This window comes from Mustela lutreola, chromosome 2 (assembly GCF_030435805.1).
Source record: "Mustela lutreola isolate mMusLut2 chromosome 2, mMusLut2.pri, whole genome shotgun sequence".
In the NCBI taxonomy this organism is placed as follows: Eukaryota; Metazoa; Chordata; class Mammalia; order Carnivora; family Mustelidae; genus Mustela; species Mustela lutreola.
In genome coordinates this window covers 12635240-12706632 of record NC_081291.1, presented here as the reverse complement: position 1 = coordinate 12706632, position 71393 = coordinate 12635240, and the positions used below count along the sequence as shown (strand labels likewise).

Genomic DNA, 71393 nt, shown 5'->3' with positions numbered 1-71393 from the left:
CCCCATTCTTCTTTCTTCCAATCTTGGCATCCACCATTCTGCTCAGTTTCTGTAAGTTTGACTTTTCCTCCTTCCGTCCCCAGATTCTGCATATAAGTGAGATTATACAGTACTTTTCTTTCTCTGCCTGGCTTATTCCACTTAATATAAGGCCCTCAAGGTTCATCCATATTGTCACAAGAAGTATTATTTCCCTCTTATCTGTATCTATAGATCTATATCTGTATATCCACATTTCTTTATCCATTCTTCTGTTGATGGACACTTACATTGTTTCCATATCTTAACTATTGTGAATAATGCTGCAATGCAGGCACCTGGGTGACTCAGTGGGTTAAGCATCTGTCTTCGGTTGAGGTCATGATCCCAGGGTTCTGGGATCAAGCTCTGCATTGGACTCTCTGCTTAGCAGGGAGCCTGCTTCCCTCCCCCCCCCTTCCCGCCTGCCTCTCTGCCTACTTGTGATCTCTCTTTGTCAAATAAATAAAATCTTAAAAAAATAATGCTGCAATGAAGATGGAAATGGAGCTATATCTTTGAAACACAATGCAAGATCCCTGATGAACATGGATGCAAAAATCCTCAAAAAAATATTAGCAAACTAAATTCACTAGCACATTGATCAAGTGGGATTGACCTCTGGGATGCAAGGAAAGCTTAATGTTTGACAATAAATAAATACAAAAGAATGCTAACAGAACGAAGGGTAAAGATCATATGATCGTATTATTAGGTACAGAAGAAGCATCTGAAAAAACTCATCATTCATGATAAAAACTTCCAACAAGTTGAGTATGGAAGGAATGTAGCTCAACATAATAAAGGCCATATATGCCAAGCCTACAGCTAACATCATGGCCAATAGTGAAAGGTGGAAAGCTTTTCCTCTAAGATCAAGAACAGGACAGAGATGTCCACTCTCACCTTTCCTATTCAACATGGCAAGAAATAGAAATAAAGGGCATCCAAAGTAGAAAGGAAGTAGTAATTGTCTTTGTTTGATTATGAATTTTAACTTAAGTGGTGCTTGGCAAGGCCAGCTCATCTCTTCCATTTGAAGGCTGAAGGTTGGAATCATTGGAGACAGTGTATTCTGGTTGTTGGCTGCACTTCAGCTGGGACTGGGCTGTAGCACCTATAGATGGCGTCTCCATGTGGCAGCTTGGCTTCCTTTTAACATGTGGCTGGGTTCCGAGAGCGAGCATCTCAACAGGACCAGGTGGAAACTGTATGACCTTTAATTATTTTTTATTTTTTATTTTTAAAAATTTATTTATTTTCAGCATAACAGTATTCATTATTTTTTCACCACACCCAGTGCTCCATGCAATCCATGCCCTCTATAATACCCACCACCAACCTCCTACCCCCCCCGCCACTTCAAACTCCTCAGATTGTTTTTCAGAGTCCATAGTCTCTCATGATTCACCTTTAATGATACAGCTTTAGCAGTCACATGGGGCCACTCTGCCCTTGTCACAGTGCCCCGCCCATATTTAAGGGGAGGGAATTTATGCCTCACTTTTTGATGGAAAAGTATCAACATCACATTGCAAGGACAATATGTGGGATGACAGACATCGGTATGGTCATCCTTGGAAAATCCAATCTGCCAACATCTCTGATTACGATCTTTTCCTCTCACACTTTACCCAGTGAAGGATCCTAGCCTTAGTCATTTTCTTAGGCATGGTATTTGCATTGTTAAAATTAATTTTGTCCTGTGGATTCTTTTCAAGAAATTTTCTTTTTTTTTTTTTTTTTTTTTTTTTTTTTATTTGCCAGAGAGCGAGCGAGAGCGAGCACAGGCAGACAGAGTGGAAGGCAGAGTCAGAGGGAGAAGCAGGCTCCCTGCGGAGCAAGGAGCCCGATGTGGGACTCGATCCCAGGACGCTGGGATCATAACCTGAGCCGAAGGCAGCTGCTTAACCAACTGAGCCACCCAGGCGTCCCTTCAAGAAATTTTCTTTAAGCCACTTATCCATTTCGTGAATGTTGGTTTAGTGAAATCTGGATAACTCAAGCCATTCATATACTTTACCAAGCATGTGGATTCCTATAACACAAATTAAGACTAATGTATATACTATATATATTATGTATAAAGTATACAAATATAATATATATATTTACTATATATGTATATATACACATACATATATAGTGTATATATTTTTAAAATATATTTTATATGTAAATATATCTGTATTTTCCTCTTTAAAAAAGAGGAAGTGATTTCTTGAGGAAAAAGTGGACGTTTCTCTCTTGAAATTATTTTGTAACCATGAGTATATTGCTTATTTAACCTTTAGTTGGATACTTTGAACATTAATAGACTTTCCCATTAAGTAAAAAAGCAAAAACATAAATGACTTCCACTGGAAAATTTTTTAACCCAAGAATGAGTCTTTATTACCAAAGTGAATTGTTTTTTCAACTGATTTTGATATAGTTACAGATGCACAAGGAGTTTGAAAAATAGTATGTGAATTCTGCATACCTTCCACTGAGTTTCATCCAGTAGTTACATCATATATAAGTATAGTATAATATCAAAATCAGGCAATTCATATTAGTACAATGTATCTATATAGTTGTATGCAATTTTATCACAGGTGTGGATAAATTTGTCATTTTGAGGGTGTCATAGACATATACAGTATATAACCTCTTGTGATTGTTTTTTTTTTCTTTCTTTCTTTCTTTTTTTTTTTTTTTTTTGCATTCAGCATAATGCCCTGAAGATCTGCTTAAGTTGTTCTGTGTATCATGGCATTTTGTTCCTTTTTCACTACTGGATATGTCATGGGCTGAATTGTGCTCCTCACTCCAAATTCATATGTTGGTGTTCTAACCTCTAGTAACCCAGACTATGACCTTATTTGAAGATAGGGTCTTTACAGAGATAAGCAAGTTTAAAATGAGTTCATTAGGCTGAGCCTTAATCCCATATGACTGATGTTCTTATAAGAAGAGGACATTCTCCCATGGAGATAAACACAGAGAAAAAATGATATGAAGACACAAGGAGAAGACATCTACAAACCTAGGAGGGAGGCTAGGGACAGACCTTCCTCTCGTGGCCATTGGAGGGAGCCAACCCTGCCAACACTTTGATCTCAGGCTTCTGGCATCCAGAGCTGCAAGAAAATAAATTTCTGTTGTTTAAATGACCCAGTCTATGGTACTTTATTCAGTTAGCCTTAGCAAACTAATACAGGATAGAATATCATTGTATGGGACCATTCACGTATTGAACAACATTTGGGTCATTTCCAGTTTTTGGCTATTCCAAATAAAGCTGCTCTGAATATTTGTGTGCAGGTTTTTTTGTGGGCTGTATTGTCATTTTTATAAACATTAAAACCAACAATTAGTGAAATTGATGTAGCATTTCATTTGGTAGTTATTTCTTTAAATATTTAATGATTTCAATTTTGTGGTTTTACTTTTGTGCTTTGGAGCAAAACTCTGCTTTGCTCTTTTTAAATTTTGTTTTCATTCCTAGATCTCAATTATTTCCAGAAGCTTCTGGGATGCTGCAGAGTGTTAGTGGGCAGTGTCCACCTTTGAAGCTGAGGAAAAGAAATAAGGGGCTGGTTAGACCCTCTGGTTAAACATGCCACTGGAGAATCTTGGGAATGATTCCCTTGATTTTGAAACACTAACATCCCCTAGAGCTTGGTTTGGATTACAAGGGTGCCCTTGTGAATGGGGTTGAGGAATGAATTCCTCTACATTTATATTTATTATCTTCTTGATGAATGGATCCTTTTATCTTTATGAAAAGTCCTTCTTTATCTCTGATAATTCTCCTTGCTTTCAAGTCTGTTTTTCCTGATATTGATGTAGACAGGCCAACTTCCTTATGATTCTATTATCATCATTTGGTTTCCACACTTTTGTAAGAAATCCATAGCCACGGAAACTTGAATCATCAATAAACTTATAAAAAGATGTTCACCCTCGCTAGAAATCAGGGATATTGAGAGTAAAATAATCAAGAAATATAATTTCCCACCAGGAAATTGGCTAATTTTGAAGTTTTACCATTCAAAATGGTGGTGACATAGTTGGAAAAATGACCACTATCCTTCATTAGGTGACAATCTTTTCAGGGTACTTTGGCAAAAATCTATTCAAGCAAAAATGTGTGTACTTTATGGTGGAGCAATTTATCTTTTATTTTATTTTATCTTATTTTTTTTGAGAGAAAGAGAGCATGCATGTGAGTGGCACAGAGGAAGAGGGAAAGAGAGAATCCTTTTTTTTTTTTTTTAAGATTTTAATTATTTATTTGTCAGAGAGAGAGAGCACAAGCAGAGGGAGCTATAGGTAGAGGGAGAAGCAGACTCTCTGCTGAGCAAGGAGCCCAACATGGAACTCAAACTCAGGACCCTGGGATCATGACCTGAGCTGAAGGCAGATGCTTAATTGGCTGAGCCACCCAGGCATCCCAAAGAGAGAGAATCTTTTTTTTTTTTTTTTTTTTTTAGAATTTATTTATTTATTTGACAGAGAGAGATCACAAGTAGGCAGAGAGGCAGTCAGAGAGAGAGAGGAGGAAGCAGGCTCCCCGCTGAGCAGAGAGCCCGATGCGGGACTCGATCCCAGGACCCCGGGATCATGACCTGAGCCGAAGGCAGCGGCCCAACCCACTGAGCCACCCAGGCGCCCCCCAAAGAGAGAGAATCTTAATTAAGCAGGCTCCACACTCAGTGTGGAGACTGATGTGGGGCTGGATCTCATGACCCTGATATCACAACCTGAGCCAAAATCAAGAGTCAGAGGCTTAACCGACTGAGCCACCCATGTGCCCCACAACTCATTTTTTGGAGATTACAGATGGGTTTGAGACAGAGGAAGAGAGGGGGAGGAAGTGAGAGACCCAGTCCTTCTGACAGGGTCAGTGGCATAGGTGAAGAGCTGGAAACAGGTCTAGCGTCATTTTTCCCACTGAACTTGCTTAAAGCCTCTCATGCCTATATTCATGAAATGTCTAAGAAATAAAACTAATCAGCCCTTGCAATTGATAAATTTTTAAAAAATATTATTTATTTATTTCAGAGAGAGAGTGAACAATAGAGAGTATGGGAGGGCAGAGGGAGTGGGAGAAGCAGCTCCCCACTGAGCAGAGTCCCTGATGCAGAACTCGTTCCCAGGATGCTAAGGTCATGACCTGAGTTGAAGGCAGATGCTTACCTGACTGAGCCACCCAAGCACATGCAACTGATGAGTTACTGAACACTACATCTGAAACTAGTGATGTACTATATGTTGGCTAATTGAATTTAAATAAAAAGTTTTTTAAAAACGTACCCAGAGGTGCCTGGGTGGCTCAGTGGGTCAAAGCCTCTTCCTTCAGCTCAGGTTGTGATCCCAGGGTCCTAGGATTGAGCCCCGCATCGGGCTCTCTGCTTAGCAGGACTTCTTCCTCTACTTTTTACTCTCCCTCTCTCTGCCTGCCTCTCTGCCTACTTGTGATCTCTGTCTGTCAAATAAATAAAAATTTTTAAAATAAAATAAAATAAGATAAAAAACGTAATCAGCCCCACAGAAACTTACTCTTTTCTATGTTCCCGTCACTCTACCCACCACAGTGGAATATTTCTTTAAAAGTATCTCAAGTTTGGGAAGAAATATGCTCACATCCAGTCCATTTTTTTTTTTTGTAAGTTCAGGGAAGCCTTACTGGATCTGGGAGGAGCAAGGGTAGAAATGAGAAGAGAAGGGCAATAGAGAAGATTCGGGTCCTTCTGGTTTGTTCTTACTAGTTTGTAAAACTGCATTAAAACCTGCCCTCCTCACCCCACTCACCTGCCTAGCCCTAAGAACAGCAAGACCATGATAACCATCATGAGACCATCATCTCACCTATGACCTCAGAGTGATCTACCCAATGATGACAGTGGCCAGGAGGAGACAAGAGAAGTCTCGCCACCATGCTATAGTTCCTTAACTCGATTTTTACAATTTCTTTTCTAGTCTTCAGGAGCATTTGCCAGTTGGAAGCATTGTGATATGTTGAACATGGACTCAGATAGCTTGGGTTAGAATCCAAGCTTCCCTACTTCCTAGCTGGGGGACCTTGGATATGTTGCCTAAACTCCCTGTGCTTCAGTTTCCCCATATATAAATAAGACAATAATAGTATGTACTCACAGGGTTGTTGAGGGCGTATGCTGTGATAATAGAAACCCTGCTGGTTTTACAGATAAAAGTTTATTTATTGCCTATATTAATTCCAGTGTAAGTCATCTCTGATCCATACTATACTACCCTGATACTCTTCTGTAGTCAAGTTATGATACTTTTATTGTAGTGTTGTGTAGTACAAGTAGTACAGTACATCCCTGATACCTATATTGACTGGCCCAGACAGCTCTGAAAACAGAGCCTAGACTGAGATGTGGGCTTGGTGACATAGTTTAAATACTTAAAAGCCCCCGTTCAATTAATTCCTTTTTTCGACACACACATAGATTGGCACCCATTGTTCAAAATGCTTAGGGTGACTTGTCAACTCAGCCATCATATGCACAGGAACAGCTCTGATACCTATATATTTTGTAAATATCTCTGTAAAGATAAATTTCAAGTACACATCTTTCCTCTGGAAATCTTTAATTGAGTACATTTAACTCTTGTACCTAATGGTGATGACAACAAAAGTTTAAAAATGGCAGCATTCAATATTAGATGGCCTTGATATTCAGATAAGAGTGGGCCTCACCATCTTACATCCCTGCTTCATAGTAATTGAAACAGTAAAAGTAACACATGCTTGGGCTGCCCAACCGGGGTCATCTAGAATGACAGTCTTCCACTTCTGTGAAACCTTAAAGTGGGACTCAAACAAAGATACTGTGGAGAACCAACATGGGAAAGGACTTATAGAACACCACTGCCAGAGCACTAGCCTTATATCTCCTTTCTTACTTGGATTCCAGAGATTGGATCCCAGACCCACCACTCATTGTGCAGAAATTTATAAGAATGGGGTGTAAGCCAGGACACTAACGCATGACTGAAATATCCACAAGCTGTTGGGTTAGTATTATTTTGGTAAATATTTTCTTCTGTTTAAGAATGAAAAAAAAAAAAAAAACCCAACCCAAGCAAATAGACCCTCCACTTGTTTCAGTGATTGGGTTCACTATTTTTTTTTTAATAAACCTTCAAGAAAAAAAGCAGGTCTGGGAGGAGAAAAGGAGTTGGTTATAGTATACCTTGCACCACATGAACTACAAATGAGACAGGCCTCAACTGTAAGGGAGGGTCCTAGGAACATCTCTTTGACCTAAAGCCAGTTCTGCCAAGGACCTTGACCAAAGCCATTCGAACCTCTCGGTTTCTCAGGCTATAGATGAGGGGGTTGAGTGTAGGGGTGACAAGGCTGTAGAAGAGGGAGACCACATTGTCTTGCTGTGGGCTGTGGTAGGTACCTGGAACCATGTACATGAACACGGCTGCCCCATAAAAGAGCCCCACCACAGTGATGTGCGAGGAACAGGTGGTAAAAGCCTTGTGTTGGGCCTCAGCAGAGTGCATGTGGAGAACAGCCCTCAACACATGGCTGTAGGAGGTGGTGATGAGTGAACACATGGCTGTAGGAGGTGGTGATGAGTGACAGGGGCAGCAGCAAGATCAGCACCCCTGAGATGGACAGCGACAGCTCATAAGCAGAGGTGTCTGCACAAGACAGCTTCAGCAGGGCAGGCAGCTCACAGAAAAAGTGATCCACGGTGTGTGAGGCACAGTAGGGGAAGTGCAAGGTGATGGAGGTCTGGATAGAGGCCACAAGCATACCCAACAACCAGGAGGTGCCCACCATGAGTAGGCAGACCTGACGTCTCATGAGCACAGGGTAATGCAGGGGGTGGCACACGGCAACATAGCGGTCATAAGACATGAGGGCTAGCAGGACACCCTCAGAGACACCCATCAACATCAGGAAGAACATCTGAGCTGCACAACCCCCAAAGGAGATGGAGCCCTCTCCCTGCAGGAAGTCAGCTGCCATCTTGGGGATGGTGACCAGTGGAAAGCCAACATCTAATAGGGAAAGATGACGGAGCAGGAAATACATGGGTGTGTGGAGCCTGGAATCTATGTGGATCAGGAAGAGCAGGATGGCATTGCCCAGAAGGCCCACAGTGAATATGAGAGCCACAAGGGAGAACAGGACCAGATGTGGCCTTGAGTGGTTGAAGAGCCCCGTGAGAGTGAAGTCTGAGATCACTGACTGATTTGATTCTTTCATCCTCCAGGAAGCATCACACATGTGTAGGAAGAACAGGATATTTGGAAGGAGTCTCCGTGGGTAATAGTCTTGTCTTACATGCCAAATAAAATTGTTTGGTAGTAGTTGCTTAAAGTCTCAAGAAGGATGAGGAGCATTTTCAGTCTCAGTAGGAAAAAAAAACACTGATTTATTATGTCTGCTTCGGTCAGGAGATGGGAATAGCAAAGTCTTGTCTTTGCCTTCCAAGCAAATACAATCCACCAATATTTTCAGTTGAACTTTGTCCATGAGCTAAGGAGTGCAAGTTAGTCCCAGTGGAGTATTGGAATATATCCCATCCAAGATGCCCTTCAGCCAAAGCAGGGGAGGTATTCCAAAGAGATTATATATCAAGCAGGGAGAATTTGCCAAAGATAATAAGGGATGATGAGCCTGGAGAAGGAATATGGAGTGTGTGGATTGTTTGGTATATGGTTAAGGGAACTTGGATAGAGCAAGATTTAAATACCAACTCAGCTGTGTCTTAGTTTTGTGACTCTGGACATGTTATTTAACCTTTCTGGGAGTCAGTTTCCCCATCTGTCTACAGGGATAAATAACACCTTCCTTGTAGGAGTAGCTGGGAGTATTAAATGAGATAATGAATTAAACAACTTAGCTCAATGACAACCATACGGGGATTTCTTTTTTTAAGTTCACAGCTATTAGTCATATTGTAGAGGAAATGTATACATTAAAAAAGTCATCTGGGTAGGATGATTCTCCTATGATAGGATAATGTATGTCTGGTACTTAGCTCAGTGTCTGGCATATAGTAAGACTGTTCAACATATATTAGCCCTTTTTGTTGATGTTATTCAACATTATAACTCTTGTTCAGTTACATGACAAAAATTTATCAAGTCTGTTCTCAGTCATGCTCTCCTGAAATGACAATTTCCCTGTTCTTATCCTAAATTGGTGGTTCTCAACCAGAGGTGATTTTGCCCTCTTTCCTAGGACATTAGCAATATCTGGAGATATTTTCAGTTGTCATGGCTGGGGTTGCTAATGGATGTAGTGGGTAGAGATAAGGGATGCTACTAAATATCATATAATGCACAGGATGATCTCCACCACAAAGAACTGTCTGGTCCCAAATTTCAATAGTGCCAAGGTTGAGAAACCCTTCAACTGACATCCATCAACTCTTCTCTGACCTGGAGCAGAGCCTCTGGGAGATCTCCTAGGTCAATTATCTTGGTCTTCTAGCAGAGATAAGCTTCATGCCCAATGCATGCCTGGAGATTAATCTGTGAAGTTGAATTTCCAGGTACATTTTAAAGAAATTATTAATAAGACTAGTCCCAACTTATATCTCTGGAGAATTGCATTGTTTCCGTGACTCTGTATAGAGAAGGGTTTGCTCTTTAATCATTATCCTTTGGGGGTAAACTCATAACCAGTCAGTCTCTCTGGAGCTAGTCAAAGGATTTTCAAGTGGACAGTGTACTTATTTCTTCTCTTTTCACCCACATCTCCACCTCAAGTGCCCCACCAAAGGGGAAAAAGCATTTGCTATGTACCAGACACCATGTTAAGATCAGAGAAAGGCTGATGGGTTTCATTTGAGTGTTTCTCGATATTGACACTATTGACATTTAGGGATGGATAATTTTAAGTACTATAGGCATTTAAGATTTACCATTTAAGTGTTACAGGCATTTTTTTTTTCACTTGATCTTACTGGTACATGTTATCATCTGCTGTGTATAGGTGAAGGAGCATAGATTCAAAGAAGTGCAGTAGTCAACTGTACTGGGTTGAATAACATTGCCCCCAAATTCACATCCACCTGGAATCTCAGAATGTGCCCCTATATGGAAATAGGGTCTTTGCAGCTATATTAAGGATCTTGAGATAAAATCATCCTGGATTTGGGGTGTTCTCTAAATCAAGTGACTAGTGTTATTGTAAGACAAGGAGAGGACACACAGAGACAGAAAGAAGGTGACCATGTGAAGATAGAGGCAGAGATGGACGACCCAGTTATATGCCAAGGAACACCAAGGATTGCCAGAACTGCCACAATCTAGGAGAGAGGCGTGGGACAGATTCTCCCTCAGACCCTCTAAAAGGATTCAATTCTGGCAACACCTTGACTTTGAAAATCTGGCCTCCAGAACTGTGAGAGAACAGATGTCTGTTGTTTTAGGCCACACAGTGGCCCCAGGACATTCATACAGGAGTCCAAGATCACCCAGCAAAGAAGTGGTAGAATTAGTTTTTAAACAACAGCTGGTATGATTCTAGAGTTCCTGTGTTTTTTCTTCACGCCTTACTTTCCAACAAAAAATAATGGATCGTTCAGATTCTGCTTTCCTAAGTAAATCTTTGGCATTCCTGCTCCAATCATGTTAAGTTTTTCTCTTCTGTTTGACAGTTATTCTACTGCCTGTCCTGGGACAGGAGCCACTTCACTAGCTGTGGGTTCATGGTCTTGAATTCCCTTGCTGTGATGCTCCCCCGCTCACTCACCTGACTTCGGCATGGTGGTACTTACAGTGGATTGGTCAACAGCTCTCCAATCTCCACCTTAAGAAACCATGAAGATCAACCATGGTTTACATCCAAGAAGTGTCATTTGGTCTAGAGCATGATGTGAACTCAGTACTACTTGTCTTGTACCTTGGATCCTCTACCTCTGAAGACTATATGATGTCTCCCCAATGTCTTACCTATAAAAGGCTTTCCTTCCCTCATACGCAACCCTATTTCCCTAACCTCACTTTCCTTCCAGAATTGCCAGGGGGTTCCTTTGCTAATGACACAGCCACAGAACAGCACCTTCCCCTATTGCTGGCTTTTGGAATATCCTTTAAGCAGCTTCTCCAACAGAACTGTCATCCTCTCTGTCATGTTTTGCCTGGGGCTTTGCACACTTTCTTCCTTCAGGATAGGATGCTTCCCTCCACTAAACCCACCTTCCCAAGGGAGGCAGCAGGAAGCCCTAGACAGAAACCGGTCTTGGCTTTGGGTGTGTTGTCTCCTTGTTCTAAGTCAGTTACCTCACACCTTACGATGAAAAGCCCCTCCAACTCCAACCATTTTATTAAAGTAAGCTCTACACTCAACATGGGGCTTGCACTCGTGACCCTGAGATCAAGAGTTGTATGTTCTACCAACTGGGCCAGCCAGGTGCCCCTCCAACTGTTTTTGGAGTTGACTTTTAAACCACTTCTATGTTTCCCTCTTTACTGTCTGCTTTTTAAGATCTGATGTCCTTTGCTGAAATGAAAGATGAGAGAAGAGGCACTAGAGTTTGCAGACTCTCTGTTGCCAACAAAACCTTCACAGCATCTCTCACCTATGAGGAAGCACGGCTGAGCTCTTCCTCCATCAGATGACACAGGTGGTCCAGGGTACATTAAAATGTATTTATTTATTTTAAAATCAGAAGAGAAAAGATGACTGCATCCAACCAGAACTAGAAGTGTCTTTATACCAATAACAAGCTATAAATTATAATTGTTTAATATTGTTATTTTTGGAGGAAGGGGTCCACAGAAGCAAAAGTGTCTATGGCCCATTCAAGTTACACTGCATTCCTGCCTTTCCCCTCCTTTGCTAATTTAGTAATCAAATAATGAATACTTGGGAGCTCAGCTCACAGATTGTTTTCTGTTTGACCCTCACTCCTGACCACACAGCATAAGGAACGTAGAAGTGCTCCTTGTGCATTTACTGGATGACAAAATCTTCAAGGGAAATACTTAGTGTAATGACACGTCCAAGGTGGCACAGGGATTGACCGGCAGTCCTGGCACCTGAACCCATTCTGAGGGGCCCCAATCATGTGTTCTTTCTACTCTGCCAGCTGAACAGAGGTTTGCCTCTTTCTCTCCTGGCTCTCCAAGCTGATCTGATCTGATCTCTGAAAACTGTTTTGGGATGTCAGTGTTTTAGACTTTCTGGAAGGGGAGCTGAAGGATGTCTCTGGGCTGTGGCAGTGAGCATGTCTTAAGTCCAATATTTGGGCAATGATCAAGGACACCAGGTCCTCCCAGCTCACCAGCTTCTATGGAAGTTCATGTGTGGACATTAAAATAATCAACTCCCTGCTCCCGCCTGCTGCACAAAGTACGAGGCTTGAGGCTTGAGGCAGTGTTGATGGGCTGAAGTAAAGCAAATGGTAAGATGCTCACTGGTGAGCCAAGCAAGATTAAGAGGTGTATACAGTCTTCTCTGTCCCTCCAGATGCCTGCATATACTCAAAGTCGGCATGATTATAAAAATGTATATAAAACTATCAACTTCAGGGGCTTTTTCTTGCCATCAATATCTCCTCTCTAAACATGCTTACTCTCCAGAAAGCATCACAAACAGTGGGGCTCCAGACTCTCACCTCTACTTGCCAGGGTCTAAGAGACACCCTCTTGGCTCCCATACATACCTTAATTCTCCTTATCCTGGGTATCCTTTTTGATAAAACCTCCCTGGGACTGAGCACCTTTGGTTAATGAATCTTGCCTGGGTCTATGGAGTGAATGACAAAATTGTCTGAGGATAGAGGCTCTAAGGGACTATGTTGCATCAGAAAGCTTCTTTTTATCTTCCCTTTTTTATCAGAGACAGAAAATTAATCACCATGGGAGCTAGAGCCCTTGAGACTGAAATTATGCCAGGAGATACATTCTCCAACCTTCAGTTCCAGGAAGGTGGGAATCCCTGGGTGGATAATTGAACTTTTCAAAGAATCCAAAGCCAAACAATAATGTCAGATAATTCAGAAGTCTTTATTTGTCCTCTTGTGGGAGAAGGGATTTTGAGAATCTTTATTTATTTATTTAAAAAGTATTTCTAACATGGATGTAAATGAACATGAACACACAAAAATAACATTTCTAATTGTAGAGAATCTTTTCTGAGTGAAATAAGGAAGCCGTGATTTGGAAGAATAACCAGGAAATAGCCCCACTTATTCTACCTTTTTCAGAGTAATTCCCTTCTCCAATTCATAGTCTCTGAGGGTGCTCACGAACTCACAGATACAAGAGAACTCAGTGAAGATCGAAGCTATTGATAACCGTAAGCCCCTTGGCAAGATAATTGAAGAAATGAGAAAGGTCTTAGTATGGGTGTAATAATACCCTGATTAAAATCAGGTGATGAATCAGGGAGTGGAGAAGAATAATGAACTGAGATGCAACCGGCTGGACACAGAGCTGTAAGGTTACAGGTTATAAAAGCATGCAAGATACAAAGTAGGCAATTGGCTACAAACAAATCATGGTCAAGGAGATAATCGTTCATCCCAGCTAAAACCATCCAGGTGAGGCAGTCTGCCAAAGTGATTACTTTGTACCCTTCTGGATGTCTTCTGGTGTGTCAGGGACCCTGATGGAGGTGAAAAGATGCCAAGGAAAGGCGCAGCTGGAGAAGATAAACCCCAAGGGGTAGTGGAGGTGGGAGTCAGAGGTGACAGTAAGCGAGGACTCAGTCGTGAAGATCAAATTCTGCCCAAAGAGAAGTTACTGATCCTCTGGCTTCTCCGAGAATCCCATGAGTAATTCCTTAGTAATGATCTGGGGTTTTGTTTCCATGAACCTGCTTTGTACTTCATGGGCAAAAAGCATCGAGTCAAGGAAAGATACAGAGGATCATATATCCACCACCAAAGCCATCTTTCAAAAATGAAAGTGAAAGGCATTCCAAGATTAAAAACTACAAGAAGACTGGGGAAGGTGTGTTTAGTGGAGAGAAGCATCCTGTCCTGAAGGAAGAGTGAGTGCAAAGCCCCAAGCAAACCATGACAGAGGGGGGAGCGGGACCACAGTCCTATTGGAGAAGCTGCTTAGAGGAGATACCAAAAGGCAGCAATGGGGGAATGTGCTGCTCTATGGTTGTGTCATTAGCAAAGGGACCACCTGGCAATTCTGGAATAAACAAATGTTTCTTCATTTGCCGTATGCTCCCAGGGCCATTTCCAAAGATTTTAAATGGATGTCCATGAATGATTTCACAAGGTTCACCAGCAAACAGATACATGAGAGGTCTATTATGTGTGTAGGGTCTCCCTCTGTGTGATATTTTTCAATAGCAGGTTTCTTTATTGCTAATTAAAATAAATATGAAATCCAAAAAGATGGAAATTGAAAGGAAGTTAATTAAAATATAAGTTGTAAAAAACCACAAATAACCAGAAAGTAAGTAGATCTAAGTTATTTCCTAATGAAACAAAATTTAAGACCCATGGTGTGTAGCAATAGGATTCCTGACATCTCCACGCATCTGGAAGACTGGGGAGAGAAGTAGCCTCCAGATTATAAAAGCTCCTGGAAACATCTTCAAAAAGTAGATTCTTAGGGATCTTGGGCTCAATAGGTCCAAACTAAACTCTTAACTTTCACCAACCCAGACCTGCCTTTCCACTGGTTTCAAAAATGGTTTCATCGGATTGCCTGGGTGGCTCAGTTGGTTAAGCAGCTGCCTTCGGCTCAGGTTATGATCCCAGCGTCCTGGGATCGAGTCCCACATCGGGCTCCTTGCTCAGCAGGGAGCCTGCTTCTCCCTCTGCCTCCAGCCTGCCACTCTGTCTGCCTGTGCTTGCGCTCTGTATCTCTCTCTCTCTCTAACAAATAAATAAAAATCTTTAAAAAAAAAAAAGGTTTCATCGATCCAATCTCTAGTTGTGTGCATTTTGAAGTTCGCTGTTATTTTTATTTTTTATCTTTTAATTTTATTTGATTTCAACTTAATTGGCATTTACTATATTATTAGTTTTAGAGGTAGAAGATGGTGAGCCATCCGTTGCATATAACACTCACTGCTCATTCCATCATGTGCTTTCCTTAATGCTCATCCCTGCCCCAGCATTCCTCCTGTGTTTCCTAGAGTTAAGAGTCTCCTACAGTTTGCCTCCCTCTCTGTTTTTAACTTTAGTTTGCTGTTACTTTTAAAGATTACTTATTTATTTATTTGACAGACAGAGATCACAGTTAGAGAAGCAGGCAGAGAGAGAGAGAGAGAGAGAGAGGAAGGGAAGCAGGCTCCCCGCTGAGCAGAGAGCCCAATGCGGGTCTCGATCCTGGGACCCCGCGATCATGATCTGAGCCGACCGCAGAGGCTTTAACCCACTGAGGCACACAGGCGACCCGGTTTGCTGTTACTTTTAAAGGTTGCTGCTCCACGCGCCTAAGAGTACACGTGCTCTTACCAGATGATGGATCACAGCCTGGAACTCAGAAAAGGAACAGGCGGCCCTGGTGCTGCCCCAGCTAATGGCAACCCCGCTTTCCCGGAATCCCCGGGGGGGGGGGGGTGCTGGAAAAATTGAGAGCGCAGCCGCTGGCTGGGCTCGCCAACACTGTTGCCTGAATAAACTCGGATAAACTCTTCGCAAGAGAAGCCAGTAACTCAAGAGAGGAGGGTTGGAAAGAAAAAGAGAGATTTGTTTCGTGTATGGGCAGCCCGGGCAGGTGCAGGCTCAAACTTTAGCTACGGACCTCTCGTGCCCACAAGAGGGACACCTAGAGTTTTATAAGGAGAGTTTGTGGGGAAAGCGGTGTTGCTGCAAGAGCGCAGGCAGAAAGCGCGCGATCAGGGGCGGTCCTCTGGGCAGCGAATGGGGCGGTCATCTGGGCAGCCAATGGGGCGTGTGGAGTGTGGTCTTCTGGGCGGTCCATTGTTAGTGGGACTTTCCTGGTCTGACCGTTGAAACGTTGGGGTCATTGCAAAACACCTTTATCAGTGCCTCCTAAAATCCAAAAGAAATAAGCACAATGGGATTTAGTGTAAGAGTTAAGCGGTCTTGGGGCGCCTAGGTGGCTCAGTTGGTTAAGGGGCTACCTTCCGCTCAGGTGCTGTTCCCAGGGTACTCTGAGTTACCAGAGAACCCCCATCGGGCTCCCTGCTCAGCAGGGAGGCTGCTTCTCCCTCAGCAACTTCTCCACTCCCGCTCCCTCTCTTTCTCTTGCTCACTTACTCTCTCAAGTAAATAATTTTATAAAGAAAAAAAAATGAGTTAAGTGGTCTTGTCTGTTTTGGGTTTAAACTCTTGGGGTCTGTGGTTAAGCCAGAGGGTTCACTAGCAGTAGAAAGGTATGGGTAGTTTGGAATCTCTTGAGTGTTTCTTGGGCCACATATACAGTGACTTTTTATAAATATTTGATGAATATTAGATGTAATTAAATGCATATCAAATTTAAAATATGCTTATACTTTATAAATATAAAATAGATATATGAATATTTATAAATAATTACATAAAATTTATATGAGTTATACGATTTGTATCTAGACAAAGGAGGTAGTTGGGGGTATGGGCTTTGGATGCGCTGACATGCATATGAATGAGGTACTCTTAAGTGAGTTGTTGGCTCTCTCTAGAAATTGGCTAGTCTCTCCAGAGTCAGCAAGGCCCTAGGTGTCAACACATCAGGAAATTAAAAGGCATGGCTAATACCAAAAAAACCATGTGAATTCAGTAAGTGCCAACAGTTTACCATAAGGTGATATGTATCAACTGCAGTTTTAATTTCATATAAATAGAATTGAAAACTTACATCTTGGTAGTCAATTACAGCCTACACGCAGGTATTCTGGGCCTTTTCTCTATTGAATGATAAACTTAGCTCATTCTGTATGCATGAATTGGCATGTTCTTTGGGTTTAAATAACTTCTCTCTAGGATGGTGGAAACAAAATTTATGGGAATCATCTAGAGGGCAATATCACCCAATATCAGACATAAAAATGAATTGGTGGTTACATAGGAGCCAATCGTGTTGTATAAAAGTAAGATGACATTATCATGACGTTGTCTTCTAAAATAGATCTGCAGAAAATGCCAATTGATAGATGAGTGTCAAGTAGGTCATGCAAATTGGAAAATCCATCTTTTTTTTTTTTTTTACATTTGATCCCAAAAAGCAAGGGAACTATAAAGTCCCCTATTCCATTAACAGTTATATGGCATTTTATTTTATTTTTTAAAAAATAAACATGTATTATTGGTTTCAGAGTTATATGGCATTTTAACTGTGCAAAGTATTTTCATATCCCTTTTTCACAACACTTTTATCCTTATTGTGAAATATAATGTATATACGCAAAATGTACTAACAAACATATACAATCAATGAATAGTTGTGTAATCAGTGTTCATACATTTACAACCCAAGTGCAGTAAAAGATGCTTGTCAGATCCAGAAGCGCCACATACGCGTCTCTCATCACACAGGTTAATTCTCCAGACTTATCCAGTATCCTGAATTTCTGACAATCATTTACCAATTTTCTTTACAATTTTTTACCCATGTGTATCTATCTATACACCCCTAAACAATATAGTTTAGTTTTGCTATTAGACAAAATCAACTCTATTCATATATAATTCACATAAAATGACCTCATTTGAAGTTATATATATTTGATGAATTTGACATGGAAACGCAACCACAATCAAGATATAGAACATTTCCACGACTCCCTCAAAGTTCCCAGTCAATCCCCCATCCCCAATTCTAGACAAGTATATTCTGCTTTCTGTCACTCTAATTAGCTCTGTGTAGAGGAGATCCTGTAGTTAGTTAGTCCTTTTGGTCTGGCTTCACTCACTTAACATGCCTTTGGGAACCACCCATGCTGCTGCACGAATCAAGAACGCATTTCTTTTTCATCTCTCAGTTGTAGTCCATTGCACAGATGTTACTATTTGTTTATCCATTCACAAATTGATGGACGTTTCAGTTATTTGAGATTTGAGGCTATTACATACAAAAACGCTATGAACATTAGCATTTCACATTTTTTAACTTTTTCTCCACAACTTTTAAATTGAAAAAATTTAGATCTACAGAAAGGTTGCAGGAATAGTCCAATGGACTTGTGTGCCCTTCATCTAGATTCACCATTTATTAACTCTGTGCTAGAATTGCTTTAATGAACTATTATCTATCATCTATCTATCATCTATCTGCCTATCTGCTTATCTCTCACACACTCTTCATTGTTCATCCATTTGGGAGTAGGTAGGACAAATTGTTTTTTTTTTTTTAAACATTTTATTTATTTATTTGATAGAGAGAGACAGCAAAAGAGGGAACACAAGCAGGGGGAGGGAGCAGGAGAGGGAGAAGCAGGCTTCCTGCTGAGCGGGGAGTCCCATGCGAGGCTCCATCCCAGGACCCGGGGATCATGACCTGAATCGAAGGCAGATGCTTAATGACAGAACCACCCAGGCGCACCCACAAATTGTTTTTGGATACTTGATTTTGCTTATGGAGAGATAGTTTTGTAGTCTTGTGTGTGTGTGTGTGTGTGTGTGTGTGTGTGTGTGTATGCGTGCATGTGTGTATGTTTTCTCACAAGAATAAAATATGAAAGACTCATCCAAGCTGTTGTACACAGCTCTTGTTGGCTCATCTTCATGGATGTATGTTTTCTGTTCTTCTGTCATAACGATATACCGCAGCTGTATTCTTCTAACCTACTCAGATAGGCATTTGATTATTTTCAGTTTGGGCAATTACAAAAAAATGTGATGGATTAAACATGCAAACAAGCATGCGATTGGGTTGCATATACACTTACAAGTGCAACCCCAAGGGTGTTTGTGTTCTCAGCTTTGTTATTTGTGCTGAACTGTTTTCCAGAATTTCTGCAACAATGTACACTCACACCAGCAGTGTATGAATGTTCCAGTTTCTCCATATTTTCACCAACGCTTAGTGACAGATTTAAAAATATGCCCCAATCGGGTATGCACATAGTAATATCTCCTTATTCATTTAGAGTGCATCTTCCTGATCCCTAATAAGCGTGAGGACTTTTTCCTGTTTAAAAAATTATCAAGATTTTCAATCGGAGAAAAACTATCATATGATCTCCCTGATATGAGGAAGTGGAGATGCAATGTGGGGGGTTTGGGAGGTAGGAGAAGAATAAATGAAACAAGATGGGATCGGGAGGGAGACAAACCATAAGAGACTCTTAATCTCACAAAACAAACTGAGGGTCGCCAGGGAGACGGGGGTAGGGGGAGGGTGGTGGGGTTATGGACATTGGGGAAGGTATGTGCTATGGTGAGTGCTGTGAAGTGTGTAAACCTGGCGATTCACAGACCTGTACCCCTGGGGCTAATAATACATTACATGTTTATAAAAAATAAAAAACTGTAATGAATAAAAAAAGGAATTAAAAAAATTATCAGGATTTCAAGATGCATGTGGAAACACTGTGATATAGACTGCTATGGTCATAACTGCATAAAATGGGTTTGCCTGTGGCTAAGGATTGCAATGCAATACACAAAATAGGTGATGTATTAATTTCCTGGGGCTTTTATAACAAAGTATGGTACATTGAGTGCTTTAAACCACAGACATTTGTTGCCTCACAGTTTGGGAGGACAGAAGTCCCAGATCAAGGTATCAGCAGATAAGTTCTTTCTGGTGGGCGTGAGAAAGCAGTCTGCGGCCAACCTCCCTCCTGGCTTCTGTGGTATTTTGGCAATCTTTGGTGTTCCTTGACTTGTAGAAGCTTCATCTCAACATCTACTTTTATCTTCACATGATATTTTCCTTGTGTGTAATTCCCATTTTTTTGGTAAGGACACTACTCATATTGGATGAGGGGCCCACTCTACTCCAGTGTGACTTGATCTTAACTGATTACATCTTCAATGACCCTATTATCAAACACCCTCACATTCTGAGGTCCTGGGGGTAAGGGCTTTCACACATGAATTTGGGGAGGACGAGGGTTACAACTCAACTCTAGCGGATGGCTAGGTGATGTTTCTTTTTCTCTCAAGTGCATAGTATTGATGTTGGCAACACAGCAGAGAATAATGGGGAAGACTGCTTGGTGTAAAAAAGGATTGATTTAGGGATGTCTGGGTGGCTCAGTTAGTTAAGCAGCTGCCTTCGGCTCAGGTCATGATCCCAGCGTCCTGGGATGGAGTCCCACATTGGGCTCCTTGCTCAGCAGGGAGCCTGCTTCTGCTTCTGCCTCTGTCTGCCATTCTGTCTGCCTGTGCTCGCTCTCTCCCCCTCTCTCCCTCTGATAAATAAATAAAATCTTTAAAAAAAAAAAAAGGATTGATTTACATCCTAGCTGTGCTTTTTATTAGCCTTGTGTTTTCACCATACCAAGCTTTTCATTTATTGAACAGTCACTATTTTGGACATTTTTGTGTGTGTGTGAAGATGAAATGAGATGGAATATGTAAAGGGCATTTCATCATGTTTGACAAATGGAGGGCAGTCAATAAATGCTAGCTCCTTCTTCCTTACATTCAACATTTTAAACCTTTAAAATAATAAATAGGTAATTAGCTAGCTAGAGTAATACATGAATGAATGAATGAATGAATGGGAAGTGGGACTGGCCTCAGTAGCCAAGAAAAGAATCATGCAAATTATTTCCTGGGGGTGCCTGGGTGACTCAGTGAGTTAAAGCCTCTGCCTTCGGCTCAGGTCATGATCCCAGGGTCCTGGGATCGAGCCCTGGCATCGGGCTCTCTGCTTGGCTGGGAGCCTGCTTCCCTTCCTCTCTCTCTCTGCCTTTCTCTCTGCCTGCTTGTGATCTCTGTCTGTCAAATAAATAAGCAAAATCTTTAAAATAATTATTTCCTAGGGCCACATGTCCACAACTGGGCAAACCTAAGATAACTGTTCGCAGAAAGCTGTTAGAAGCCAAGATTGGCAATGGTTTGAGTACCGGAATTTGGATACGGTTCTGTGTTGTCTTGTGTTTTAACCTCCTTGGGCAGAGATCAAATTTTCAGGAGAAGTTTGGTGCCCACTGCCTTTGCTCTAGGTGCCCAGGTCCCTTCCCCTATCAGATTACTTGATTGTCGGCCATCTAGAGAACTTGGGGACCCGCACTGAGCCAGGAAGGAAGACAAGTGTGGGAGGGTGGGGAGGAGGGTGCTTCCTTCTAAGAGCTGGGTAGATCACTCAGAAAACCCTGCAGGGCAGGGGAATCTCAGAGCTGAGTAAACTGCAGCCATGGCCGAAGCCAGGCAGTCCCCAAACCCCAATGAGATTACAGCATTGAGAACAAAACTCCCCCTACAGCAGGGGAACACTGGTGAGTCAAGGAGCTGGGATCAGGGGCCCTTTACTTCAACAAAAGATGGGTGCTGGGTTGCTCTGATTCCCTCACAGATTAGAGGAAGGGAATACCTGAGATGTGAGTCTTCCTGAAGCCCTTCCTCATCCCACTGGCCTTCACCCCCATGACTTCTTATCCTAGAAGGATGGGCTTTTTTCCCAGCCTTTTCTGAGCCCTCCCTATCAGGTGGGTCCAGCAGTGAACCCAGAATACCCCAGGGGATATGGCAGTTTCCTGCAGACTGTCTGAGGCATCTCAGGGGGCAAGAGAGTGTATATCCTTGGGGAAAGGGAGGCTGACCTGGTTTCCCCCAGGGAAATGGGGACAGACATCCCAGGACAAGACCTGGAAGTATCTCTGCCTCTTCGTGTCCCTGATCCTGCTTCTCGTGGTCATTATCTCCAGTGTGGTCCTGTCTGAAGGTAAGGCATGTGGGCCAGTGGGAACAGGGTGACCACAGGGAAGCAAGTACACTAGCTCCCAACCTGCAAAGGCAGGTCTACAAGGCCAGTGCGGGGGTGGCTGGTCTGTGTCCCTAGGGGGATCATAGTGATAACAGAGTGGAGCTCACCTGCCCATCAGTCTCAGAGGCATTTGGGAGCTCTATGGACTGAAGTCAGTCTGAATCATTGGTGAGTGTCTCCCCAAAGCTCATCCCTGACCTGGACTAAAACTCCAGGCTTCCTGCTAACAACCATAGAGAGCTAGTTCAACAGAACCTCGTAAATAGAAGTCCCGCCTCACTGCTCACTAATTGGTGCCTTAGACAAGGGCCTCTACCTCTCTCTCCGGGCCTCAATTTCTCCATCTGAAAAATGGGGGGGGGGAATTTCAGAGCCTCAGAAGGCCTTGCCCTGGGAATGCAAGAAAGCCTTGGCTTTAAGGAACAGGGAGAGACCCCAGGGAAGTTCTGGGGTCCAGGATAGCTGGTTGCACCTCTCCCCAGTACTGAAGAGGACAAAACAAATGCAGAAGGAAGTCTTCCAACTCAAAGAAAAAGGTGAGTGGGGATCAGTATGTTTGGCCTCCTGCCCCTCAACTGTATCTCCTCTCTCTGCCAAGACCTTCACCAGCCGTTTCTCTTTGGGCCTCCCAGTAACTCAAGGACTGGGAGATGCTGGGCACGACCGGGACTTCATCCGGGGAGAAGTGTTCCGACAAATGAAGGCTGTACTGGCAGGCAACGGTAAGGAGAGTAGGTGGTGAGGGAAGAGGCTGTGTTCCTTTCAGCACCTGTTAACACTGGGGATGCCCACAGCAGTGGCTCTCAGAGGGGCACCCCAAAGCCAATGGCTTTTCAGATCTTCTTAGGAAGTTCAGGTGACATGATCAGATCATATTTGTATTGGAGGGCTCCCAGGAAAGCAAGACCTTTGAGACAGCAAGACCTCTCTGGGCTTGTGGTTGCATATGACCTTGGGCAACCCATTTAAACCATTCGGAGCCTCAGTCTCTTCCAGCTATGAAATGGGGATAATCAACAGTATTTTCTCCAAGACAGGCAGTCAGGATCCAGAGCTGCCACTTTTAATAACACACTGATGTGTTACAAAATGTGGTCGGTTCATAGCAGCATGTTACAAGTCCTGGAGAATTCTCCACAGTGTACATTTCTTGTTCCCAAACAACCATTGGGATCAGATGCTTCTGAAGGGGGTGTTCTCGGCGTCACACCTTTTTTTATATAACTTTTGTACGAGTGGATGTCATTCACAAAATATACAAGAAAGCCTCATTATTCATGTAGCTATGTTTTATAAAGTCCCTGCAAATGATAAACTGGTGCATATTGAATCATTGCTCATAGAGGGGAAATAACAGTGTTAGGTTTATTTAAGCCTCTGGCCATAATGTTTTTTCAACCAATCAAGACATAGCCCCGTTTTTGTGTGTTTCTATTTAAATAGCTACTGTTTCATTAGCATTCAACTCATGGCCAGAGGTACTATAACTCATATCTGAAAGAAACTTACCTAATGCACATACATTTTCTTGATAAGGCATATTGCAACCTTCGTGCTCATTTAGGAACACTGGCAGCACTTCTGCCCTATACTTGAGGGTTGAGGGTCTTTTAAATTTTATTTTATTTTTTATGATTTTACTTATTTATTTGAGAAAGAGGGAGAGAGAGAGAGAGCGCATGAGTGGGAGGAGGGGCAGAACAACAAGCATATACCCCACTAAGCACAGAGTCCAATGCAGGGCTCGACCCCAGGACCCTGAGACCATGACTTGAGCCAAAGTCAGACTCTAACTGACTGAGCCACCCAGGCACCCCAAGAGCCTTTTTAAACAGCAAAATCACTGACAGAATGCATAAAAATGTGAAAATCGTAGCACAAAATAGCCCATGGAAAGAACACTTGTATACGGTCTGAGAGGTAGAACAAGAAGGCAGAGCTTTGCATTATTTTACCTCAGACTCAAGCTTTTTGTGGCTGTATGCATCTCTGTGAGTGACAAGGAAAGCTTCATAAGTATTGATTTTGGGGTTACCAATATATTTGAGTCAGTAGGAGAATTTGCAAATATGGAATCTGCAAATAAGAAGGATTAATTTGGGGCGCCTGGGTGGCTCAGTGGGTTAAAGCCTCTGCCTTCAGCTCAGGTCATGATCCCAGAGTCCTGGGATCGAGCCCTGCATCGGGCTCTCTGCTTGGCGGGGACCCTGCTTGCCTCTCTGCCTGCCTCTCTGCCTGCTTGTGATCTCTGTCTGTCAAATAAATAAATAAATAAATAAATCTTAAAAAAAAAAAAAAGGATTAATTGTGTGTGTGTGTGTGTGTGTGTGTGTGTGTGTGTGTCTGTTCACTAATTGGATATAAATGAATGAGACGAGAATCCCCCTCTATCACTCCTGAACCCTTGCTACCAAGTTCCTACCTAACTCTCAGGAACCACTGTAATTATATTATGTGGTTATATGTGTTTTCCCTTAGAGCACAGTTTCTTAAACTAAGCACTATTGACCTTCGGGGCTGCATCATACTTTGCAGTGGGGGACAGTGGGAGATTGTCCTGTGGATTGTAGGGTGTTTGGCATCATCTCTGTTGTTGACCCACCACATGTGAGAACCCTACCTGAGGTAAGAAAACTGAAAGAGGTCTCAGTTGTTGCTCAATGTCCCTTGGGGGCAAAATTGTCCCTGGTTGAGAATCACCACTCTGGAGTTTCTTCAAGCAAATGAGGATGTCAAACACATGTCCCTCTATTTTATACAAAAGTAAGATATTAACTCCACAGTGTTCTTTGGATCTCTTTTCCCCACCTCACAGGATATCCATAGCATTTTACTATTTCCTTCTGATACTACTCAATGATGGGAAGCACCAACTTACCAGGTAGTGAATTTCCAGATGCTGGGTGTGCTCAAAGGGAGGCCATTGGGAATGTGACCAGGGAGTGATGGGTAACACAGCTCTTCACTGGATGGAAAACTGGACATGCCGATTTTGCTAATGGCTCCATTCCCACAGAAACCTCTTGTGAGCCTTGCCCCCTGGGCTGGAAGGTCTTTCAGGGCTCCTGTTACTTCTTCTCCCTGGACAAGCTCACCTGGACCCAGGCTAATGATTCTTGTGTCCAGAAGCAAGCTCACCTGGTTGTCATCAACAGTCGAACAGAGCAGGTGGAAAAAGGGAAAACCAGAATCTTAGCAGGGTGGGGGAGGTATTATAAAAGAATTTGGGGGTTCATATTTCTGTCTCTTTTGGGATCTAGCACAACACTTCTAGTATGCTCTTCAAGACCTGCCTCCTCTTGCCTCTACCCAACCTCACTGCTATGACATGCAGGGAAGGGACTCTCTGCTCTGTGGTCCTGCCTCCAAGCTCTGATCCATTAGGTCCCTCTGCTTGGAGCACTCTTACTCTTGCTATCTGTGTGGACAGCTTTTACTCACCTGTCAAAACCCCAATGCAAACATCCCTTCTCCATATTCTCTCATGACATTATCAGAGGTTTCATCATAGAACTTCACACTGCATCAGGTTTGCCTGCTTATAAGCCTGGGGCTGGATCTAAACCATCTCAGGAACAAGGCTTGGCTCGAAGTAGGGCATCAAGAATGTCCTTGGAGTTGGGTTTCCAGCCAGAGATATTTCTATGGCTACAGATGAAACCCCTTGTTCTGTCATGAATTGACCTTAAGAAACATTCACAGCCAGTATTTGTCCAGTACTTCTTTCTACATACATATACTTCACACAATTGATTCTTCTGATCTGGAGGATATATTAGGAGGTGGAGAATCTTCTTTGCTTTGTACAGATGGGGACACCAAGGGGTGGGTTACTTGTTTGAAGACATACAACATGCTCATAGTGGGTCTGGAGTTTACATCAGGATATAAAGTACTGTGCATGGCTGTCTCTGTCTGCTGCCCACCTGAGAGCTCCTCTGTACCTTAGTCCTCTTGAAAACCCCAGACACTCCAACCTCTGTCCTTTCAGCTTTGATGGAATTTTACGTCACAATATGCCTTTTTCCTTCTAGGACTTCCTGACAACAACTGGGCAGGTGACATCTTGGATAGGCCTTTTCAAAGAGGGCCAGAAAGGCAACCACAAGTGGATGGATGGCTCAACTCCCACCTACACGTGAGTCTCCCTGTCTGCAAGGCAGGTGCCCCTAATCATCCACGATAGTCCCCTACCCCCAAGAGACTGGCAGGGCTTTTGATGAGTGAGTTGATGACCACTCACTATTTACCTGCAGCACCTCCCAAACAACATGCCACACTTTCTACCAGACCAGCTATTGTTATTTTGTTACTTGGGGAGAGTATTCCAATTTACATGCTTGAGAAGTGATAGATTCAATGTTGCAGGACTTCTCAGAACCTTGAAGGTGCTACTATGCAGGTTGGGCCTCCTCAGGAGTATAACAATGCAGCAGTTGTCAACTGGATGAGTTTATTATGGACTCTGTAAGAAAGAGCCACAAACTGTGTGGCTTAACACAACAGAAACTTATTCTTTCACAGTTCTGGAGGCCAGAAGTCCCAAACCGACATGTCAGCAGGGCTGCATGTCCTTCAAAGACTGTAGGAAGGGATCTTCTCCTGCCTCCTCCAGCTTCTGGCCACTCCAGATATTTCTTGGCTCAGAGGCCCATCATTCCAATCTTGGTCTCTGGGGCCACACACTGTTCCCTTCCCCTTGTCTTCTCTTTTCTGTCCCTTATAAGGACACTTGTCTTTGGATTTAGGGTTCACTCCGTTAATACAAGATGATCTCATTTCAATATCCTTCACTTAATTTCATTTGCAAAGATCTTTTTCCAAAATAAGGTCACATTCACAGATTCCTGGGGTTAGGATGTGGGCATATCTTTTTGGTGGAGACAATATTGAACCCAGATTTCTTCCTGGAGGTTACCCGCCTCACCCCACACTCTTTGTTTTTCTTTGGATGTTTCCATCTGCTAGCATCACCTTTCCCTGTCTGGCAAACTGCCCTTGATGGCTCCAGGCTAAGGGCAGAATTCATCTCCTTTGTAAACTCATCTGCTGTCTGAGCACATACAGTAAATCTTACAATGCACTGGTCATCACATCCTCAGAATGTGCTCCCATTTTGCAAAAGAGGAAAACAGTGACTCAGAAATTAAGTAAGTAGCTTAGGGCAGAGCTAGATCTTGGACTGGGTAAAATCTGACTTCAGAGTAAATGCTCTTCAGAGAGGGGGAGAGGGTCCGTGGGATGATGCAATCAAGAGAGTGGTCCCAGAACTTGGAGATCCTCAGCTTCTCTGAAGACTGTTGCCTGCCTCCACTCTCATTTGAGATCCATTTCTCCACTCAGAAAAAAAGAAATGGGAATGGGTTGGCCGGAGGCCTACTGGAAGATGGGCTCGAGAAATGACTCTTTGGAGGCCTCAAGACCCTCAGGGCAAGGCCCTCATTCATAGAAAACAGGGCTGGGGTTGCTCAGGCACTGGCCCATCTACTCAGGGATTTTGTGGGCATCTCTTTACAGCAACTGGAACTCCAAGGAACCACATGATAATATAACTGCCCCAGCCTGCATGCTGATGCAAAGCTATGGACAATGGAGTGACATCTCTTGTGAATTAGGGAGATTTGCTTTCATTTGTGAGAGGCGCCAGAACTGCTGACCCAAGCCCTTATATCCACACCCTGGGATAATGTAGATCCCATGCTACACAGCCTTTTCTTTTCTGGGTTCTGAGTTCACAACGGCAACAATAAAAGACCTTTCTCCAAAGCCTAGTATCCCTCTCTTGGCATTGTGCTTGCTCACCCTTTCTTTCCTTTCCTGATTTCTGCTGAATGGAGGAAGTACCCCAGAAGCAGGGTTCATCCCTGCAGGAGGATTATAATTCTTAATTCCCATTAAGGCCAGACTCAGCCATGATTATGCTTGGGCCAACGAAGTGTGTTGGGAATTGACATGTGCCACAAGTAAGCAGGAATCTTAAGAGCTTTATGTGGTTCTTCCATCTTTATTTTGCTCTTGCCACAAGACCAGCTCTCCCCAGAGAGGGCAGCTTCTTCAAATTTGCAATGAAGAAGACCCCCTCAAGTGGAACTTCTGCTGGCCTGCAATGACCATAAACATGACAAAGACATGGAGCTCTGTGGTTATCAGCCACCATGATTTTGAGGCCACCAGTTGTTACCTCATCATACTTAACCTAAACTGACCAATACAGAGGACCAAGTTTCATTTCTATTCCTTCATTGGGCCCAAATCACCTGATACCATGTATACAGTGTACTCAGAGTCTGACTCTTGTTTTCCTCTTAGAGACCTTCATTAAATTTTATGGTCTATATTGTACAGATGCAGTGGATCTCTATCCCATTTTAAAAAATCCTTCAATCCCTTAAGTGTGTCTGACCCCCTTCTGTTAATTCCAAAACCTATGTGAGTTTCCTCCACATTTGCAAGCCTGGATTCCTGAGACCGATATCATTGAGAAGATCAGTAAGAAGGCATCAGCCATTAGGATTAGTTATGGCCATTCCTTGGACCTGGCCCAGGCTCACTTACTTATACATCTTTCACTCATGGTTACATAGACATGTCACAACAAAGCTTGGGTCTGTCGGAACAATTGTTCTCCAACAAATGCTATTTTGAATTAGGTAAAACACCAATTTGGTTCCTGCTATCTCTTTCCTTAAATCTGAAACTTTATGGGAATGAGATGCACATCTGTATCCTTGATGCAGAGAAGAAAAACATAAAATGCAATTCTCTTCTAGGACCATGGAGATGAGCTGTCAGAAACTAAGAGTGGGTCTTGCTCTTTGCTCAGAAAGTTTAGCTAGTTCAGCTATTGTAAAAATGCAGGTAGACCAGATGTCTCATGATGATTTGGTGAAATAGGTCAAACCATGTGCATTTTCAGGATGCATTTTGCAATTGCTGTAGTGAGTAAAAACTCATAAGTACATATAACATGGTAAACAGAGTGATTAAGAACTGGGATAGACACACCTGTTACCAGGATGCCTTCCTGGGGCTTTGTAGTTTGTGGCAGAGGGGGAGCTGATAGAACAGGTGTACAGAGCAAGATGGAGTCACTCATGTCAAGAAGTAACTTATGCCAAGCATTGACATAAGCAGCTAAGGGTGCTGCTGCTTAGACCAGATATCGCTGAAACCAACACAAGCGGATGGCTTCCAGATCTGGTAACCAGCTGAACCGAGGCCCAAGACTGATTAAACTCCTTTTAAAAAGGAGCATTTTTGCAACAAACTGTCAGAAAATCAAAACGCTGCACTTTCACATCTGACCACACCAAAAAAGGCAATTGCCTGCAAAAAGTCTGCATGACTGATCTCTGAACACAACAGAGGTCCTCCATTGTTTGAACATAATAAGCAGGAGGGCAGAGAGCTGACCTACTACAGACCAAAGACTCCTCCCAAGTGCATGCTCACAGGCTGACTTTGCATTTGGTTTCCTGACTTCTTACCCCTGTTGTTTCTGGGTTGTGGTACCACTTTGTCTTGTGCTTTGCTTTGTGTGACGTGTGTGAAGCCAAGTTAAATATGTAGTAAAATACCAGTGAATTCGGGATCCTGAAAATGTTTTACAATTATGTTAACCTTGCTTTATGACAGAATAAAGCTGACATAATAGAAAGACACAACATATGTATGTGCTTCCACAGCATGCTCATGACGGTAGGTTTGAACAAACAACTATGGGACCTGATCCTCACTGGGGACGAGTTCAAATCCAGGAAAATAGTTTTGTCATAGTCCACCCTGACTCTGATATAATATCCATTTATTTCTCCACTCTATGCTATATCTGGCCCAAGAACTGCAAACACAAATCCATTTTCTGGAAATTAGCATTTATTTCTATGAATCATTAACTCATATTTTCATAAAACTAGAAGAAACCTCAACTTGGTTGCTGTGTATTTAAAATTCCAGAGCCTGGAATATAGAAATCACTCAATAATGTTTGATGGACGAATGGATGGAGGAGTTCCAAAGGCATAGGGTAAGGTAGGTAGACAGTGAACTGATTCTATTCACTGGACCCAAGCTGCTACAGGGCTCTCCTCAGTGATGAAATAACAGTACTAAAAAAAAAAAAAGAAATAACAGTACCGAGCATTTCCTGAACATTTGCTAAGTACCAGACAGCTTATACATTAGGCAGGTGCTATTACTATTGGTGTCCCCATTTTCAGACAGAGAATCAGAGAGATCCAGTCATTGCACCAAGGTCCCACAACCAGAAGTGGCTCACCAGGATTTCCACTTGAGTCTGTCTGATGTGAGTCAGTACCCTGAGGCATAGAGCCACCCAAGCTACTACATGCAAGTCTCTCTTTGCCTAACAATCTGTGTTAAAGAACCTCAGGAGAGCTGAACAGTTCACACTGGTGTCTAGTTAGTCTTTGTTTAAAGAAGCAAACAAAAAGCCCCCAGAGAATTCAGTGGAGGTGATGTCTTGGGGTAGCAGGAGATTAGGAGAATTGTCTGAATCCACCACCTCCAGCCTGCTCCCATGCCTCAGAGCCCATCTGCCAGGGCCCCTGGGCTCCCTTCCTGGAGGACACAGAGAGGTGAACTGAGTTAGGCTCATCAGGAGTCAGTCAAAGGCATGAAAGAGCACAATGGGACTCCTTCTGTGTACAGCCTGCCAATCCCAGCTGGCATACCAATCCCTAGAAGCCAAGACCATGGTCATTACTGAACAAGTCTCAAGATTTTAAGTGACAGCTGGGAACTCATTAAAAGTTGGCACACAGTTCAACACCTCCACTTCCTTCGTGGAATTTAAAGAGTCCCTAAGGATTGGCCACAGATCTGCAGGCAGATGAGTTTCAATACACACCTCAAGGCTAGGTAAGTTCGGCTCACTCCAGAGGAATGGTCCCCAGAGTGTTTTACCACTTAATTTCAAGCTCAGACTTGGTGTTGCATTAGCACCAAGAGAAGTTGGTGGGAAATGGAGGTGACCATTTCTTGACCCATGCAACAGATTCTTGGAGTTCAAAGTGGCTGAGGTCTACAACACGCACCATGGCAGAACCATTGCCCACAAACCACATGGTGCCAAGTGGCTATTGTGAACACTGCATGCTGCTGGGCACAAATAGGGACAAACGTCTCCAGAGCTTTGGGAGCAGCTGAGGCTTCTAATTCCACAGTAATGGTCACTGCATTGCATTATAGTATTACCTGATAACACCTTTGATCCTTCCCCACAGACTAACAGCCCTGAGAGGGTAGGACCAGTCTAAATTAGCTTAATATTGTATGCTCATAGCTGGGCACCTAATAGGTGGTCAATAAAACTGCTGAGAAAACAAACTCACCTCTCATTACAACACTAGAGAAATTAGATGAGCTGCAAAATCCTCCTGAAATAGGAATGGTTCATCCCTAATTTATCTGAAATCGACTTTTCAGGAGTGACTATGTGACAGACGTCACAGGAACCCATCTACCCTCTTGTGTGTATCATAACCAGTATCTCCTGTAGATGAGTTCCATCCTGTGGCAGTTAGGGTTATGGAGTAGGGTCCTTTTGTTTGGATCCCTGTTTGGCTTTAAACCATCTTGAGCCACTCACTCCTCCTCTCCTGTCCAAGCCCTCTGCCACTTTGGCTTTCTTCCATTACTGAAAGGGACAATCAGATTCCCACCTCGCATCCCCAGAACGTGCTATTCCCTCTACCTGACACATCCTTTCCTCACACTCTACTCATAGAGGAGAAAGTCTCAACTGAAATACTCCCTTCTGCATAAAACTCCTGCAATCTTCCCTGCTTTCACAGCCCACCACCTTCCCTTCCTCACTCATCTCATATTCTTGTCTAAATTCAGCTATCTCTCTTCCACCATCTCCCCTCTACTGTCATGTGCACAGAGGCAGGCATGTCAGTCCTGATCACTGTGGGCTCCCCAGGGAAGCACTCAGGCATTGTATACACAACTATTGGATACATGCTAGCTAGGGCTGGATGTCTTCTCAGCCAGAGATAAGAGTTATCTGGCCCACAGTGTTGAGGCCAGTCATGCTTATCAAACTAACCAGCTAGTGTGGTCTGTTTGACTTTACCCAGTTATCAAGGAGCAGATCAAGCATGAGGCTTCCTCCCTCCATGTACCAACAAACTGCCACCTAGCAAAATGAGCGAGGACTTCTTAAGCAAGATGATGACCAAAGATTTGGAGAGTTTTTCAGTTGACTTAACTGTCCAGTCTGTAGTTGAATATTGTGCTGTACACATTCATGGTGTTCTAGTTTGTGCTAGAGATGGAGAGTGACTAGACCTAAGTGCTAACATTTAAGGCTACCAGGCAAGGAGGGAGAGACAGGCAAATGCTGAAATCATTCATATCCTTGGAGATAAATGTCATGAAGGTGCAGTAGACTCTCAGGACGCTACAGGCCCAGTGACTTCCCTGAAACCCATGGAGGTAAAAAGATCCTAAAAGGAAATCCCCTGACATTTAATGAGTCCTGCCATGTCCATGAGCCTGGGGTCAGATGGCTTTCAACCAGTCTCCAAGTTAATGCTGGTCCCCAGATGCAGGGCACTCTCGTATTAGGGGTATTACTTTCCAACCAATCGCCTCTGGTGGCTCCCTCCCCCTTTTGTTTATCTTCCAATATCAGTCCGACGTTCCCACTCTGCTTTACCTGCCCACTGGCGTCTTCTGCCCCTGTAGAGATCCAGACGTGTATAATTCTGATCTCAGGCTGATTTCATGGGTGATCGGAGTTCTTTGGTAAGTAATCAACTCACTTTAGGGTACAGGTTGAAACGGCACCTCCTCCTACTTCCCCACCATCTTGTCTCCCCCAGAGCCTGGGGTCAGATGGAAGACTCACAGGAAACTGCCTCCACATTCCTGGGGTCAGGAGTGCAGTGTCGTGTAGAGAAGTAGGTGCAAGACATTACTCTTGGTGATTGGCTGGGTCTGACCCATCTCTCCATCTGCAGCTGTGAGTAAAGATTCCAGAACCCAGCAGGGGTTGATGAATGTCTAGGGTAGGAAACAACTAGGACAATATATCTTGGTCACCCCTACATCAGACCCAGTGCAGAGAACCAGAAATGCCTGAATCCTGCCTGACAGAACAGCTGAGCAAAGCTACAAGGCACCTGTATGTATACAAAAAAAAAAAAAAAAAAAGCTATAAGACTGTGCTTCAAAGGGACTTTGGTTATTGGTCATTTTATCTACAGTGACCACACACTGCTTGGCACACAGTAGGTGCACAAGAAATACCTGTGAGAAAAATGAAAGCACGGTGCCCACAGTTCAAGAAAAAGGTGGATACGGGTGCTGAGGGTGGTAGACCACACACCTACTGTGTGCCAGGCTCTTTATACAGGTTGTGTCTCTTCCTATCATTCCACCCCATTTCATAGAAAATGAGGCTCAGAGAGGCCAAGCTCCTTGTCCAGGGTCACAGCGCCCCCTCCAGGCAGGGATGGAAGAAGCGGCTGAACTGAGACTGGGCTCCACTCCATCTCCTGACTTCCTGCTGACCCCCTTCTGTGACCTTGGCCTTATATCCTGACTTCTCTGGGCATCCAGAAGCAACAACAAAGATCTTTCTCCTTAGACCTGAATTCATTTCTTGGTTGAACATCTGTTTCTCTGATGTCCTTTCTGGACTTGAGTAGTACCAGGAATTTCCCAGATTGCCTTCACATTCTGGGTCTTCGGCTGTGCCAGTGGGCTAGAGCTTAGAGGAGAGTGTTGGGACACTCAGTACAGGCTGAGACCTCCTTCCAACCCCCATCTGCTGGACGCTACAAGGGTGGATCCAAGGTGCCTAAAGTCCCTTCACATTTTGACCTCATCTGACTTCCCAGACTCCCCCAACCCCACTCTGGACATTTCTCCATGCCTTTTCTTCAGGTGGTTCCTTTGCCGGCCAATCCCTCCCTGACTCCGTGTTCCAGGGACTGTTCATCCTTCGGAGTTCAGCTCAGATGCCACCTTCCTCCCTTCCCACAGGCACTGTAGGGTCTCACAGCACTGTGCATGTGCTTCCTTCACTGTTTTCTTCAATGCATTTGTTGTGTATGTATTGTTCCATTTAATACTTACCATTCTGGGTGCTGGGAACACAGGATGCTCCCAATGAGATGCCATCTCTGCCCTCAGGAGGTCTGTCGAAGTCTAGTGAGAGACACACACCCATAACCAGTGATGACAGCACCATGTGATGGGGGACTTCAGGGCAAGCTAGGAGTCAGACAGGACCCTGGCCAAGCCAGTGGTGCAAGGACACAGGATAGGCTTCCTGGAGAGGGTGGCATGGGATGTGAGACCGGTTGATTGAAGCAGATAGGAGTGGGGTATGAGGGATGCAGTGGGATCTGGGGATGCGAGAGTCTGCTACACTCGAGAAATTGAAAATGCTCCCATCTCATTTTAGCCTACAGATACAAAGTGGGGGTCTGTGTTGGAAGATGGAGAGGGAGCTGAGAGAGGAAACTGGAGAGGCCAACAAGAACTAGACTGTTGGCTGCAGTGAAGCATCTGGGACTAGGGAGCCATGGCTGGTTCCACGCAGAGGGGAAGACGGAATGTGGTCTGTTCAGCAGGATCCCTCTGATGCTGTGCAGGAAGCAGGTGCAGAGGCCAGACCTGAAGCAGAGAACTGAATCAGGATGGATGCTGTAAAGGGTCAAGACAGTGTCGCTAGGAAATGCATGCCCACTTGGAACCTCAGAATGTGACCTTGTTTGAAATAGGGTCTTTACACATGTAATTAGAGAAGGATCTCAAGATGAAAACATGCTGAGTGCTGGGCTCCTAAATGCTGGTGTATAATGACTAGTGTCTTTATAAGGAGAGGAGAAGACATACAGACACAAGGACAAGTTCATGTGAGGGCAGGTAGAGATTAAAATGATGCAGTCAAGTCCGCTGGCAGCCGCCAGAAGCCAGGAGAGAGGCATAGGGCTGATCCTCCCTCAGAGCCTGCAGAAGGAATGACACTGCTGCTCCCTGGCCCCCAGAACTGTGAGAGAGCACATTTCTGGAGTTTGCAGCACCCCGGGTTGCGACAATTTGTCCCTGAGCCCCAGGAAAGTAATGCAAGGGCAGGTGCTGTGTTCTAGGTCAAATGTGTTCACACCATGCAGGGGGACTGGACACGGGGAGTGGGAGGTGAGTGGACACTGAGTTGCACTGTTCCTCAAGCGCAAGGCAAGTCTGGCTGTGGGTAAATGTAATGGCTTGGCACTGCCTCCTTCCTCTCTAAGACCTCAGCCTGGGCAGTTGGGTCCAGAGCAGGGCCATGTCTTAGAGATCCCATCTCTGGCCCAACACTTCTGCTTCTGCGGAGGCCAGACAGCAGCTCTTCTGGACCAGTCCCAGGGCCTGGGTCCCACGGTTTCCACACTAAAGCTCTGAGAATCTACACTTTCCTGTCTGAGAGAGCCCAGGTTACCTGTTTGTGGGGTGTGGATGGAGCCTGAGCATTGGGAATGGAGTGTGCCCAGGCCAGCACGCATGAGAATAAAGGACTATGCTCAGAGAGTAGGGGAGGGACACCAGCCTCCTGCTGTATTTCTTCCTCTGTCTTGTCACCTCCATCTCCAGACTTAACCATCCTCTGCACAGCCCAGCTGGGAGCCCTCAGGGAAGGTTTGGAGGCTGCAGGTACAGTGGGTCTCAGAGAAGCTTTTGGAAGTCCCCCGAGTCCCTCCCCGCCCAACTCTGAGGCCTGAGGTTGGCCCCGCCCACAAGCTGAGTCAGCAGCTCACCTCCTCCTGGGAAGCCTTTGGAATGTCACTGGAATACAGCTAGATAAAGTGCAGGTGCAGCCTCCCACCCTGCCCACCCCACTTCTGAGCTCTTGGTGTTGAGTGCCAGTGAGGGGACCCAGGGCTTCCCCTGCGACGCCCCCAGACTGCTCTCGGCTGCCATCAGCAGAGGCGAGTGTGTGCCCCTGGGTGTCTTTGAGGAGGAGGTGATGCAAGCGCGGGATGCAGAGAAAGACTGTGGGTAATAAGAATATTGGGGTGGATCTTGGGACCCAGAACTGGGCCCAAAGAAGTCTGAAGCAAATAGTGCCTGGGCGGAGACCTCTAATCCGGAATCTCGCATCCAGGCTGGGCTTTGTGCATGAGGGTTTCCTTGAGAGTCCTGTGCACTTCCTGGCTGTCTCTGCAGATCTCAGCGGGAAGGTTGTGTGTCAGGGACACCAGCGTTAGTCACCATCTTCCTGCTTGTGCTGTGTCCTACTGTGAGAGTGTAGGTCCGTGTGCACCTGCAGGTGTGCCTGTGTCCACGACTCTGCTGTTGTGTGGGTCCATCCGCGCAGCGGGGTCTCTGCATCTGTGTGAGTGCGCAGGGCTGATGGCAGGGCTCAGGTGCCTGTGGGCCTGCTGGGTGCCTATCTGGTGTGAGAGCTTAAGGCAGTTGCGCCTGTGGGGATGGGTGGCAAGGGGAATGCAGGTACGTGGAGGCGTGGGGCCCGCCGACATGGACGTGTTTGTGAGACAGAGGGGGCACCCAGATCCCAGTCTGTGAGACAGGAGGCCACCCACCCCTGAGAAGAGCTGTTGTGAGGTGCTTCTCCTTCTGTTCTCACACACACCTGGGCAGAGGCTCAGTGGCTGCCCTGGAAGACACAGGTAGGCTTAAGGGCAGGTGATGGGTTCTTCCTCTGCCCTCTGGCCCTAGACACTCACTCTCTGTCTTTCTTGGGACGGGCTGGGCTGTGAATCAAGGGACAGACAACTCAGAAGTAAAGGAGCGCCGAGGAAGGCTCGTTTGCTTTCTAACAGAAAAAAATGGGCCCAATTCACATAATAAAGAATTAACCTTTTTGAATTGTTCAAATCATAGGCATTTGGCACATTGACAGATGTTGTGCAATCACCACCCCTTTCTAGCTGTCAAATATTTTCATCACCCAAAAGGAAACACTGCCTTCATTAGTAGTCACTTCCCCATTCCCCCTGCCAAGGCTCCAGCTTCCCCCAACCCCTAATCTACTTTTAGTGTCTATGAATTTGCCTATCTTTGGTATTTCATATTAACAGAAGCAGACAATCCTTTCTTCAGACAACCTTTCGGGCCTGGCTTTATTTCACATAGCAGAATGTTTTCAAGGTTCATTTATGACGCAGCATGTGTTCCTTCTTTGTTGTGTAAAAAACACACAACAGAAAATTTATGAGCCCAACCATTTAAAAAAAATTTTTTTTTATTTTTTATAAACATATATTTTTATCCCCAGGGGTACAGGTCTGTGAATCACCAGGTTGACCCCAACCATTTTAAGTATGCAGTTCAGTGGTGTTAAGTGTATTCACGTTGTTGTAATTGATCTGCAGAACTCAGGTCACCCTGCAAATCAGAAACTCGATACCCATTAAACAAAATTCTCCATTTCCCACTCCCTGTAGCCCTTGGCAACCTCCATTCTACTTTGTTTCTTTTTTTTTTTTTTTTTAAGATTTTATTTATCCATTTGACAGAGAGAAATCACAAGTAGACAGAGAGGCAGACAGAGAGGAGGAAGCAGGCTCCCTCCGAGCAGAGAGCCTGATGCGGGACCCGATCCCACGACCCTGAGATCATGACCTGAGCCGAAGGCAGCGGCTTAACCCACTGAGCCACCCAGGCACCCTCTACTTTGTTTCTATGGATTTGACTGATTTAGGGACTTCAGATAGGTGGGATCATACAGGATTTCTCCTTTCTCGGGACTGGCTAATTCCACATAGTGTAAAGCTTCATTGGTGTAATAACCTGAGGCAGGATTTCCTCCCTTTCAAGGCTGAATGATGTTCCATTGTACAGATATCTCACAACTTGTTTATCCATCCATCCACCAATGAACAATGAGTTTTTTTTTCCACCTCAGGGCTATTGTGGCTAGTACTGCTCTGAGCAGGAGACAAATATGTCTCTCAGACTCTGCTTATGCCACTTTTGCATATCCATCCAGAAGTGGGATGCCTGAGGCATAGGTAGTTCTATTTCTAATTTTTAGTTTATGAATGGAAAACTATTCTTACTGTTTTCCATACTGTTGCATGACTGTGCTGTCCCACCAACAATGCACAGAGTTCCAATTTCTCCACTTCTAGCACAACTGAGTGCCATTTAGGACATTCCCAGTGTTGGGCCACCAGCATCTCTGTTTAGGTCCAAGACATTTCGCCACCCCTGAAGGAAATCTACAACCCATTAAAATTCAATCCCATTCCATCCTCCTCCTGGTCCCTGGCAACCGCTAATCTGCTTTCTGTCTTGATGCGTTTACCTATTCTGCATATTTCAAATAAATGAACTCATACAATATGTAGTCTTTGCGGCTGGCTTCTTTCACTCAGCATATTGTCTCAGCATGTTGTAATGTGTGTCAGTACTTCATGCTTTTGTATGCCTCAAAGATACTCCATCATACGGATATACCACTTTTTGTTTATCCATTCATCGGTTGATCCATCCTGCATTGTTAAAAAGGTGTTGCATTTTTGCATCACGTCTGTTGGTGGCATAGAGAGGAAGACAGAGAGGCAGAAAGACAGAGAAGTAACCCAGGATGGAGCAGATGCTTGGAAGGAGAGCTGTCCTCACAGGGAGCTGGGGCAGATGTGAGTCTGTTGCCTCTTGGAGAAGGGTATGAGAGATCCCACAGCTGTGAGCCTTGGTTGCTACACGAAGCAGGCAGTTGGGGACGGGAGAGTGGGTACGGCTTGAGGAGATTCAGTGAATTGCACTAGTACCTGACCAGAGATAGAGTGCCCAGCAGGGGTGGGAGAATGTGATCTGATGATGCTGGTCAGTGCCACATCCCTGTGGGGGACTCAAACAAGTAGGACCACACAGCAACATTAGTACCTAAGAGCTGAATATGCACACCTCACCTTAGTGCCTCTACAGCCCTGTGGAATAAGGAATATTATTCCATGTTCCCAGAATGCCAGTAGGGACAATGCTGACAATTAAACAGAGCCTACTTGCTCTACATGCCACACCGGAGAGGTGCCCTCCAGCTGACGATAGCAATTAGGGAGTAGTTTGCACTTAAAATTGGGAAGGATTTGGAATCACAGAATTGGAGAAAAGCATGAAGTGGCCAGCATGCTCAAAGGCAGGAAAGACAGGTGGTGTGCATGGAGTCAATAATAGTAATAACAGTAGTTGTAATTATTATTATCAGCATTACTTTTTACTGCATTCTTACTATGCTCCAGGGCCTGCCTTACACACCTGAGGCTCATGATCTTCTGTGAATCCCCCTCAGTTCCCAGGTGCTCTGACAGTCATCATGAACGTCGGGTGGCGGAGGGACTGCTCATGTTCTGCAGGGTGAGGGCTCCTTGCCCCCACCCCCAGAAGTCCTCCTGGACCAGGCTCAGTTTGGACCCGGAGCTCCTGCCCACCAGGCCGCCTTCACTCTCTGCCCACCCAGGGATGGCTGCCACTCTGGCCCTAAACCACAGCTCCGTGTCTGAATTCATCTTCGTGGGCTTCTCCACCTTCCCACCTCATCTCCTGCCCATCTTCTTCCTGTTGTTCCTGCTCATGTACCTGTTCACGCTGCTGGGGAACCTTCTCATCATGGCCACTGTCTGGAGTGAGCGCAGCCTGCACACACCCATGTACCTGTTCCTGTGTGCACTGTCCATCTCTGAGATCTTCTACACCTTGACGATCACCCCGCGCCTGCTGGCCGACCTGCTCTCCTCCCGCCGCACCATCGCCTTTGCAGCCTGTGCCAGCCAGATGTTCTTCTCCTTCACATTTGGCTTTGCCCACTCCTTCCTGCTCACCGTCATGGGCTACGACCGGTATGTGGCCATCTGCCACCCATTGCGCTACAGCGTGCTCATGAGCCCCCATGGCTGCACCTGCCTGGTGACCTGGTCTTGGGCTGGTGGCTTAGTCCAAGGGATGGTGGTGACCACAGCAATCTTCCATCTCACCTTCTGTGGACCCAATAAAATCCAGCATTTTGGATGTCATGTGCCCCCTCTCTTGAAGCTGGCCTGTGGAACTGATGTACCAATAGTGGCCCTGTGTGTGGGGCTGATGTGCATCACTGTATTGTTGGGCTGCTTTCTCCTCATCCTCCTCTCCTACACATTAATTGTGGCCACCATCTTGAAGATCCCCTCTGCTGAGGGCAGGCACAAAGCCTTCTCCACCTGTGCTTCCCACCTTATTGTGGTCATTGTGCATTATGGCTTTGCCTCTATCATCTACCTCAAGCCCAAGGGTCTTCACTCCCAGGAAAGTAAGACCCTGATGGCCATCACCTACACGGTCCTCACGCCCTTCCTCAGTCCCATCATCTTCAGTCTCAGGAACAAGGAGCTGAAGACTGCCATGAGGAAGACCTTCCTCAGTAAACTCTATTCCTCCAGCATCTAAGTGGCCAGTGTGAAGGTGGTGTTAGAGGAAGTAGAAGGATGACCATATCCCCATCTGTACAATGGGGTTAACAGTGACTACCTAGTATGATTGCTAAAGAAGTGTGACGGCACGCAGGACATAGCAGGTGCTCAATAAATGTGAGCCTTACTTCTTCTTCCTCCTTTGATTTGTGTCTTGGATATTAGTTTTATTTGTAATCAAACAGCTTTCCTGAGATATAATGCACATGCCATTAAATTTACCCATTTAAAGTACACAATTCAGTTGGTCTTTAGTATACTCAGAGTTATGTGATCATCACTACCATCAATTTGAAACATGTTTGTCACCCCAAAAGGAAACCCCCACACATTCAGTCTCCAATTCTCAGTAAATTCCCATAACCCCTAGCTGTAGGAAACCACTTTTTTTTTCAGAAAATATTGTTTAAAAATGTTTAAATGATGTATAGTTGTCACACAATGCTACCTTAGTTTCTTTTATTTTCTTAATATAGTGTTCCATTATTTTTTGTTTGCATATAACACCCATAGCTCATCGCAAAATGTGCCTTCCTTAATACCTATCACTTGGCTTACCCATCGCCCTACCCCTGTCTTCTCAGAACCCTCAGTTTCCTGGTGTCCATAGTCTTTCATGGTTCACCTCTCCCTCTGATTTCTCCCCCTTCATTTTCCCCTTCTTTCTCCTAATTTTCCACATATAAGTAAAATCATATATTGTCTTTCTCTGGATTATGCTAAGTTACATTAATTTCGATTGTACAACATAGTGATCTGACGCCACACAATGCCATTCAAATACGATTGCCTACATTCCCTACGCTGTACCTTTCATCCCCATGACTTGTTCATTCCACTTTGCCTATTTGGAACATTCATATAAATTGAATTACATTAGGTGGTCTTTTTGACTGAGTTCTTTCACTTAGTACAATGTGTTCAAGATTCCTTCATGTTGTAGATATATGAGACCTTCTTTCCTTTTTATTGCCAAATGCTATTCTATTATATGTACAAAAAAAATATTTCCTTTCTTTCTTTTCTTTAATTTAAATTTTAGTTAGTTAACATCCAAAGAAATTTTGGTTTCTAGAGTAGAAGTGGTTCTTCTCTTACGTACAACACCCTGTGCTCATCACAAGGGTCCTCTTTAATATTCCTCAGCCACCTAGCCCATCCCTCACCCACCTCCCTCCATCAGCCCTCAGTTTGTTCTCCATCATTAAGAGTCTCTTATGGCTTGTTTCCCTCTCTCCTCCCCACCCCTTTCCATACTTTCATGTTTTTTTTTTTTTTCTTAAATTCCCTATATGAGTGAAATCATATGGTATTTGTCTGTCTCTGACTTATTTTGGTTAGCATAATACCCTCTAGCTCCATCTATGTTGTTTCAAATGGCAATATTTCACATTTCTGATGACTGAGTAATATTCCTGTGTATATATACATACCACATCTTCCTTCTCCATTCATCACTCAGTAGACATTGGGGCTCTCTGCATAGTTTAGCTACTGTTGTTAATGGGACACACTGTATTTCATCTGTTTCTTTATCGCTTGCTGAACTTCTCAGTTTTTCCACTTTTTACCATTTTGAATAATACCACTAGGAACATTTGTGTACCCTTTTTTAAAACACATGGTTTCATACTGCTGCATAGATACTAAGGAGTGGATTTTTTGGATCCAATGGTAGCTCTACGTTTAATTTTTCAAAGCAAGTTCCAGGCTGTTTCCCAAAGTGGCTGCACCCATCTATATTTCCCCCAGCAATGTAGTAGGATTCAAATTTCCCCACATCTTTGCCAACATTTGTTATTACCTGTCCTGTTAGTTATTGCTATCTATAACTAACTTTTTAAAGTGGTAAAAAGTGGTATCTCATGTTGGTTTTTATTGAGAGTGGTAAAAAGTGGTATCTCATGTTGGTTTTTATTTGCATTTCTGATAAGTAATGGTGTTCTGCATCTCATCACATGCTTTTGGCCATTTCTATGTGTTCTTGGAGAAATATTGCTGAGATATGTCACCTATCTTTAAAATTGGCTTGTTTATCTTTTTGTTAAAGATAATTCATTATATCTTTAATGTAATAATTGTAATAATTCATTATAGTTTCTAGTTATAAGCCCCTTATCAGATATGTGAGTTTCAAGTATTGTCTCACATTCTATAAGTTGTCTGCTCACTCTCTTGTTGTTAATCTTCATAGCACAGAACATTTTAATTCTGTTGACATCCAATTTATGTATTTGTTTCCTTCATTGCTTATGGTTTTGCTGTCATGTCTAAGAAATGGTTGGTTAATCCAAGATCATGTAGATGCACAGCTATGTTGTCCTCTAAGAACATTATAGTTTTAGCTCTTACATTCAGGCCTTTGATCTATTTTGAATTAATTTTGTATATACCATGATGTAGGGGCTGAATCTAGGACTTGACTGGTTCAGTGTGGTTGCATTCTCCTTGAAACTGACCCTGTGTGAACTTCCATCAATGCTCCCAGCCTGTGATTATATAATATTGTGGGGAAAAGGGAGTCACCGTATGTGTGTGGGCATATACATTATTCAGACTCAATTAGCTAACAGGAATATTATTTCTGGCTCTTGGGCTGCTGGTACGGCAATGGTAAAAACTAATAATAGTTACCATATGAGTATACACTACATGTTGGGTATCATACTACATTCAACACTTTTAACATAGTGTCTTTTTATTCCTAAAAACTTGTAAAGAGGAAGTAAAAAGGCAATTTGTTCCAACAAAAAAAAAATGGCTTGTTATTTATAATTTCCCAACCTTTGAAATTGTAAGTAGAGACTTATTTCTAAGTGGAACATTTGGTAGGAAGATGGATGGAAGGGAGGGGAGAGAGATTTCCATAAGTTTGCAGTGGAACAGAAAGAGATATCCACATAAGAAAAGGAAAGAAGTGGTGGCTGCACCTGAGAGGGCTGCAGACTCTGCTGTGTGGGGAAGGTGACAGTGTGAGAGAGGTGAAAATCTTATTGCTTGTAATGATGGTGTCTTTAGGGAAAGAGAGAGCTGATAGCTCAGAGCCTGGTAAAGAAAGAGATGGAGAGAGCACAGGCGTTAAAAGCCATTTTAGGAGGAGTTTCCATGTGACATCAATTGTAAGGCTTCTTCTTTATTTGCCTATGAAACCTTTAGTAATGTGTCATTGTCATGACCTCATTGAGCTGAATCTGTCTGGTGAATGCCTCTCTACTGGAACTAACTAGAAAGTAGACATAAAAAATGGAAAAACATTCCTTGCCCATGGACTCAAAAAATATGGATCATTAAAATGCCTGTGTTGCCAGAGTAATCTACACTTCCAATGCCATCCCGGTCCAAATACTACTGGCAATTTGCAAAGTGCTGGAACAAACAGTCCTAAAATTTGTAAAGATTTAGGAACCAGAAAAGACCCTGAATCTCCAAGGAAATGTTGAAAAAGAAAAACAAAGCTGAGGGCAACAGGTTGCCTGATTTCAAGCCACATTACAAAGCTGTCATCACCAGACAGCATGATGCTGGCACAAAAACAGACACATAGACCAATGGAACAGGGTAGAAAGCTCAGATATGGGCCCTCAACTATGTGGTCAAATTATCTTTGACAAAGCAGGGAAAATATCCAATGGAAAAAAGGCAGTCTCTTCAATAAATGGTGCTGGGGAAATTGGACAGCTATATGTAGAAGTATGAAACTTGACCATTCTCTTACACTGTACACAAAGATAAACTCAAAATGGATGAATTACCTCAATGTAAGACAAGAATCCATCAAAATCCTAGGATACTAGGATACTAGGATACCTAGGATAACCTAAAGTAACCTCTTCAACAGTGGTCAGAGCAGCCTCTTTCAAGACATGTCTCCAAAAGCATGAGAAACAAAATCAAAAATGAACTCTTGGGACTTCATCAAGATAAAAAGCTTCTGCACAGCAAAGGAAATAGTCAACAAAACAAAGAGGCAACCCACAGAATGGAAGAAGATATTTGCAATGACACTACAGATAAAAGGCTGGTATCCAAGATTGATAAAGAACTCCTCAAACTCAACATCCAAAAATCAAGTCAAAAAATGGGCAGAAGATGTGAGCAGACACTTCTCCAGAGAAGACGTACAATGGCTAACAGACACATGAAAAAATGTTCATCATCATTAGCCATCAGGGAAACTCAAATCAAACCACACTGAGATATCACCTTCCACCAGGTAAAATGGCAAAAATCGACAAGGCAAGAAACAACAAATGTTGGAGAAGTTGTGGAGAAAGGGGAACACTCTTCCACTGTGAGTGGGAATGCAAATTGGTGCAACCACTCTGGAAAACAGTGTGGAGGTTCCTCAAAAAATTAAAAATAGAGCTGCCCTATGACCTGGCAATTGTACTACTGGGTATTTACCCCAAATGTACAGATGTACTGAAAAGAAGGGCCACATGCACCCCAATGTTCATAACACCAATGCACAATAGCCAAAATGTGGAAAGAGCCAAGATGCTCTTCAACAGACGAATGGATAAAGAAGATGTGGTTCATATATCCAATGGAATATTACTCAGCCATCAAAAATGATGAGTTCCCAACATTTGCATCAATATGAATGGGACTGGAGGAGATTATGCTGAGTGAAATAAGTCAAGCAGAGAAAGTCAATTACCATATAGTTTCACTGACTTGTGGAACATAAGGAATAGAATGGAGGACATTAGGAGAAGAAAGGGAAAAATGAAGGGAAGGGAATCAGAATGGGAGACAAACCATGAGATACTGTGGACTCTGAGAAACAAACTGAGGGTTTTAGAGGGGAGTGGGCTATTGAAATGCATTGGTCTGGTGATGGTTTTAAAGAGGGCATGTATTGAATGGAGCACTGGGTATTATATGTAAACAATGAATCTTGGAACATTACATCAAAAACTAATGACATACTGTATGATGACTAACATAATACAATAAAAAGTAATTTAAAAATTAAACATAGAGCTACCATTGGATCAAAAAACCTACTCCTTAGTATATACACAGCAGTATGAAACCAGATATTCAAGAAAAAAGGGTACACAAGCTTTCCTAGTGGCATTATCCAAAATAGCCAAGAGTAGAAATACTGAGAAGGTCAACAAATGATAAAGAGACAGATGAAATACAGAAAACCCATGATAAACAATAGCCAAACTACTCAGAGAACCCCAATGTCCTCTGAGTGATGACTGGATAGGGAGAATGTGGTATGTATATACACACAGGAATATTACTCAGTCATCAGAAATATGACATCTTGCCATTTGCAACAACATAGATGGAGCTAGAGGGTATTATGCTAAGCGAAATAAGTCAGAGAAGGACAAATACCATATGATTTCACTCATATAGGGAATTTAAGAAAAAAAAAAAAAGAAAGTATGGGAAGGGGAGAATAAGGAGAGAGGGAAACAAGCCATAAGAGACTCTTAATGATGGAGAACAAACTGAGGGCTGATGGGGGGAGGTGGGAGAGGGATGGGCTAGGTGGCTTAGGAATATTGAGGAGGGCCCTTGTGATGAGCACTGGGTATTGTATGTAAGAGAAGAACCACTTCTACTCTAGAAATTAATATTTCTATGTTATGTATGTTAACTATGTATGTTAAATAACTATAATTTAAATTAAAGAAAAGAAAGAAAGGAAATATTATATGTCCATATAATAGAATAGCATTTGACAATAAAAAGGAAAGAAGGTCTCATATATCTACAACATGAAGGAATCTTGAACACATTGTACTAAGTGAAAGAACTCAGTCAAAAAGACCACCTAATGTAATTCCATTTATATGAATGTTCCAAACAGGCAAAGCGGACGAGCAAGTCATGGGGATGAAAGGTACAGCGTAGGGAATGTAGGCAATCGTATTCGAATAGCATTGTGTGGCATCAGATCACTATGTTGTACAATTGACACTAAGGTAACATTGTCTGGCAACTATACTTCAATTTAAGAATTTAAACCATATTTTAGGGGAAAAATGGTTTCCTAGGGCTGGGGGTTATGGGAGTTGGAGGAGAAATGGGATTGAATGCATAGGGGTTTTCTTTTGGGGTGACAAAAATGTTTCAAATTGATGGTCGTGATGATCACATAACTGAATATAGGGAAGACCAACTGAATTGTGTACTTAAATGGGTAAATTTTATGGCATGTGGATTATATCTTAAGAAAACTGTTTGATTACAAATGACACTAATATGCAAGACACAAATCAAAGGAGAAAGAAGAAGTAAGGCTCACATTTATTGAGCACCTGCTATGTCCTGCGTGCCGTCACACATCTTTACCAATCATACTCGGTAGTCACTGTTAACCCCATTGTACAGATGGGGATATGGTCATCCTTCTACCTTCTTCTAACACCACCTTCACACTGGCCACTTAGATGCTGGAGGAATAGAGTTTGTTGAGGAAAGTCTTCCTCATGGCAATCTTCAGCTCCTTGTTCCTGAGACTGAAGATGATGGGACTGAGGAAGGGCGTGAGGACCGTGTAGGAGATGGCCATCAAGGTGTTGCTTTCCTGGGAGTGCAGATTCTTGGGCTTAAGGTAGATGATAGAGGCAAAGCCATAGTGCACAACGACCACAATAAGGTGGGAAGCACAAGTAGAGAAGGCTTTGTGCCTGCCCTCAGCAGAGGGGATCTTCAAGATGGCGGCCACAATTAAGGTGTAGGAGAGGAGGATAAAGAGAAAACAGCCCAACAAAACAATCATGCACACCAGCCCCACACCCAGGGCCACTACTGGTATATCAGTTCCACAGGCCAGCTTCAAGAGAGGGGGCACATGACATACAAAATGCTGGATTTCATTGGGTCCACAGAAGGGGAGGTGGAAAATAGTTGTGGTCACCACCAGCCCTATGACCGAACCACCAGCCCAAGACAAGGCCACCAGGCAAGCACAGCCACAGGGACTCATGAGCACATTGTATCGCAATGGGTGGCAGATGGCCACATACCGGTCGTAGCCCATGACGGTGAGCAAGAAGGAGTGGGTGAAACCACATGTGAAGAAGAAGAACATCTGGCTGGCACAGGCTGCAAAGGCAATGGTGCGGCGGGAGGAGAGCAGGTCGGCCAGCAGGCGCGGGGTGACAGCCAAGGTGTAGAAGATCTCAGAGATGGACAGTGCACACAGGAACAGGTACATGGGTGTGTGCAGGCTTCGCTCACTCCAGACAGTGGCCATGATGAGCAGGTTCCCCAGCAGCGTGAACAGGTACATGAGCAGGAACAGCAGGAAGAAGATGGGTAGGAGATGAGGTGGGAAGGTGGAGAAGCCCACGAGGATGAATTCAGAAACGGAGCTATGGTTTACACCCAGAGTGGCTGCCATCCCTGGGTGGAGAGAGAGTGAAGGTGGCCTGGTCGGCAAGAGCTCTGGGTCCAAGCTGAGCCTGGCCCAAGAGGACTTCCAGAGGGAGCAGAGAGTCTTCACCCTGCAGACCATGGCCAGTCCCTCTGCCACCTGATGCTCCTGATACTTTCAGAGAACCTGGGAGCTGAATGGGGTCTACAGAAGATCATGAGCTTCAAGTGCCTAGCACAGGCCTTGGAGCATAGTAAGAATGCAGTAAAAAATAATACTGATAATAATAATGACAACCACCTGGCTTTCCTGCCTAATTGCTGTCGTCAGCTGGAGGGCACCTCTCCCGTGTAGAATGCAGAGGTTGTAGGCTCGGTTTAATTGTCAGCATTGCCCTTACTGGCTCACTGGGAATGTGGAATAATATACTTTAAACCACAGGACTGCAGTGGCGCTAAGGTAAGGTGTGCAAGTTCAACTCTTAGGTACTATTGTTGTTGTGTGGTCCTACTTGTGTGAGTCCCCCCCAAGGATGTGGCACTGACCAGAATCACCAGATCACATTCTGCAACCCTTGCTGGGCACTCATCTCTGGTCACTTAACAATGCAATTCACTGAATCTCCTTCCATCTCCTCAAGCCCTATCCACTCTCCTATCCCCAAACGCCTGCTTCGTGGAGCAACCAAGGCTGGCAGCTGTGGGATCTCTCATACCCTTCTCCAAGAGGCAACAGACTCACATCTGCCCCAGCTCCCTGTGAGGACTGCTCTCCTTCCAAGCACCTGTTCCATCCAGGGTTACTTCTCTGTCTTTCTGTCTCTCTGTCTTCCTCTCTCTGCCACCAACAGACGTGATGCAAAAATGCAACACCTTTTTAACAATACAGAATGGATCAACCGATGAATGGATAAACAAGAAGTGGTATATCCATATGATGGAGTATCTTTGTGGCATACAAAAGCATGAAGTACTGACATACATTACAACATGCTGAGACAATATGCTGAGTGAAAGAAGCCAGCCGCAAAGACCACATATTGTATGAGTTCATTTATTTGAAGTATGCAGAATAGGTAAATGCATCAAGACAGAAAGTAGATTAGCGGTTGCCAGGAACCAGAAGGAGGATGGAATGGGGAGTGAACTTTTAATGGGTTGCAGATTTCCTTCGGGGGTGGGGAAATATCTTGGACCTAAATGGAAGTGTTGGTGGCCCAACACTGGGAATGTCTAAATCACACTCAGTTGTACTGGAGGTATAGGGAGTGGAAATCTGTGCATTGTTAGTGGGACAGCACAGTCATGCAACAGCTATGGAAAACAGTATGAATGGTTTTCCATCCATAAATTAAAAATTAGAAATAGAACTACCTATTCCACAGGCATTCCACATCTGGATGGATATGCAAAAGTGGCATAAGCAGCGTCTGGAAGATGTATTTGCACACTCCTGGTCAGAGCAGCACTAGCCACAAGAGCCCTGAGATGGAAACAGCCCCAATGTTCATTGGTGGATGGATGGATAAACAAGTTGTGAGATATCCGTACAATGGAATATCATTCAGCCTTGAAAGGGAAGAAATCCTGTCTCATGTTATAACACCAAAGAAGCTTTATGCTATGTGGAATCAGCCAGTCCCCAGAAAGGACAAATCCAGTATGATCGCACCTATCTGAGGTCCCTAGAGCAGTCAAATTCATAGAAACAAAGTAGAATGGAGGTTGCCAAGGGCTACAGAGAGTGGGAAATGGAGAGTTTTGTTTAATGGGTATAGAGTTTCTGATTTGCAGGGTGACCTGAGTTCTGCAGATCAATTACAACAACGTGAATACACTTAACACCACTGAACTGCATACTTAAAATGGTTGAGGTCATAAATTTTCTGTTGTGTGTTTTTTACACAACAAAGAAGGAACACATGCTGCGTCATAAATGAACCTTGAAAACATTCTGCTATGTGAAATAAAGCCAGGCAAGAAAGGTTGTCTGAAGAAAGGATTGTCTGCTTCCGTTAATATGAAATACCAAGGATAGGCAAATTCATAGACACAAAAAGTAGATTAGGGGTTGGGGGAAGCTGGAGCCTGGGCAGGGGGGAATGGGGAAGTGACTACTAATGAAGGCAGTGTTTCCTTTTGGGTGATGAAAATATTTGACAGCTAGAAAGGGGTGGTGATTGCACAACATCATGAATGTGCCAAAAGCCTATGATTTGTACAATTCAAAAGATTAATTCTTTATTATGTGAATTTTGACCCATTTTTTCTTTTAAAAACAAAATGGACCTTCCCCTTTACTTCTGAGTTGTCTCTCCCTTGATTCACAGCCCAGCCTGTCCCCAAAGAGACAGACAGTGAGTGTCTAGGGCCAGAGGGCAGATGAGGGAGGAAAAACCCACCACCTGCCCTTAAGCCTACCTGTGCTTTCCAGGGCAGCCACTGAGCCTCTGCCTAGGAGTATGTGAGAACAGAAGGAGAAACACCTCAGAACAGCTCTTCTCAGGGATGTGTGGCCTCCTGTCTCACAGACTGGGATCTGGGTGCCCCCTCTGTCTCACAAACACCTCCTTGTGGGCGGTCCCACACCTCCACATACCTGCATTCCCCTTGCCACCCATCCCCACAGGCGCAACTGCCTTAAGCTCTCACACCAGATAGGCACCCAGCAGGCCCACAGGCACCTGAGCCCTGCTGTCAGCCCTGCTCACTCACACAGATGCAGAGACCTCGCTGCGCTGATGGACCAACACAACAGCAGAGTCAGGGCCAAAAGCACACCTGCAGGTGCACACGGACCTACACTCTCACAGTAGGACACAGCACAAGCAGGAAGATGGTGACTAACGCTGGTGTCCCTGACACACAACCTTCCCGCTGAGATCTGCAGTGACAACCAGGAAGTGCACAGGACTCTCAGGGACTCCCGCGCGCACACAGTCCAGCCTGGATGCCTGATTCCGGATTAGAGGTCTCCGCCCAGGCACTATTTGCTTCAGACTTCGTTGGGCCCAGTTCCGGGTCCCAAGATTCACCCCAACATTCTTATTACCCACAGTCTTTCTCTGCATCCCGTGCTTGCATCACCTCCTCCTCAAAGACACCCCGGGGCACACACTCGCCTCTGTTGTTGGCAGCCGAGAGCAGTCTGGGGGCGTCGCAGGGGAAGCCCGGGGTCCCCTCACTGGCACTCAACACCAAGAGCTCAGAAGTCGGGTGGGCACGGCAGGAGGCTGCACCTGCACTTTATCTAGCTGTATTCCAAAGTGGCATTCCAAAGGCTTCCCAGGGGGAGGTGAGCTGCTGACTCAGCTTGTGGGCGCGGCCGACCTCAGGCCCCAGAGTTGAGTGGGGGAGGGACTCAGGAGACTTCCAGAGGCTTCCCTGAGACCCACTGTACATGCAGCCTCCAAACCTTCCCTGAGGCCTCCCAGCTGGGCTGTGCAGAGGATAGTTAAGTCTGGAGATGGAGGTGACAAGACAGAGGAAGAAATACAGCAGGAGGCTGGTGTCCCTCCCCTACTCTCTGAGAATACTCCTTTGTTCTCATGCATTATGGACTAGGCACACTCTGTTCTCAATGTTCAGGCTCCATCCATACCCTACAGACAGGCACCGCGGGCTATCCTAGAGAGGACAGCACAGGTTCTCAGAGCTTTGGTGGAGAAACCCTGGGCCCCAGTCCCTGGGACTGGTCCAGAAGAAAGCTGCGGTCTGGTTTCTGCAGAAGCAGAGGTGTTGGGCCAGAGGTGGGATCTCTACAACATGGCCCTGCTCTGGACCCAACTGCCCAGGCTGAGGTCTGAGAGGGAGGAGGCGGTGCCAAGCCATCACAGTTACCCATAGCCAGACTTGCCTTGCGCTTGGGCCACAGTGCAGCTCAGTGTCCACTCGCCTCCTACTCCCCGTGTCCAGGCCCCCTGCATAGTGTGAGCTCATCTGACCTAGAACACAGCACCTGCCCTTGCTTAAGTTTCCCGGGACTCGGGTACAAATTGCCACAAACTGGGGTGCTGCAAACTACAGAAATGTGCTCTCTCACAGTTCTGGGGGCCAGGGAGCAGCAGTGTCGCTCCTTCTACAGGCTCTGAGGGAAGATCAGCCCTATGCCTCTCTCCTGGCTTCTGGCGGCTGCCAGCAGACTTGACTGCATCATTTCAATCTCTACCTGCCCACACATGAATTTGTCTTTGTGTCTGTATGTCTTCTCCTCTCCTTACAAGGACACTAGTCATTAGACACCAGCATTTAGGGGCCCAGCACGCAGGATGATTTCATCTTGAGATCCTTCTCTAATTACATGTGTAAAGACCCTATTTCAAACAAGGTCACATTCTGAGGTTCCAAGTGGGCTTGCACTTCTGAGCGACACTATCTTGATCCACTACAGCATCCGTCCTGATTCAGTTCTCTGCTTCAGGTCTGGCCTCTGCACCTGCCTCCTGCACAGCATCAGAGGGATCCTGCTGAACAAACCACATTCCGTCTTCCCCTCTGCTTGGAACCAGCCATGGCTCCCTAGTCCCAGATGCTTCACTGCAGCCAACAGTCTAGTTCTTGTTGGCCTCTCCAGTTTCCTCTCTCAGCTCCCTCTCCATCTTCCAACACAGACACCACTTTGTATCTGTAGGCTAAAATGATGGGAGCATTTTCAACTTCCTGAGTGTAGCAGACTCTCTCATCCCCAGATCCCACTGCATCCCTCATGCCGCACTCCTATCTGCTTCAATCAACTGGTCTCATTTCACGTGCCACCCTCTCCAGGAAGCCTATCCTGTGTCCTTGTACCACTGGCTTGACCAGGGGCCTGTTTGACTCCTAGCTTGCCCTGAAGTCCCCCATCACATGGTGCTGTCATCACTGGTTATGGGGTCTGTGTCTCTCACTGGACTTCAACAGACCTCCCGAGGGCAGAGATGGCATCTCATTGGGAGCATCCTGTGTTCCCAGCACCCAGAATGGTAAATATTAAATGGAATGATAGATACACAATAAAAATGCATTAAAGAAAACAGTGAACGAAGCACATGCACAGTGCTGTGAGACCCTACAGCGCCTGTGGGAAGGGAGGAAGGCGGCATCTGAGCTGAACTCTGAAGGATGAACAGTCCCTGGCACACGGAGTCAGGGAGGGAATGGCCAGCAAGGGAACCAACTGAAGAAAAGGCATGGAGAAATGCCCAGAATGGGGTCTGGGGAGTCTGGGAAGTCAGACGAGGTCAAAATGTGAAGGGACTTTAGGCCCCTTGGATCCACCCTTGTTGGGTCCAGCAGAGAGTGGGTTGGAAGGAGGTGTCAGCCTGGATTAAGGGTCCCATCAACACTCTCCTCTAACTCTAGCGCCCTGGCACAACAGAGGACCCAGAATGTGTGGACAATGTGAGGCATTTCCTAGCACTACTCAAGTCGGGAAAGAATATCACAGAATCAGATGTTCAACCAAGAAGTGAATTCAGGACTAAGGAGAAAGATTTTTGTTGTTGCTTCTGGATGCCCAGAGAGGTCAGGATATATAAGGCTAAGGTGACAGAAGAGGGTCAAGGGGAAGCCAGTAGATGGAGTGGAGCCAAGGGTCTCAGTTCAGTGGCTTCCTTATCCCTGCCTGGAGGGGGCGCTGTGACTCTGGACAAGTGGCTTGGCCTCTCTGGGCCTCATTTTCTCTTTTATGAAATGAGCTTGAATGAAAAGGAGAAGAGACACAATGTGTAGAAAAAGCCTGGCACAAGGTAGTTGCTTGGACCATGTGAACTCTTCACACCTCAACCCCCATCTCAGTCTTTTTTTTTTTTTTTAAGTTTTATTTATGTATTTGACAGACAGAGATCACAAGTAGGCAGAGAGACAGGGTTGAGAGAGGGGGAAGCCAGCTCCCTGCTGAGCAGAAAGCCCAATCCAGGGCTCCATGCCAGAACCCTGAGACCATGACCTGAGCCGAATGCAGAGTCTTTACCCACTGAGCCACACATGCGCCCCTCAACCTTTTTTCTTTCTTTCTTTTTTTTTTTAAAGATTTTATTTATTTATTTGACAGAGAACACAAGTAGCAGAGAGGCAGGCAGAGAGAGAGAGAGAGAGAAGCAGGCTCTGCACTGAGCAGAGAGCCCGATGCGGGGCTCGATCCCAGGGTCCTGGGATCATGACCTGGGCCGAAGACAGAGGCTTTAACCCGCTGAGCCACCCAGGCGCCCCTCAACCTTTTTTCTTGAGTGTGGGTCCCATACTTCCATTTTTCTCACAGTTACTTCTTGTGCACCTACTGTGTGCCAAGCAGTGTGTGGCCCCTGGAGATAAAATAACCAATAACCAAAGTCCCTTGAATCAGACAGATGTGCAGATACTCTCAATACCTAATACGTGTGACGGACATCTTCAGGTTGTTAGTTCAGAATTGAACAGAATTATAGGACACCAACATGGTGTCTGGGTAGTTGGAGAATTGGTCATTGGTGTGGAAAGAACTCACATACTTGGTGTCTTGAGTGTTAGAAGTAGAAAACATTAACTTCCTCTCTCCCTCTGTCCAATCAACAGCACTGTCCGTTCTACCTCTGAAATCAGCTTCAGCTTGCCACTCCACCCCATCCAGGATGCGCTCATGCACCTCTCCCCATCTCTTCCTGCATCTGCCCACCCTGCCTGCCCTCAGCAGCCTGCTTCCCTCCTTACACCAGCCAGAGGGGGTCTCTACAAACAGGAATCTGACCATGCAACTTGTGCTTAAAATGTACCTATTGGTATCATCAGTTTGCAAAACGGTTTGGCAGTATCTATTCTAGCTGAACATAGGTATTCCCTATGAGTCAGCATTTACATGCCTAATATAGACCCAACACAACACATAGGTATTCATCCACCAAAAGATAGGTACTACATCTTATAAGAATACCCTCATAGGGAAACCCAAATAGAAACATCCATGAAAATGTTCACAAATTGGAATGCAGCTCATTCCTCTATGTATTTAGAAAACATGAAAAGGTCCCCATTACCCTCAGAACAAACTCCTCACGTGGACACCATTGTCTTATGTGCTCATGCCCTTCCCACCTGCATGCCTTCAATTCAGAACCGCACCAATGACTTCTAACTCTCCCTGGTGCACTGAACATACCATTTCCCAAATGCACTATGCCTCTGTCACCCTGAACCTTCGTACTTGCTGTCCCCTCTGTCTGGAAACCCCTCTTCCAACTGCCTGGTTCACCTGAATCATACCTACTCACCCTGCACGTCTCCCTGTAGACATCACCAATTTCAAAGTCTCTAAATTGCAGTCTGGGTCTGAGACCCACACTTAGCTTCTGCAGCTCCCTCGGCTGTCTCTAACGCACCTCTGACTGTCTGTGCTGTCATTTTTGGTTATGACAACTTCCCTCTGTGTACCATGAAAAAGACCTCAGAGTCTTAGCCCTTGGTCATTGCTGGATTCAAGCACCTAGAATGTTTCCATATAAAATAGACCTTCAGTAACACTTCTTAACTATATAAAGGAATAAATGAGGTCAAAGTGCTGTGACATATAGCACTCTTCTCTGTTCATGATCATGGGCAATGACTGCTATGTGACTATCTGCCACCCTTGCGGTACAATGTGCTCATGAGTCCTCAGAGTTGTGCTGTCTTCGTCCTGGTGCTGGGCTGGTGTCTCGGTCATGGAGTTGATGGCGATCCTGATCATTTTTCACCTCACCCTCTTTGGGCTGAACGTGTTCTACCATTGGGTCTACTACGTGCTTTCCCTCCTAAAGATGGCCTATGGGAAGGAGACATCCTCTGTCACCTTGGGGACACCTTGGTCCTGACATGTGACACTGCTCTTATGGGCTGTTTATTCCTCACCATCCTCTCCTACATCTTCTCCTGCATCCTCTCTGCATAGCGGCCTCCATACTGAGGATCCCCTCTGCTGAGGGCAAGCACAAGTCCTCCATCTCATGTGTGTCCCATCTCACTGTCATCATCTTGAACTATGATTCTGTCTCCATTATCTACCTCAAGTCCAAGCATCTCCATTCTATGGACAGTAACCCTCTGATGGCCACCCCCTACACAGCCTTCACCCTTTTTTTAGCCTGATCATTTTCAGCCTCAGGAATAAGGAGCTCAGGAATGGCATAACGGGAAGCTTCCAGAGAAAATTCAGTCCCTAAACTCCTAATCCTGATGTCCAGTTTGGTGGTAAGGAAATATGACAGAATGGCAGGGAATAATAATGTTAACCTCCATAGGACTGTTGTAGGGTTTCAAGGATACGAAAATACACACATTCATAGATAATGGATACATGTTCAATATTTGTTTTTCTCCAGTTTGTTTACCTCCCTTGCATAGGATCTAGTGATCATGATCTCCTGTTCTTGACCCTGTGTGATGAAGTTCATCCCATGTCCTCCAACAGAGAAAATGTTATGTACCTAAGGGCTGGGAGGGCAGCATCATGTAGGTGTGTCTGGATTCTGATACACTGGGTTCTCTTGCATAGACAAGCAACAGAAGACTTTCTGTTGCCCAAATTGTTGACCCATATATATATATACATATATATGTATATATATATACAGTTCTATTAGTCATCATATAATACATCATGTTTTTATTGTGTTATGTTAATCACCATAAAATACACCATTAGCATTTGAGGCAGTGTTCCAAGATTCATTGTTTATGTACAATACCCAGTGCTCCATGGAATACATGCCTTCCTTAATACCCACCACCCACCAGGCATCATTAGTTTTTGTTGCAATATTCAATGATTCATTACTTGCATATAACACCCTGTGCTCATCAGAATACCTGCCCTCCCTAATACTCATCACCCAGTTACCACATTCTTGCACCTCCTTCCCTTCTGTAACCCTCAGTTTTTTTCCCAGAGTCCAGAGGCTCTCATGGTTTGTCTCCCTCTCTGATTTCTTCCCATTCAGTTTTCCCTTACTTCCCCTGTGGTCCTCCGTGCTAGTCTTTATGTTCCACATAGGAGTGATAACCATAGGATAATTATCTTTCTCTGCTTGACTTATTTCACTCAGCATAATCTTCTCCTGTTCCATCCATGTTAAGAGAAATGGTAGGTATTCATCCTTTCTGATGGCTGAGTAATATTCCATTGTACATAGGAACCATATATCCTTTATCCATGCCCTTGTTGAAGGACATCTTGGCTCCTAACACAGTTTGCCTACTGGGCACATTGCTGCTATGAACGCTGGGGTGCATGTGCCCCTTCTCTTCACTACATATGTATCTGTATGGTAAATACCTAGTAGTGCAATTGCTGCATGTAGGATAGCTCTATTATGAACATCTTGAGAATCCTCCACACTGTTTTCCAGAGTGGCTGTATCAGCTTGCATTACCACCTACAGTGCAAGAGGGTTCCCCTTTCTCCACATCCTCTCCAACATTTGTTGCTTCCTGCCTTGTTAATTTTTGCCATTCTAACTGGTGGAAGCTGGTATCTCATTGTGGTTTTGATTTGTATTTCCCTGATGGCTAGTGATTTTGAACATTTTTTCATGCGTCTATTAGGCACTTGTATGTCTTCCCTCCGTTTCTTGACAGGATTCTTTGTTTTTTGGGGTGTTGAGTATGAGAAGTTCTTTGGAGATCTTGGATACCAGCCCTTTATCTCTAAAGTCATTTGCAAATATCTTCTCCGAAGCTGTGGATTGCCTCTTTGTTTTGTTGACTGTTTCCTTTGCTGTGCAGAGGTGGGTTTGTTTTTTTTTTTTAATGTTGAAGTCCTGAATTTTTACAATAGCTGTGCTTCAGCTAAATTTTCATATTTCATATTTGCTTTTGTTTCTCCTTGCCTTTAGAAATATGTCTTTGAAAGAGGTCTCTATGGTTGATGTCCAAGAGGTTACTTTCTATGTTCTCCTCTAGGTTTTGATGGATTCCTGTCTCACATTTCTATCCTTCATCCATTTTGAGTTCATCTTTGTGTATGGTATAAGAAAATGGTCCGGTTTCATTTTTCTGCATTGGCTATCCAGTTTTCCTAGCACCATTCATTGAAGAGACTGTCTTTTTTTTTCACTGGGTAGTCTTTCCTGCTTTGTTGAAGATTAGTTGACCATAGAGGTCAGGGTCCATTTTGGGGTTCTCTTTTCTGTTCCATTGATCTATGTGTTGCTGTCTTGATGATCACGGCTTTGTAATATAGTTTGAAGTCAGACATTGTGATGCCGCAGGTTTGGTTTTCTTCTTCAACAATCCCCTATTGATTCCAGAGTCTTTTCTGGTTCCATACAAATGTGAGGATTGTTCCAGCTCTGTGAAAAATAATGATGGTAGTTTGTTTGACAGGGATGACATTGCAAGTGTAGATTGTCCTTGCAGCATAGACATTTTCACATGAGCATGGAATGTTTTCCATCTTTTTGTGTCTTCTTTGATTTCTTTCATGAGTGTTCTGTAGTTTCTAGAGTATAGATCCGTTAAACTCTTTGCTTAGGTTTATTCCTAAGGATCTTACAGTTTCTGGTGCTATTGTAAATAGAATCAATTCTTTAATTTCTCTTTCTTCAGTCACATCGCTAGTGTATGGAAATGCTAGTGTATAGTTGAATTGCTATAAATTCTAGAAATTTGGGTTTTCCACATAAAGTATCATGTCATCTGTGAAGAGAGACAGTTTGACTTCTTTGTGAATTTGAATACCTTTTGTTTCTTTTTGTTTTCCGATTGCTGTTGCTAGGACTTCAGGTACTATGTTGAACAACAGTGGCAAGAGTGGGCAACCTTGTCATGTTCATGATCTTAAGGGGGAAGATTCTCAGCTTTTCCCCACTGAGAATGATATTTGCTGTGGGCTTTTCATAGATGACATTTAGGAAATTGAGGAATGTTCCTTCTATCAATACACTCGGACAAGTTGTAATCAGGAAAGGATGCTTTTTTTTTGTCAAATGTTTTTTCTGCCTCTGTTGAGAAGCCCATATGGTTCTTGTCTCTTCCCTTGTTAATGTGTTCCATCCCACTGATTGATTTGCGAATGTTGAACCACACCTTGTATCTCAGGGATAAATCCCAACTGGTCATAATGGATAATCCTTTTAATGTTCTGTTGAATCCTATTAGGAGGATCTTGTTGAGAATTTAGGCATCCATATTCAACAGGGATATTGATCTGAAATTCTCCTTTTTGGTGGGCTCTTTGCCTGGTTTTGGGATCAAGGCTTCATAGACTGAGGTTAGATGTTTTCCTTCTGTTCCTATTTTTTGAAACATCTTCAGAAGAATAGGCATTATTGCTTCTTTGAATGTTTAGTAGAATTTCTCAGGAAATCTGTCAGGCCCTGGACTCTTGTTTTTTGGGAAGGTTTTTTTCTTTTTTAATCACTATTTCCATCTTGTTACTGTTTTATTGGTTTATTGGTTTACTGGTTATTGGTTTATTCGGGTTGTCAGTTTGTTCAGAAAGTTTAGCTGAAGCTCAGCTATTGTGAAAATACAAGTAGAACAGGTGTCTCATGATGATTTGGTGAAGTGGATCAAACCATGTGCTTTCTCAGGATGTATTTTGTAATTGATGTATTCAGCAAAAACTCATGAGTACTTATAACATTTTAGACACAGAGATTAAGAGCAGGATACAAATATCTGTCCCCAGGATACCTTCCTGGGACTTTGTAGTTTATGGCAGAAGGGGAGCTGATAGAACTGGTGTACAGAGCAAGATGGAATCACTCAGGTCAAGAAATAACTTATGTCACTGAAAAAATAAAATTAAATTAAAAATAAAAGCAATAGAAAAAAAAGACAGACAAAATCTTGACTTTGCTTTAATTTTATTTTTTCAGTGTCCCAAGATTCATTATTTATGCACCACACCCAGTGCTCCATGCAATATGTGTCTGTCTTAATATTATCTGTATCCCTAGCAATTAGAACTCTGTCTTACACACATGAACTGTTAAAAAAATATGTTTGAATGAATGAATGAATGAATGAATGCATGAATGGAATAATATAGATTGTCTCAGTTACATAAATTGAACCAACTGCAATTTAAACTAAAGCTTTGTATCTTCTTCTATAAGAAATAAAAGGGCAATGAAATAAAAAAAAAAAAAAGAAATAACTTATGTCAAGCATTGACATAAGCAGCCAAGGGCGTTGCTGCTCAGACCTGATATCACTGAAACCAGCACAAGCTGATGGCTTCCAGAACTGGTAACCAACTGAACCCAAGGAGGTCTTCAAAGGCCCCAGACTGATTAAACTCCGCCTTTTTAAAGGATTTTATTTATTTACAACAGAGAGATAATGAGAAAACCAAAGGGAGAGAAGGAGAGAGAGAAGCAGGCTCCCCACTGAGCAGGGAGCCCAATATGGGGCTCGAACCCAGGACCCTGGGATCTTGACCCAAGCCAAAGGCAGACACTCAACCAACTGAGCCACCCGGGCGCCTCTGATTAAACTCCTTTTAAAAAGGAGCATTTTTGCATCAAACTGTCAGACTTTGCAAACGCTGCTCTTTTCACATCTGACCACATCTAGAAAAGATAATTCCTGTAAAAGGTCTGCCCGATTGATCACTGAACTCAACAGAAATCCTCCACTGCTTGAACATAATAAGCAGCAGTGCAGAGAGCTGGTCCTTTCAGACCAAGGACTCCCAACTGCATGCTCACAGACTGATTTTGTATTTGGTTTGTTAACTTCTTACCCCTTGCTCTATCTTGCTTGTTGTATGACTTTGTCTTGTGTTTGCTTTATGTGACATCTGTGAAGCCAAGATAAAAATGTAGTAAAATGTCAGTGAATTTGGAATCCTGAATCTGCTTTATAATTATGTTAACTTGGCTTTAAGACTGAATAAAGCTGACATTATGGAAAGACACAACATGTTTATGTTCCGTCATAGCATGAACAAACAGCCATGGGACCCAATCCTCACTGGTGAAGGGTCCAAACCCAGGAAAATGATTTCTTCACAACCCACACTGACTTTGATATTGTTAGGTTTCCCAAATAATGGGTCCGTGATTAAAGGAGTGAGACTGATACAAAGCGAAAGTCAAGCAAAGCTTTATTTCGCTCCAAGCATCAAGAATCAAACTGAACATTTGGGGCCGCACCTTTTACAAGAGAGGGCGACCTCTCTCTGTTTCACAGAGTAGCTTTTAAAGGCAAAGGCCATGTGGTTGGGCCTGGCCACGCACAGGTGGCCAATGAAATTGTAACACACAGAGAAAGCTGTACAGTCATGTTAGGTCACACATAAGTGAGCAATTGAATTACAATTTACTCTAGTAGACATTTGAACAAGCCTAGCACCTTGGTCAGAATTGGTACCCAAAAGGTGCCCAAAGGGCGGGGCCCATTGGTCCTTGGTAACTAGGGAGACAGTATGCATCCCCGCACTGATGGGATGTCTCCACCTGGCCTGACCCACCCTTGTATTTGGACTTTGTTACCTGGGGCTGGTTTCCGGGACTTGTTTTTGAGTAAGTCCCTTGGGGGAAGCAGGGACAGTTTAAGGGTTAAACAACAAATTTATTGTTTAACCTGGATGGAAGCCTCTGGCTAAATATGTCCTTACAATATAATATCTGTTTAATGTTTGCTTTGCTGTTACATCTGGCCCAAGAACAGAAACCATAAATCCATTTCCTTAAAATTAGCATTTCTTTGTGTGAATCATACTAACTCATATTTTTATAAATAATTCTCCCTACCATGTGAAGGTAAAAACCAGAAGGAACCTCATCTCCTTGCCCTGTGTTTAAATTTCAGGGGCCTGGAACACAGAAATCACTCAACAGTGTTTGATGGATCAATGGATGGAGGAGTTCCAAAGGCATGGGATAAGGTAGGTAGACAGTGAGCTGATTCTATTCACTGGACCCAGGCTGCTTCAGGGCACTCCTCAGTGATGATATACCAGTACCGAGCACTTCTTGAACATTTGCTAAGTACCAGACAGCTTATACTTTAGGCAGGTGCTAATACTATTGGTGCTAATACTATTCTCTTCAGATAGAGAATCAGAGAGATCCAATCATTGCACCAAGGTCCCACAACCAGAAGTGGCTCACCAGGATTTCCACCTGAGTCTGTCTGATGTGAGTCAGTGCCCTGAGGCACAGAGCCACTCAAGCTACTACCTGCAAGTCTCTCTTTGCCTATCAATCTGCGTTGAAGAGCCTCAAGAGAGCTGAACAGTTCACACTGGTGGCTAGTTAGTCTTTGTTTAAAGAAGCAAACAAAAAGCCCCCAGAGAATTCAGTGGAGGTGATGTCTTGGGGTAGCAGGAGATTAGGAGATTTGTCTGAATCCACACCTCCAGCTCTGCCCCTATGCTCTCAGAGCCCGTCTGCCAGGGACCCTGGGCTCGCTTCCTGGAGGACACAGAGAGGTGAACTGAGTTAGGCTCATCAGGAGTCAGTCAAAGGCATGAAAGAGCAAAATGGGACCCCTTCTGTGCACAGCCTGCCAATCCCAGCTGGCATACCAATCCTTAAAAGCCAAGACCATGGTCATTACTGAACAAGTCACAGGATTTTAAGTGACAGCAGGGAGCTCATTAAAAGTTGGCACACAATTCCCCATCTCCACTTCTTTCGTGGAATTTAAAGAGTCCCTAAGGATTGGCCACAGACCTGCAGGAAGATGAGTTTCAGTACACACCTCTCAAGGCTAGGTAAGTTTGGCTATCTCCAGAGGATGGTCCTAGAGCATTTTCCCACTTAATTTCAAGCTCAGACATGGTGTTTCATTAGCACCAAGAGACGTATGTGGGAAATGGAGGTGACCATTTTTTGTCTCATGCACCAGTTTCCTGGGGCTCAAAGAGGTCAAGTTCTACAACATGGCAGAACCGCTGCACACAAATTATGTGGTGTCAAGTGGCCATTGTGAACACTGCATGCTGCTGGACACAGACAGGGACAAAGGTCTCCAGAGCTCTGAGAGCAGCTGAGGCTTCTACTTCCGCAGTAATGGTCACTGCATTGCATTATAGTATTACCTGATCAACACTTTCCATCCTTCCCCACTAGATTAGCAACCCTGAGAGGGCAGGACCAGTCTGAACTAGCTTAATATTGTGTGCCCATAGCTGGGTACCTAATAGGTGGTCAATAAAACTGGCTGAGAAAACAAACTCATCTCTCATTACAACACTAGAGAAATTAGTTGAGCTGCAAAATCCTCCTTAAATAGGAATGGCTCACCCCTAAATTACCTGAAATTGACTTTTCAGGAGTGACTATGTGACTGACATTACAGGAACCCATCTACCCTCTTGTGTGTATCATAGCCAGTATTTCCTGTAGGTGAGTTCCATCCCGTGGCAGTTAGTGTTATGGAGTAGGGTCCTTTTGTTTGCATCTCTGTTTGGCTTTAAACCATCACTCCTCCTCTCCTGCCCAAGCCCTCTGTCACTTTGGCTTTCTTCCATTCCTGAAAGGGACAATCAAATTCCCACCTCGCATCCCCAGAACATGCTGTTCCCTCTACCTGACACACCCTTTCCACACACTCTAGTCGTAGAGGAGAAAGTCTCAGCTGAAATGCCCCCTTCTTCATAAAACCCCTGCAGTCTGCCCTGCTTTCACAGCCCACCACCTTCCCTTCCTCACTCATCTCATATTCTTGTCTAAATTCAGTTATCTATCATCCACCCCTCTTGTCATGTGCACAGGAGCAGGCATGTAGGTCCTGGTCACTGTGGGCTCCTCAGAGAAGGGCTCAGGCGTTGCATACACAACTATTGGGTACATGCTAGCTGCTAGCTAGGGCTAGATGTCCTCTGAGCCAGAGATAAGAGTTATCTAGCCCACAGTGTTTGGGTACTGAGGCCAGTCATTCTTATCAAACTAACCAGCTAGCATGGCCTGCTCCGACTTTACCCAGTTATCAAGGAGCAGATCAAACATGATGCTTCCTCTCTCCATGTACCAACAAACTGCCACCTAGCAAAATGAGCGGGGACTTCTTAAGCAAAATGATGACCAAGGATTTGAAGAGTTTTTCAGTTGACTTAACTGTCCAGTCTGTAGTTGAAAATTGTGCTATACACATTCATGGTGTTCTAGTTTGTGCTAGAGATGGAAAGTGACTGGTCTAAGTTCTAACACTTAGAGTGACTGGGCAAGAGGGGAGAGACAGGCAAATGCTGAAATCATTCATATCCTTGGAGATAAATGTCATTAAGGTGCAGTAGACTCTCAGGACACTACAGGCCCAGTGACTTCCCTGAAACCCATGGAGGTAAAAGGAAATCCACTGACACTTAATAAGGCCTGCCATGTCCATGAGCCTGGAGTCACATGGAAGACTCATAGGAACCTGCCCCCACATTCAGGAGTACTGTGTTGTGTAGAGAAATAGGCGCAGGACATTACTCTTGGGTTGGGCTGGGTCTGACCCATCTCTCCGTCTGCAGCTATGAGTATAGATTCCGGCACCCAGCAGGGGTTGATGAATGCTTGGGGTAGAAAACGACTAGGACAATATTTCTTGGTCACCCCCTGGGTCAGATCCAGTATAAAGACCCAGAAATGCACGAATCCTACCTGGCAGAACAGCTGAGCAGGGCTACAAGGTTGTGCTTCAAAGGGACTTTGGTTATTGGTCATTCTATCTCTAGTGGCCACACACTCTCGGTGCACAAGAAATCCCTGTGGGAAAAATGAAAGCATGGTGCCCACAGTTCAAGAGAAAGGTTGAGGGGCACCTGGGTGCCTTGGTGGGTTAAGCCTCTGCTTTCAGTTCGGGTGGTGATCTCAGAGTCCTGGGATTGAGCCCCGCATTAGGCTCTCTGCTCGGCGGGGAGCCTGCTTCCCCCTCTCTCTCTGCCTGCCTCTCCACCTACTTGTGATCCCTCTTTCAGTGTCAAATAAGTAAATAAAATCTTTAAAAAAAAAAAAGGAAAAAAAGAAAAAAGGTTGAAGTGGGTGCTGAGGGGGATAGACCACATACCTACTGTGTGCCAGGCTTTTTCTACAGATTGTTTCTCCTCTCCTTATCATTCAGGCCCATTTCATAAAAGAGAACCTGAGTCCCAGAGAGGCCAAGCCACTTATCCAGGGTCACAGCGCCCCCTCTAGGCAGGGCTGCAAGACCCAGCTGAGCTGAAACCTTGGGCTCTACTCCATCTCCTGGCTTCCTCTTGACCCAATTCTGTGACCTTAGCCTTATATATCCTGACCTCTCTGGGCATCCAGAAGCAACAACAAAGATCTTTCTCCTTAGTCCTGAATTCACTTCTTGGTTGAACATCTGTCTGTGATGTCCTTTCCGGACTTGAGTAGTGGCAGGAAACACCCCAGATTGCCCCCACATTCTGGGTCCTCTGTTGTGCCAGGGGGCTAGAGCTTAGAGGAGAGTGCTGATGGGACCCTTAATGCAGGCTGATACCTCCTTCTGACCCACTATCCCCTGGACCCTACAAGGGTAGATCCAAGGTGCCTAAAGTCCCTTCACATTTTGACCCCATCTGACTTTCCAGAATCCCCCGACCCCACTCTGGGCATTTCTCCATGTCTTTTCTTAAGTTGGTTCCTTTTCCGGCCATTCTCTCCCTGATTCCATGTGCCAGGGACTGTTCATCCTTCAGAGTTCAGCTCGGATGCCACCTCCCTCCCTTCCCACAGGCTCTGTAGCGTCTCACAGCACTATGCATGTGCTTCCTTCACTGTTTTCTTTAATGCATTTTTATTGTGTATGTATTGTTCCATTTAATATTTACCATTCTGGGGGCTGGGAACACAGGATGCTCCCAATGAGATGAGGTCTGTCAAAGTCTAGTGAGAGACGCAGACCCATAACCAATGATGACAGCACCATGTGATGGGGGACTTCAAGGCAAGCGAGGGGTCAGACAGGACCCTGGCCAAGTCAGCGCTGCAAGGACGCAGGATAGGGTTCCCAAAGAGGGTGGCATGGGATGTGAGACTGGTTGATTGAAGCAGATAGGAGTGCGGCATGAGGGATTCAGTGGGGTCTGGGGATGAGAGAGTCTGCTACACTCAAGAAGTTGAAAATGCTCCCATCTCATTTTAGCCTAGATACAAAGTGGGGGTGCTGTGTTGGAAGATGGAGAGGTTGCTGAGAGAGGAAACTGGAGAGGCCAACAAGGACCAGACTGTCAGCTGCAGTGAAGCATCTGGGACGAGGGAGCCATGGCTGGTTCCAAGCAGGGGGGAAGATGGAATGTGGTTTGTTCAGCAGGATCCTCTGATGCTATGCAGGAGGCAGTTGTAGAGGTCAGACCTGAAGCAGAGAACTGAATCAGGAGGGATGCTGCAATGCATTAACATAGTGTCGCTAGGAAATGCATGCCCACTTGGAACCTCAGAATGTGACCTTGTTAGAAATAGGGTCTTTCTTTATACATGTAATTAGAGAAGGATCTCAAGATGAAATCATCCTGCGTGCTGGGCCCCTAAATGCTGCTGTCTAATGACTAGTGTCCTTATAAGGAGAGGAGAAGACATACAGACACAAGAACAAGTTTGTGTGAAGACAGGTAGAGATTGAAATGATGCAGTCAAGTCTGCTGGCAGCCGCCACAAGCCAGGAGAGAGGCACAGGGCAATCTTCCCTCAGAGCCTCCAGAAGGAACTACCCTGCTGACCCCTGGCTCCCAGAACTATGAAAGAGCACATTTCTGGAGTTTAGAGTACTCTGGTTTGTGGTAATTTGTCTTTTCAGGCCCAGGAAACTAATGCAAGGGCGGGTGCTGTCTTCTAGGTGAGATGTGTTCATACCAAGCAGGCGGCCCGGATGTGAGAACATGGGGAGTGGCAGGTGAGTGGACACTGAGCTGCACTGTAGCCCAAGCGCAAGGCAAGTCTGGCTGCTGGTAACTGTGATGGTGTGGCACTGCCTCCTCCCCTCCATCAGACCTCAGCCTGGAGCAGCCTGGGCCCAGAGCAGGGCCATGTCTTAGAGATCCCATCTCTGGTCAACACCTCTGCTTCTGCAGAGGTTCTGCAGAGGCAGAGCAGCTTTCTTCTGGACCAGTCCCAGGGCCTGGGGCCCAGGGTTTCTCCACCAAAGCTCTGAGAACCTGTGCTGTCCTCTCTAGGATAGCCCACGGTGCCTGTCTGTAGGGTATGGATGGAGCCTGAACATTGAGAACAGAGTGTGCCTAGTCCAGCATGCATGAGAACAAAGGAGTATTCTCAGAGAGTAGGGGAGGGATGCCAGCTTCCTTTTGTATTCCTTTCCCTTCTCCTTAGGAGCAGTCTTGTCACCTCCATCTCCAGACATAACCTTCCTCTGCACAGCCCAGCTGGGAGGTCTTAGGGAAGGTTTGGAGGCTGCATGTACAGCTCTAGGTGAATCTCAGGAAAGATTCTGGAAGTCTCTGGAGTCCTGTCCTTTCCCCCAGCTCACTGGAGCTATGATATTGGTCCCACCCACAAGCTGAGTCAGCAGCCCGCTTCCCCCTGGGAAGCCTTTGGAATGCCACTGGAGTACAGCTAGATAAAGTGCAGGTGCAGCCTCCCCCACTGCCCACCCCACTTCTGAACTCTTGGTGTCAGAGGGCACCCAGGGCTCCCTCTGAGACGCCCCCAGACCGCTCCCCGCCGCCAACAACAGAGGCGAGTGTGTGCCCCTGAGCGTCTTTGAGGAGAAGGTGATGCAAGCACGGGATGCAGGGAAAGACTGTGGGTAATAAGAATGTTGGGGTGGATCTTGGGACACAGGACCCGGCCCAATGAAGTCTGAAGCAAACAGTACCTGGGCAGAGACCTCTAATCCGGAATCGCGCATCCAGGCTGGGCTGTGTGCGCTCAAGTCCATGAGTGTCCTGTAGGCTTCCTGGCTGTCACTGCAGGTCCTAGCGGGCAGGTTGTCTGTCAGGGACAACCCGCATTAGTCACCATCTTCCTGCTTGTGCTGTGTCCTACTGTGAGAGTGTAGGTCTGTGTGTGCACCTGCAGGTGGGGCGACTCTGTTGTTGTGTGGGTCCACCCTGCACCCCGTCTCTGCATCTGCGTGAGTGCACAGGGCTAACGGCAGGGCTCGGGTGCCTGTGGGCCTGCTGGGTGCCTCTCTGGTGTTAGATTTTAAGGCAGCTGTGCCTGTAGGGATGAGTGGCAAGTGGAATGCAGGTATGTGGAGGCGTGGGGCTCGCCCACATGGAGGTGTTTGTGAGACACAGGGGGCACCCAGATCCCAATCTGTGAGACAGGAGGCCACCGATCCCTGAGAGGAGCTGTTCTGAGGTGCTTCTCCTTCTGTTCTCACACACACCTGGGCAGAGGCTCAGTGGCTGCCCTGGATGGCACAGGTAGGCTTAAGGGCAGGTGGTGGGTTCTTCCTCCCTCATTTCCCCTCTGGCCCTAGACACTCACTCTCTGCCTCTCTGGGGACAGGCTGGGCTGTGAATCAAGGGAGAGACAACCCAGAAGTAAAGGAGCACCGAGGAAGGCCCATTTTGTTTTCTAAAAGAAAAAATGGGGCAAAATTCACATAATATAGAATTAACCTTTTGAATTATAGGAATCAATGGCATTTGGCACATTCACGATGTTGTGCAACCACCACCCCTTTCACATCTCACCTAGAAGACAGCACCTGCCCTTGCATTAGTTTCCTGGGCCTGAAGAAACAAATTACCACCAACCAGGGTGCTCTAAACTCCAGAAATGTGCTCTTTCACAGTTCTGTCAAATATTTTCATCACCCAAAAGGAAACACTGCCTTCATTAGCAATCACTTCTCCATTCCCCTGTGCCCAGGCTCCAGCTTCCCCTCAACCCCTAATCTACTTTTTGTGTCCATGAATTTGCCTAGGTATTTCATATTAACGGAATCAGACGACACTTTCTTCAGACATCCTTTCTTGCCTGGCTTTATTTCACATAGCAGAATGTTTTCAAGGTTCATTTATGACATAGCATGTGTTCCTACTTTGTTGTGTAAAAAACACACAACAGAAAATTTATGACCTCAATTATTGTTAAGTATGCAGTTTAGTGGTGTTAAATGTATTCACGTTGTTGTAATTGATCTGCAGAACTCAGTTCACCTTGCAAAACAGAAACTCTACACCCATTAAACAAAACTTTCCATTTCCCACTCTCTGAGCCCTTGGCAACCTCCATTCTACTTTGTTTCTATGAATTTGACTGCTTTAGGTACTTCGGATAGGTGTGATCATACAGGATTTCTCCTTTCTGGGGACTGACTGATTCCACCTAGCATAAAAGCTTCATTGGTATTATAGCACAAGACAGAATTTCCTTCCTTTCAAAGCTCCATGTATAGCACAAGACAGGATTTCCTCCCTTTCAAGGCTGAATGATATTCCATTGTACAGATGTATCACACCTTGTTTATCCATCCATCCACCAATGAACAATGGGGCTGTTTCCACCTCAGGGCTCTTGCAGCTAGTGCTGCTCTGACCAGGAGTGTGTAAATGTCTTTCAGATCCTGTTTATGTCACTTTTTCTTATCCATTCTGATACCCTGTGTCTTTTGATTGGGGCATTTAGCCCATTTACATTCAGGATAACTATTGAGAGATAAGAATTTAGTGCCATTGTATTGCCTATAAGGTGAGGTGACTATTGCTGTATATTGTTTCTGTTCCTTTCTGGTCTTTTACTTTTAGGCTCTCTCTTTGCTTAGAGGACCACTTTCTATATTTCCTGTAGAGCTGTTTTGGTGTTTACAAATTCTTTCAGTTTTTGTTTGTCCTGGCAGATTTTGATGTCTCCTTCTATTTTCAACGATAGCCTAGCTGGATATAGTATTCTTGGCTGCATGTTTTTCTCATTTCGTGCTCTGAATATATCATGCCAGTTCTTTCTGGACTGCCAGGTCTTTGTGGATAAATCTGCTGCCAATCTAATATTTTTACCATTGTATCTTACGGACTTCTTATCCCAGGCTGCTTTCAGGATTTTCTCTTTGTCACTAAGACTTGTAAGTTTTACTATTAGATGATGGGGTGTGGACCTATTCTTACTGCTTTTGAGGGGGGTTCTCTGTGTCTCCTGGATTTTGATGCTTGTTCACTTTGCCATATTGGGGAAATAAATTCTCTACAATAATTCACTCCACTATACCTTCTGCTCCCCTCTCTCTTTCTTCTTCTTCTGGAATCCCAATTCTTCTAATGTTTTATCTTATGATATCACTTATCTCTTGAATTCTCCCCTCATCGTCCAGTAGTTGTCTCTCTTTAGCTCAGCTTCTTTATTCTCTGTCATTTGGTCTTTTATGTCACTAATTCTTTCTTCCATCTCATTTATCCTAGCAGTAAGAACCTCCATTTTTATTGCACCTCATTAATAGCTTTTTTGATTTCAGCTTGGTTAGATTTTAGTTCTTTATTTCTCCAGAAAGAGCTTTTATTTCTCCAGACAGGTTTCTCTCTTATCTTCCATGCCTTTTTTGAGCCCAGCTAGCACCTTGAGAATCATCATTCTGAACTCTAGATCTGATATATTAACAATGTCCGTATTGATTAGGTCCCTAAAGCCTTTGGTACTGCCTCTTGTTCTTCTTTTTGTGTTGAGTAACCCCACCTTGTAATTTTATCCAGATAAGAGTATATGAAGGAGAGGGCGCCTGGGTGGCTCAGTGGGTTAAGCCTCTGCCTTCAGCTCGGGTCATGATCTCAGGGTCCTGGGATCGAGTCCCGCATTGCTCTCCTTGTTCAGCGGGGAGCCTGCTTCTCCCTCTGCCTCTGCCTGCCATTCTGTCTGCCTGTGCTCACTCTCTCTCCCTCTCTTTCTCTGACAAATAAATAAAATCTTTAAAAAAAAAAAGAGTATATGAAGGAGAGAATAAAATACTAAAAGGTTGGCAAAGACCCCAGGAAAATGTGCTTTAACCAAATTGGGAGAGACCCCAAATCATGGGAGGGAAGAAAGGGGGTTAAAAGTTCAGAAAAAAATTAAAGAAAAAAAAGAAAGATAAAAGAAAGAAAAAAAAATATATATATATTAGACAGGTGACTAGAACAGAGCCACCCACTTAATTCTGGTAGTATTTTGATCTCTTAGAAGAAACTACCTCCCAAAATTTTAAAGAAAGAAAGACATATATATGTATATGTATATATACATATACATACATACATACACAAAATAAGGGTAAACACAATGAAGGGATGGAATATGACTGTAAAGATCAAAATTTTTAAAAATAATCCTAAAGAAGGAGCTGATAAGTTGGTTGGGAAAAGAAAGAAAAAGAAAGTGGATAGATTTTGAACAGGCTGGAGACTAGAACAAAGCCATGTGCTAGATTTAGGGTATATTTTGATCTACTAGAAGACGTTGTATCCCAAATTTTTTTAGAAGAAAAAACCCTATGTGTATACAAAAAAATAAAGTTAGCTGCAATGAAGGATAAAATATGACTAGAACAATGAAGGTTCAAAAAGATTTTTTAGTGAAAGGTATTGTTAAGATAAACTAGTTTAAAAAGGTTAAAAGAGGAAAGAGTAAAAGTTTAAAAAATTAGAATAAGAAAAAAATAAAATTAAGAAAATTAATTAACTTTGCAAGACTAAAGAATCATGGGGAGAAAGCCATGAATTCCATGCTTTGCTTTCTCCTCCTCTGGAATTCCGCTGTTCTCCTTGAGAAGTGAACTTGGTCTTAGCTGGATTTCTTGCTGGATCTTCTAGGGGAGGGGCCTGCTGTAAAGATTATCAAGTATCTTTGCTGGAGGTGGAATTGCACCACCCTTGCCAGGGGCCGAGCTAAGTGCTCTGCTCAGGTTGGCTTTCAGGAGCTTTTGATCCCTGAACGCTTTCTTTCCGTAGAGTTGTGGAGGATGGAAATGAAAATGGCAGCCTCCCAATCTCCAACATGGAGGAACTGAGAG

The 71393-nt window shown here is 44.4% G+C and overlaps 3 protein-coding genes and 2 pseudogenes across 9 annotated transcripts; 3 read left to right on the top strand and 2 right to left on the bottom strand.

Moving 5' to 3' along the window:
• Positions 1-7281: 7281 nt before the first annotated feature.
• LOC131823135 (olfactory receptor 2Z1-like) lies at positions 7282-8263 on the bottom strand. The gene is made up of 2 exons (XM_059159103.1): positions 7602-8263; positions 7282-7564 (listed from the first exon to the last, which is right to left on the bottom strand). Exons 1-2 carry the CDS (start codon positions 8261-8263, stop codon positions 7282-7284), a joined length of 945 nt encoding a protein of 314 aa, XP_059015086.1.
• A 12908-nt stretch (positions 8264-21171) lies between these two features.
• Positions 21172-40381, top strand: LOC131823688 (olfactory receptor 10H2-like). Of its 7 annotated transcripts, none has more exons than XM_059160332.1 (7): positions 21172-21319; positions 21658-21765; positions 22290-22343; positions 22440-22529; positions 24824-24975; positions 25842-25945; positions 39083-39208. In XM_059160332.1, the coding sequence occupies exons 1-7, from the start codon at positions 21238-21240 to the stop codon at positions 39096-39098; spliced, it is 606 nt and encodes a 201-aa protein (XP_059016315.1). In that variant the 5' UTR covers positions 21172-21237; the 3' UTR covers positions 39099-39208. The 7 variants fall into 7 exon arrangements, with proteins under 7 accessions (XP_059016315.1, XP_059016314.1, XP_059016311.1 ...); XM_059160331.1 differs by lacking the exon at positions 39083-39208 and adding an exon at positions 27325-29937; XM_059160329.1 differs by lacking the exon at positions 21658-21765 and having other exon boundaries at positions 21192-21319; positions 24623-24975; positions 39083-40381.
• A 6266-nt stretch (positions 40382-46647) lies between these two features.
• LOC131825754 (olfactory receptor 10H2-like) lies at positions 46648-47607 on the bottom strand. The gene has a single exon (XM_059165161.1). It carries the CDS (start codon positions 47605-47607, stop codon positions 46648-46650), a length of 960 nt encoding a protein of 319 aa, XP_059021144.1.
• Positions 47608-50529: 2922 nt separating this feature from the next.
• On the top strand, positions 50530-55729 carry LOC131823134 (olfactory receptor 10H3-like; annotated as a pseudogene).
• Positions 55730-67635: 11906 nt separating this feature from the next.
• LOC131823133 (olfactory receptor 10H2-like) overlaps positions 67636-71393 on the top strand; it is a 6940-nt pseudogene continuing 3182 nt past the window's right edge.

What these genes read in the sequence shown, in the direction of transcription:
- LOC131823135 (XM_059159103.1), bottom strand. Translation starts at nt 8,263, where the DNA reads ATGAAAGAATCAAATCAGTCAGTGATCTCAGACTTCACTCTCACGGGG. An exon ending in ACCACCTCCTACAGCCATGT is followed by an intron (nt 7,565 to 7,601) that starts GTTCACTCATCA and finishes CCATGTGTTGAG; the next exon opens with GGCTGTTCTCCACATGCACT.
- LOC131823688 (XM_059160328.1), top strand. Translation starts at nt 25,924, where the DNA reads ATGGCTCAACTCCCACCTACAC. An exon ending in GGCTCAACTCCCACCTACAC is followed by an intron (nt 25,946 to 39,082) that starts GTGAGTCTCCCT and finishes AATCCCCCTCAG; the next exon opens with TTCCCAGGTGCTCTGACAGT.
- LOC131825754 (XM_059165161.1), bottom strand. Translation starts at nt 47,607, where the DNA reads ATGGCAGCCACTCTGGGTGTAAACCATAGCTCCGTTTCTGAATTCATC.